General features: G+C 40.7%; 2 protein-coding genes across 3 annotated transcripts; both read right to left on the reverse strand.

Moving 5' to 3' along the window:
* Positions 1–1,733: 1,733 nt before the first annotated feature.
* LOC308104838 (alpha-N-acetylgalactosaminide alpha-2,6-sialyltransferase 1-like) lies at positions 1,734–18,365 on the reverse strand. Of its 2 annotated transcripts, none has more exons than XM_080455396.1 (9): positions 18,058–18,365; positions 11,929–12,229; positions 11,122–11,284; positions 10,750–10,909; positions 7,250–7,388; positions 5,808–5,911; positions 5,364–5,447; positions 4,272–4,371; positions 1,734–3,693 (listed from the first exon to the last, which is right to left on the reverse strand). In XM_080455396.1, exons 1-9 carry the CDS (start codon positions 18,162–18,164, stop codon positions 3,514–3,516), a joined length of 1,338 nt encoding a protein of 445 aa, XP_080311522.1. In that variant the 5' UTR covers positions 18,165–18,365; the 3' UTR covers positions 1,734–3,513. The 2 variants fall into 2 exon arrangements, with proteins under 2 accessions (XP_080311522.1, XP_080311523.1); XM_080455397.1 differs by lacking the exon at positions 18,058–18,365 and adding an exon at positions 13,692–18,043 and having other exon boundaries at positions 11,929–13,413.
* A 12,665-nt stretch (positions 18,366–31,030) lies between these two features.
* Positions 31,031–55,137, reverse strand: LOC308105147 (uncharacterized protein; the record flags this gene model as incomplete). Its single annotated transcript, XM_080455778.1, has 18 exons — positions 31,031–31,396; positions 31,974–32,073; positions 32,577–32,660; positions 33,009–33,112; positions 34,628–34,766; positions 37,378–37,537; positions 37,772–37,934; positions 40,400–40,898; positions 41,818–41,988; positions 47,135–47,310; positions 47,953–48,052; positions 48,740–48,823; positions 49,870–49,973; positions 50,831–50,969; positions 51,629–51,788; positions 52,779–52,941; positions 53,909–54,407; positions 55,040–55,137. 18 exons carry the CDS (start codon positions 55,135–55,137, stop codon positions 31,217–31,219), a joined length of 3,123 nt encoding a protein of 1,040 aa, XP_080311904.1. The 3' UTR covers positions 31,031–31,216.
* Positions 55,138–56,222: the final 1,085 nt, after the last annotated feature.

The following is a 56,222-nucleotide window of genomic DNA, read 5'->3' on the forward strand; positions in this document are numbered from 1 at the left end:
CACTGAAGAAGACCTTGAAATTGAGCAAGTCAATTCCTGACCTTTCTTTGTGCAAGTGTAGGAAGCCCCACCATGAGGCAGGGCATGACTAAATTAGTCGATAATCATGTTCCTTATGTAAATGACAAAAGATTGATGAACTGAAGAGAAACAAGAGTGTACTGAAAAAGACTGGAACAGAGAGAGAGACACTTGGTTCTCGACAAGGCCATTTTAGACTGAAAGAAATGGAATGCTTAGATCAGGGGTTTTCAACTGATTATGAACCAGGGACCACCACCCTGACTGAGAATCAACCTGGGGACCACTGTTGTGTTGGGAGGGGCGGTATGGGCGTGGTGTGGGAGGGAAAGCTTGAAATTAAATAATGACTGTTAAGGGCTTAATTTAATTTGTTGATTCTAGGTGAATTAAATCAAGCCCTTAACAGTTATTATTTAAGTGAGATATGCTAGTGGTCCAGAGCTATAAAAAAAAAGATTGAGAACCACTGATCTATTCCTTTCCCATGGTTACCCCTACTCTGTTCTCTTAACCTTCCATATTAAACTCATGTTAACTGATTCATTGCAACTTATGTATGAGCGAGCAGACACATGGGATTGATTATTGGCACATTTCCTAATAATGGTGACTCAACCAGGCAATCCGGTTTCCCTTGAGATTCTAACTCCCATTTCTGTGGAAGTTCTTAATTGACATCCGAGATCCGACTTCCCAGTAACTGACAACATTGACGCGTCATTCATTATACATCACCAGGTAATTTACTGCACTGTTTCTCAACTAGTGGTCGATAAAACAAAATAAAATACAAATCTTCACTTAACTACATTACTAAATGCATGGTCAGGGACCACATGCTATACCTTCACGGACCACTAGTGGTCCACGGACCACCAGTTGAAAACCCATGGCTTAGGTAATTCATGAATCCTGACCAAAAGGTCCCATTCTATGTGTGTGCGTCATCCTATCCTGTTCAAAATAAGAGGTCAAAATAGGGTGCCATTCAGTAAACATCTGGTATCTGTTGTAGATCCTCTATTTTGTGGGAAACAAATACAATTCAGGGAGTAATTTCTCGTGTTTCTAAATGTGTTATCTATCTGATTACATCCATGAGGTAAAGGTTATGTATCTTCAGTAGGAAAGACACAAATGGATTTTGTTTCCCCAGCACTATGATGTCAATTATGTAATTCAGTATGAAGTGATCTCAGCAGCGGTGGAAATTAACTTTGAGTACATTTACTCAAATACATGTTGTGTGCCACACACACACACAGAGACTAGTTTAAAGAGATGATGATAGTGTTATAACGGATCTCAGGTAATCAGGTAGTTTGTTCCAGAGAGTAGGAGTGTTTTATTCTACTGTAGGTACAATTTTATCCACTTAAACTATATTTTGGCTACTTTGGCTAATCAAAAATAGCAGATATAAATGCTCATAGGGCGTCACTTTGTGCCGTGCTATGAGCTTGTAGATCTGGGGAAAATGTGTGCAATTAAATCTTTGAATATATACAGGAGTAGGCTATATATCCTTTTTTTTTAAGGGAACATTTTTAGCTAAAATCTTTGTTTCTGGAAGTCCCTGGCACAAAATATTGTGATGGGGGGTCCACAGCCAAATACATTTCAAGTTTGAGAACCACTGATTTAGGCAGTGAGCAGGTCAGAGATGTATTCAGGAGCAAAATTATTAAGAGCCTCATCAACACGAAAAGTAGCACTTGTATATGAAGTCAATTCTGTAATAATTTGACAGCTTTAGTTACTAGTTACATTGCATAGATTACATTATTACAAAACATACAATTTAACCGCTTTGTTTATTTGAATATAGCTGATCTACAAGCTCACAATGGGGCACATCACAATGTGTCGTGAGCTTGTACATCAGATATTTTCGAAAAGGTTTGACAAATTTATGAAAATTTGAGTAATTTTACTTTGGGACTGTATACTTTGATGCAAATACATTAAAAAATAAAATGATTTAAACTTTCACTCAAGTTTGAACACAGGCCTTCTGCTTGTAACAGAGTATTTCCATAATGTGGTATTGCTACTTTTACTTAAGTAAAAGAGTATTTCCTCTACCTTGGATCAGCTGTTCTTGTGCCATCTAGCTGCAGCATTCTGAATGATCTGTAATACAGAACTGTGCAACATAGCCTACTTAAATTAACATGCACAACAGTGACTCCTTGTGGATACTTGGGCTGACTGCTGAACATAATGCCAGAACTATAACATTGACTCAACATTTGTCCTATTGTGCCAGCAGGCCAGCTTAACAAAAACAAAAACAATTCCATGAAAAGGTATACAACTGCCATGCATGTAATTCAATGTCAGTGTGTGCCTATAGTCGTGAAATGCCATGCGTGGACCTTTTGCGACACACAGTGGCAATGAGAGTTTGCATATTTTGGGCTGAATTTCTGGGCTACCACAACATATTTGTAATCCTATGTAACTGTACACAAGATTGAAGTAACATAAAGAAACCTTGAACCTTGACGACGTCTTCGCTATACGGCAGTGTCGCACGCATTACTTAAAGGAGCACTTTTAGCATCTTTGTATAATTGGTCCTCACTAATGCTCATAAGATGGCACCATTTCTGTCCACTCACTCTGTGTCTCATTCAGAAACATGCCTACCAGAGAGTGGGGATTTCAAGCCTTTCTCTTCCTATATTTTTTTGAAATCTTTTTTGAAATGACCAAACCAGCTACCAATGATGTCACTGGTTGGCAGGTTTCTGAACTATCCATAGTCCTCCTCTGAGACACAAGAGTGAGTAGCCTACAGAAATGGTGCCATCTTATATTGAGCATTAGTGAGGACCAATTATATGAAATGGGGTGAAGCAGTCCTTTAAGTCATTGGTTCTCAAAGTGGGGTCCGGGGACCCCCAGGGGTCCTTGGGGGGGTACCAGGGGGTCCCCAGCTAAATGTGTTAAAATAGCATCACAATAATTTTAACCCTTTATACTTTGGCTATTCAAAAATAGCAGATCTACAAGCTCATAGCGCACTCGGTGCTGAGCTATGAGCTTGTAGATCTGCTATTTTTGAAAAATCTTGAAAATGTGTGCAAATCTTTGAATATATATATCTTTTATGCAAACATTTTTTTACTCAAATCTTTGCTTCTGGGGGGTCCCCTGGAACAAAATATTTGAGATGGGGTCCGCGGCCAAATACATATCATTTTGGGGGTCCTTGGCATGAAAAAGTTTGAGAACCACTGCTTTAAGTGGTTAGAAACCACCTGTAATGGTTCATGCCATGGTTTACCTGGTATCCTAGTTTCTTTGAACGCACTACACTGTTGTCTCTGCACTCTATTGTGACATCAAAACACGGCGACTTTTGATGCTTTTGTGTGACGCAGTAGTATGATCAAGTCGGGCTGTAAATTTACAAAGAAAAAACACAAGTTAGAATATGGAGATAAGTGGGTTCTGCCTGACAGCAACAATATGCGAGTTCAATCAGTCCGAGTCTGTCCTCTGGTAGAGCTTCATGACGTTGGTGTCATGGAACTTCTTCCACGTCTTCATCTCCATGATGTAGTCATGGTTCGCGTAGAAGACCACGTTGGTCTTCTTATGTTCCATGTAGTAGGTGGAGTATTTACTGTAGTCCTCCGTCATGAAGCCATATGCGTCCACCTGGCGGAACGAGAGGGAGAGGGAGAGAGGGAGAGAGAACATAGAGAAAGAGAGTTGGTTGAATGCATTGACTGCACATCTATAGGTTTAAAATATGTAAAATTGCATTGATTGCACATTTATTAGAGTCTGGTTTCTGATGTATATTTTGTCTAATGTATTGTTGCTGTGTTGTCGTTTGTTATGATGTTTAGTGTGTTTTGTTCAAGAGGCCCACAATGGAAATAAGCCCTCTGGCTTTATTGTGTTTTCATCCTCGGTGATACATAGACTGTATGTCGGAAAGTGCTTTTGTGCTCTTTTTTATGTCACCAAATAAAAATCAATCAATCTCAGGGGCCCCTAAAGTGGCCCCTGAGGGTGCCTCATTTGCGCTACATAGGATCTTTATTCATAAAACCCCACAGACACACCTTCGCTGTGTTTGTGTGACACTGTAGGCTATTATGACGAATTAGGTTATTCATTTACAAAAAAAAAAAACAACATAAAAAGCTGAAATACATATGAGGTTTCTGCCCGACAACAACGATATGCAAAAATGATGTACGTGCAGTAGAAGGTATGTATTATCCTACCACGTCACAGGTGTGCAAAGCCAGAAATAAAGTGAACGCCCCATTGGAGGGTCTGACCAACGCCCAGTATCTCCCGTTGAGAGATGAAGACTTCAAGAACCTTTGGAGGAACACACATATCACAATCGGTGTTAAGACAAGTGTTTTTGTATTTTGTGAGAAGACAGAGGTAGAGTGATAGCAGAAGGGAAAGATATGCAGGTTTATTCAGGTTAAATATAACAAATAAAGAATTATACATACAGATAATGTATGTGATTGCAGATACATGTTTAGAATTTCAGTATTATGCAGGTATGTCCATGTTCTTTTAGAGACATACTGTACATTGGCATCATATACATGTTTGTTTAGAAACATTAGCATCATACTGTATGTACAGTAAGTGTGTACATAGTACAGTATATGTTTGTTTAGAAACATAAGCATCATATGCAGGTGTGTACTGTACATGCTATTTATAAACACATGATGTGTGTGCTGTGTGCATAACATGCTGCCATGAGGCTGGGTTAAAACAGCAGCAGCAGGTGCACACACAGATATGCACACAGTAGTACTGCAAGTGAACAGTAATATGGAATGAAAACTAATTTAAAAATATAAAAAAGGTTTTAATACACAGGTGAAGAAAAAGGACAGTAATTTTCTATTTTAAAACAAAATGCCAGAGGGAAATATGATTTTTTTCTACATAGTGTAAATGTTTTCATGTTAATGTTATATTATCATTCAAATCTGTTTTTATTATCATGGAGACAAAAAGACAGATATAAAGTGTATATATATATATATGTGTGTATATATATATATATATATATATATATATATATATATATATATATATATATATATATATATATATATATATATATATATATATATATATATATATATATATATATATAAATATATATATATATAACATATATGTGTGTGTGTATATATATATATGTGTGTATATATATATATATATATATATATATATATATATATATATATATATATATATATATATATATATATATATATATATATATATATATATATATGGTTGAAGTGGTTAAGGGATTGGGGCAAAGCAGGCCTTACCTGTTCCTCACATATCTGAGAAAGTCCGGGTGAAGAACATAAAAGCGCTCTTCATCAAACTGGCCAGCGTAGTCTGTCCACGGCCTGCCAGGTCAACACACAACACAGTGACATTAACTCACTGACATGTCAACAGCCTGCTAATTAAATAGACTGCACCAAACAGAGCCAAAACATCATGTACATCGCCTCTAACATGACCGGCCAATAAATATACAGTATACTATACAGTATAGTGAAATACACGGTGGTGGAAAAAGTACTCACATTTTTTACTTAAAAGTATCAATACTACAATCTAGAAATACTCTGTTACAAGTAAAAGTCAGGAATTCTAAATGTACTTGAGTAAAAGTACAAAAGTATTGGTCCTATACAAAGGCAACATATGCTGCAGAGTGTTCCTTCTTCTGTTAATAATATTGAAAAAGGAGATATGCCTACCGCCTGCCTTTATAAGGGCCAGCAGATACCCTGGTTCTGTTCAGAAGACCTGTGAGCCACTGGAAGTCCCTCATCCCTTCAGGTATCGAAACATACTTTATTCCCTGCAAAACAAACACAGAGGACAGACATACTCAGCATTGTGTGTGTGTGTGTGTGTGTGTGTGTGTGTGTGTGTGTGTGTGTGTGTGTGTGTGTGTGTGTGTGTGTGTGTGTGTGTGTGTGTGTGTGTGTGTGTGTGTGTGTGTGTGTGTGTGTGTGTGTGTGTGTGTGTGAGAGAGACACACGTGTGAGTGTCATATCAAAATATCATGCATCCTCAGTGAGAATGTACAAACATTCCCATGTCATTCCATCCATGTTTCATCTCTGTGATAACCCAGACATCTTTGACAGCTTCTGTAATACACCAGATGTTGTTGTGGTTGATGAAGAGTCCAGAGAAGTGTCTGTATTAGAGATAGCCTGCACCTTTGACCTTAGCCTAGAGAGGAAGCTTTTATGACCAAGGTCATTAAATACCAACCACTTCTACAGTACATAACATCTCAGAGCTGGGCTATAATAGGTGCAGACTATTTGTTTTTATTTTGTACTATTTGGCAGCCTGGGATATACCCACAGACGGGTTGTTAGAGGATTCCAACAACCTGGGATGCCCAAAAAGGAGGCAAAAAGACTGGCAAAGTATTGTGCTGTCTCTGCTATAATTGGCATTCGCCTGGTAGAGTACTGAGTGACATGCTTATTGTATCATGAGGACATATGCCATTTTGTGAATGTAACCTTAAGTGAGTGAGTGAGTGAGTGAGTGAGTGAGAGACAGAGAGACAGACAGACAGACAGACAGACAGACAGACAGACAGACAGACGGTATTGGCCGATAATTACCTTGTTGACTGCCATTAGGCATATCAGCAAATAAGTTGACATTCATTGTTGACATTGACGGCAGTAGCCGATATTTATCTGTTGTAACTTGGGATGCCTCAATAGGCCCTATATGCACAGCAGCCATATTGGGAAGGAATTGGGCCTCTTCCTTACTTCCTTAACAGGTCTTACCAATTACTAATTAAGGCTCCGTTTCATTTAGTGTAGCACAGTGGTTTTCAATTTCAAGGACCCCCATAACTCTGAGAGTGTACAAATGGAACCAAATGGACCCTATATGGTCCATTTGGTAATAAAAACTCTACTAAACTTACTGAAATAATCCGTTCCCCCTATCCCTGCACACAGTGTGTGAAGTAATACCCAAAACATTACCATTATTACACAGATCTCAAAAATAAATCTCCTTACACTATCAAACCTAGATGCTTTAACAAATCCTAAACCAAACTGAAATTGAAAATATATATTTTTTAAAGAAACCAAAATAAAAACTACCGACATAAATGCAAATTTAACCAATAACCTTGGTTTGAGTTTGTGTATACCTCATCATGGGGAACACTGTCGAATCCGTACGACTTCCATAACCACAGCGACGTGGTGATGGAGTGGGCCGTGTGAACGTACACCGACGTTCTGTTTCCTACGTCCGTCTCGTGCCCTTTGGTCACCGCGCCGTTCATCCTGCCAGAAACAACAAGGCCCCAGTGTTTAGGCTGGGTTCTAGATAAGGTTCTCAGAACCTCATTTGGGCCCTCCTCAGGAGGTGGTACTAACCCTGAGTTCTGGGAACCCAGAACCAGTGTTGATTTCGTCGACTGAAACTATGACGAAAAATCTTCGTCGACTACCTTTTTTCTCTGACGAAAACGAAACAAAAACTAAATAAAAACTAATAGTCAGGGGATATTAAAAAAATCTTGGAATAAATTCCTTACCAAAAAAAATCTTCACCAATGTGTTTGTAAAGGTGTCTAGTAACACATCTCACAAAGACTGAAATGCAGTTTCCCTAGGAGAATTTGCTGCTGAAAGTTGGGGTACTACCCACCATAACCTTATGCGGGGGGAAAAAATCAAATTTTAATTCTGTTTTAAGTAGCATGTGAGGGGTCAAACTAGGGTGTTTTTATGATTCTGAATCCATTGCAAGCATTTGTTTTGCACCAAAACCACTCCTTGGGCTAAAAACGGCCATAGCCTTTTCCAGGTATACTTTTTGTGTAAAAAGCCCATTGAGATTGGGCCGTTTTTAGCCCAAGGAGTGGTGTTGGTGCAAAACAATTGCTTGCAATGGATTCAGAATCATAAAAACACCCTAGTTTGACCCCTCACATGCTACATAAAACAGAATTAAATTTAGATTGTTTTCCCTGCATAAGGTTATGGTGGGTACCCCAACTTTCAGCAGCTGTCAAACATTCCCCTAGGGAAACTGCATTTCAGTCTTTGTGAGATGTGTTACTAGACACCTTTACAAACACATTGGTGAAGATTTGTTTTGGTAAGGAATTTATTCCAAGATTGGAAAATGTTCTGCTAATATCCCCTGACTATAAGCTATGATGACTAAAACTAAGACTAAATATATTGACAATTTCGTCAACAGATAAAAACTAGACTAAAATTTTATTGAGGGACTAGTGGAGAAGAGATGCAGTAGAACTAAAAGACTATTCATTTTATGTTTGGTTGCGCTCAGGTGTTGCGCTCTGAAAATAGCAGATCTACAAGCTCACAATGTGTCGCGCTACGACCCGTTGTGAGCTTGTAGATCGGCTATTTTCAGAGATCGGCTATTTTCAGCATGCAACTAAACGCCATCAAGGCCCGCCAAAATACATTTTAATTAACCAAATCAACTGTAGATTTACTCGACTATAATCTTATGATATTTAGTCGACTAAAACTAGACAAAAACTAAAACATTTCAGATGACAAAAATAAGACTAAAACGAAATGGAATTTTATTCAAAACACTATGACTAAAACTAATCAAAATTTGCTAAGAACTAAGCGCTTTTTTCGAAAATAGCTGATCTACAAAGCTGACGACGAGTTCTGATCTTGTAGATAGGCTATTTTAGCTTTGTTTTGAAGGTTTTTTTTTGTTTAGTTTTTTGACACACCTCCCTCTTCAGGGTTCGTTCTGGTTATAATGGTCTTGGAAATGTTAAAAATAAACATCACATTCCCAGGTTCTGATCCACCACGGAGGATGTGGGTTCGAATCCAATGGTGCATCTGGCTTTGTCGAGTGTCTATATACTGTGTTGCATTAGTGAATCTAACTATAATCTAACTATACCTTTCAGGACGGGAACCCCTTTTTGGGGTTCCTGTTGCTATGTACAGTATATAGCAACATACATTTGTTGTAATTTTTGAATAAATATTTGAAGTTTTTCAGAAAACTTAGGTCAGGATTTAGGAGGCGTTTTTTAGAATTGGCCTCAGGTCTAAATGGGTTAATTCACCTGGTGTGACACCCAGCAGTCGGCAGCCTTTGTAAACTTTGTTGAGGTTGTTTTTAATCGCTACTTGTGGGTGAGCGTGCTCCTGCTCAAAAGACTGGTGGGACGGCGTGTTACCGTGTGCAATGAGCAATGCAACACTGTCTATAAATTGCCCTGTGATCGGGGGAAGGAAGCCGGGCGGGGAGGGTGATATTTGTCACCGCACGTAGTCCTACGGGCTGGGGACGGAGCCTGTCAGCGGGAGGAGAAGGACGAAGGCTCTATGTCCTCCCGGTGGGGGCTCCTCACTGGCAGGTGAGTCAGTAGGATAACAATCTGGGAACCCAGATCCAACTGAAAATGAAAAACAGCGACCTCTGCTGTTTGTTCTATGTCTGTTGGCTCTGGGCAGAAGAAAACGTAACACCAGTGCGCAAGGAAACCGGGGTTTAGGTCTGCCTTCAGCTTTCACTTCCGGTGGGTGCCACTATGTTTTCATTCCCACTAACAATATTTCTACACGGAACACTAACACCACTTCTCCCAGAGAACATGGATCGTTTTGGTTATAAGCCCACTTGTTTCTATGATGAAAGAGTAAGTTAAAATGTGAATATCTTTCCGTGGTTTTGTCTGCTCCGCGGACGCTATTGTTAAATTAGTTTGGGTTTGTTTCGAGGGGGAAAGATCGACGGACATGTGAATCCCGCCCACTACATTTGATTGGGTAAAGCGCGGCCTGCTTCCTGATCTGAAGGCACGCCCACTTGTAGCCAATGCGCACACGTTATGACGAACCTCCCCGACAGATTCCAACGCAGTGCAGAATCTGTTCTTGAGAGATTAGTAGGATAACAGCAGAGAGACGACACACAAAATGCATGTGGGGAGGAGGTTCTGGGTGACACTTCGTAGTGGAAAAGAGCCACAAGAACACAAAGTACTATCAGGAGCTCTCGCACACTTACACCACAAGGGCCACGTCAGACAGAAAACACATAATTCAGACGGACAGGTCCTGTTTGGTTCATGTTATTACCTCCTGTTTTTCAAGTAATGCAACATGGCCATCCTATGCCCTGCTTAGTCAATACAGGACTGTTTGTCAAAGCCTCTCCCAACCAATTGAACTTCTAATATTTGCTGGGTGACACACGTGCGCGCACGCACGCGCACACACACACACACACACACACACACACACACACACACACACACACACACACACACACACACACACACACACACACACACACACAGAACTCCAGTTGTTTGTCTAGTTTAAGTTCTATTATGCTCAAACCACTGTTTAATCCCTGTGCACTTGATTCATTAAAACGGTTTAACAAGTTCAAATACCAACAGTTGTAGCCTAGAGCACTGTAAATTGTGGGGACATTTGTGAACATATTTGGAAAATACTAAATTTACAAAAGGTGTTATCGTGCTACTATTTCAACAGCACTTCCTCTTCCTCCGATTGATGGTGTGAACTTTCTAGCTATCTGCTTGGTCAATAGTTAACGGTCACAATCTGATTGATTAACACTCTCTCTCTGTGTCTGTCTCCCTTGCTCCCTCCCTCTTACCGGAAGACAAATTCATGAGCGTCTATCTCCTTCCCCATGCCAGAGCCGTTGAGGATTCCTCCATTGCCCACCACAGCACAGCGCACACAGCCTCCAGGCTCTCTGGCCACGAGCAGCGGATGCTTTGGCTCTGGGATCAAATCCACGGCCACTTTTACATCTGCACATTAGAAACTTCATTGAAAATGTACAGTATATACACACACTGACACACATGCCAGCATAAGTTACATTTATGTATCACAAACACACACACACACACACACACACACACACACACACACACACACACACACACACACACACACACACACACACACACACACACACACACACACACACACACACACACACACACACACAGAGACCTACCTGCATATTTGTATCCCATAAACCCAAATGGATTATTAAAGTGGGACAGCCTGTTCCACTCACTCGTGTTGAGATGTTTTTTGTGCATATATAAACGTATGTCGGGAATGAAAGACTGCATAAAGCTTGGGTCAGTAGACCGCCGTACAGACTGGGGGCAAGTCTGAAAACACATGTAAAATGAAAACTCATAAAATGAACACATACAGTAAAAAAATGAAAACACATATAAAATGAGGCAGAAGAGATCAAGATGACATTTGTTTGCCATTACATTCACATTCAATGAGGGGACCATACAGAGGTATGAATGGCGTGCGTGCGTGTGCATGCATGCATGTGTTGTCTACTTGTACAAGCTACTGTACTTGTGAGGACCAAATGTCCCCACAACTACAAGTATAGTAACATTTGAGAATGATACATTGTGAGGACAATTTTCCAGGGGGTCCCCAGCAAAATGTGTTAATAATTTCGGAATCGTTTTGATTCTTTCCACGGCCAAATACATAGATATCAATTTGGGGGTCCCTGACTTGAAAAGGTTTGAGAACCACTCCCCCAGACAATAGGCATTCAGAAATGCCAAACACCTTAAAAAAAAAAAGACTTAAATCGTCATTTCAAATTTCGGCTGCTAATGCGGGTTCGAATCCCGATCCCGGCGACCTTTGCTGCGTGTCACTCCCCATCTCTCTCTCCCCATTTCCTGTCAGTCTACTGTATACTATCAATAAAGGCCAAAGAAATGTCAAAAAAATAATAAATAAACATTCAAAATGTCACTGTGGTGTGTATGCTACTTACCGTCGGCATGGGTTGGCCGTCCTGCTTGTATATGTCCTCGAAATCCCACTGAGGCACTTTATTGAAGTCCTTTTGAAAGAGTATGGGCATGGGGGTCTCCCTGATGGGGGAGGTGACTGGGGGCTTCGCAGCGGGCATGGGGGTCTCGCTGACGGAGGTGACGGAGGGCTTCGCGGTGGGCATGGGAGTCTCCTTGGGGGAGGTGACGGGGGGCTTCGCGTCGGGCATGGGAGTCTCACCGACGGAGGTGACGGGGGGCTTTGCGGTGGTGGCTTTCAACACCGCCGCGTCCATTTGCATACTGTCAGAGAGTTATGGGGAGTTCAAACAATACCTGAGTGTGGGCCTGAGCCACAAAATATTTGTGTAAAAATATTATAGGATATTATAGACAGACAGACGCTGAGGTCTGGCTGAGTTAACATAATATATATTCTCTAAAAAACATACAGATAGAAAACAACTTTTTGCTGCCTTTACATCCCGCGTACACCTTTAACTCTGAGATGTACAACTCAAACGGTAGCACTTTACAATAATGACCCGTTATAAAGCATTTATAAACGTTTATAAGCAGTTTGTAGACTATTAACAAATCATTAACAACCTGTTTGTTGACATTCGTAAATGATTACTAAAACCTTTATAACTACAGTTACAAATCATTTATAAGGTATTAGTAAGTAGTGAACTATTCATGAATAAGCCATTTATATACATCTGTAAATGATTATTAAATCATTTGTAACTGATGTTATAATATATACAAGCTATATATATTTGTAGATAAAAAACTAATCATAGACAAACTATTTATATACATTGGTTAATGATTATGAAATCATTTATAATAACATTGTAGAACATTTAAGAACAATTTAAACATTATTTAAAACACATTAAAACATTATTTTTATATTTTGCTCATCATTAAATAATGTAATTTAAATTGTAAGAAATCATTTGGAAATGATTCATATAGTGGTATAAATTGAGTTTTTTAGGGAGTTTTTTTTTTCATGTTTAGCAAATGATGCGTAAGACATTCGTAAAGAGTATGTAAACCATTTGCAGACATTATCATGGGCCTGAGCCTAGTTGCTTCTTTTGGGCTTGTTTTCATAGACCTGGCCGCTTGTTTCTTTTGCAAAATCTGGCAGCACATTGATTACCTGCATTACACCTGCAGTAGCCTACTAGGGAGGAGGTGAACAGTGATGCAGTTGCAGACTGGACAGAAATATGTCTAATTCATGTTTTATGTGTTTTGTTTCTGTCTTGTTGCAGGTGATCGAGGTAACAGAAAAATGGCTAATCTTACACACATGAAGTAGCATTATGACCAGGGGGTATTTTGATGGTGGCCGTTTGTATCCACAATGTTTGTTTTGATGTGTAGGCTAGTAATGTCCTCCATGCTTAGCAGTTTAGCTTAGCAGCTAAAGCTAACTTGCACTGGGAGGTGGTGACTGCAGAGGCTCCAACCTAGCCTGGTAAACCCCCTCCCTCCGGAAATCTCATTTGCATTTGATTTCAGGGAGGTCTGGGATTGCGAAGGGAGTAGAGATGGCCGAACACTGCGTGTCCGAACCAATCAGCGGCTGCTAGGGGCGGGATCATCCAATCACCTGCCTAGTAGCTTGAAAAAAAGAAAAACTGTCTGTCATCGATTCTGCGCCCGGAGTCTCAGATGCAAGTACGCTGTGAAACAAAATGTGTGTCGCAAGCTTTCTTCCATTTGACGGTGTCAGGTTAGCTCCAACCTGCTACTCTGTGATTCTGTTGTGATGAATTTCTTTGTTTAAATGTCAGTGTGTGTGCTGTGGCCAAGAGTTGCTACATTTTATATCTTAATAAATTGTTTTATACTTTTATACTCTATAGCGTTACTTCTGCCACTTTTTGATCTCACATGTTTTACTAATCATTGTTAAACATGAAATAATAATGTATAGTCTTCACTTTACAACAAGGCCCATGATAACGTTTGCAAATGGTCTACATACTCTTTACGAGTGTCTTACGAATCATTTATTAAACATGAAAGATAATTCTAGTAATTGTTTGGTGTCTGCATTCATGAAAGCCAGGAAGTTTGCAGCAGGTAAGGAGAAAGTCACATTAATAGACAGTTGTAAATGATGAACTGTCTTCACTTTACTATAGGGCACATAATAACATGTAATAAGGATTTATAGATATTTTAGGAATGTTTTACAAAGCATATGTTAGACATGAACAAACACATTAACAGACAGTTGTAAATGATGAACTGTCTTCACTTTACTATAGAGCACATAATAACATGTACTATGGATTTATAGATATTTTAGGAATGTTATACAAAGCATATGTTAAACACGAACAAACACATTAACAGGCAGTTGTAAATGATGAACTGTCTTCACTTTACTATAGGGCACATAATAACATGTACTAAGGATTTATAGATTTTTGTCTCCGCCAGGCCGAAGGCATGGCGAGAGAGTATGTTTTACCCCCTGTCCGTCCGTCCGTCCGTCCGTCCGTCCGTCCGTCCGTGTGTCCGTCCGTCCTTCTGTCTGTGACCAGCTAATCTCCGCCACCGTTGGCCCGGTCGCTGTGAAACTGTGCACACACACTCCCTGGATGCCACAGCAGAACCTCTGCCCCACATTTTTCAGATCAGCCTGTCATAGCGCCACCATGAGGCCGACTTTTGCAAAACACATTTTTGGATATTACTCCTACAGATTTTATCCAAAAAACATGCAAATCGGTACACAGTATCTCTATAGTAATGTGATCAACACAGATGTGTCCAATTTTCCAGATTCCATCCTGATTGGCTAAGATTGGCTCCCAAAGTTTGCAGGATTGCTCCGTTTTGAACACAATGCCTCAAATCATGAACGCAGCTTGCGATTTCCGTGAATTTCACATGCACATTCCCACTAGGCCGAGGAAGAAATGCCACTTGAATCAGCCTCATGGTGGCGCTATAACAGGCGTTTTTAACTATAACTGCACCGATCTGCCAGAAACTTTGCACGCACACTCCCTAGAGGCCAAGGAAAAACATATTTAACATATATAACATTTTTCACATTTGCCTTTTATAGCGCAACCAGGGGGCTGACTTACGTTTAAAAAAAAAAGTTTTTGTTTCTTTCTGTGCCGCACTTTGGGCAATCTTTGGTTTTATGTAAATGTAATCTATACATAAAGTTTGATTTGATTTCAACTGCTTCCTCCTCCGCACTCCTCTGTGGGCAGCACTCAGCTGGGTGAAGCGGAAAACAAGTTCCCCGACGGGATGAAAAAGGTCACCAAAAAACAAACAAAAAAACATTGAAGACACTTGCTCTACGGCACTGTTTCTCATCCAGTGGGTCGGTACCCAAAAGCAGGCAAGGGACCGTAATATATTGGGCACAGACTTCTTGGTCAAAATGAAATACTCCAGTAAAGTAAAAATACCTGAAAAGTGTACTTAAGTACAGTACTTGAGTACTGTACTGTACAATTAGACCATTGTCTATCCAAAACTAGATATTCAACTTGATGTTCACAGATGGAACAAGATACAAAGAGAGAGAGGGGCAGGGCCGGATACAGAAATTATTAACTGGGGGGGCAGTAATAAATGCTGGGGGGGCGGCTTCCTCGGCGCCTTTCGGGGGCCCCAAACCCCCCAAATGCGTAGGAAAATATGCATTTTGGCACAGTTAGACCTATATAAAAATGTGTTGCCTTTTGTCTGACCTCTACCCTGAAACCTGCCTGGCTTGGTTGAACCTGCCAGGGGTATGACCCCTGCCAGGTCTATAAAATAAAAAAAATATTATTTTTTTTTCCCCAATTTTGATTGGGTGGGCAGGATGCACGTTTGGGTGGGCACTGCCCACCCCTGCCCCCCCCTAGAACCGGCCCTGGAGAGGGGAAACCTTTGGAAATTGTATTTTGTTTCCTTGTCACGCAACCTCACACGCTTCACACTTGCAACATGGACATTCTGTACAGCATGATTTACACAGAGTTCTCTCTCTTGACAAACTGGCTATTTGACTTGAGTTCATTCAACCTCCACCATCAGTTTGATTCTCTTCCTTCAAGTTCACGATTTCGTCACTGTATGCAACTATACAGTGACATATACCACAAGGGAGTTTGGACCATATTATTATTATTTTCTTTTGCTTTAAAATATGTTCTGCTTCAACTAACTACCTGTTTTATTCTTATTTTTGTCTTTATTCCATTTTTGCAGTGGTGGAAAAAGTATTTTGAAATGTATATAGAGCTGAAGTTGTTAATGTATGTTTTGTAATCATAATCAAAATCTAAGTAACAAGTAACAAAAGTTTTCAAATAATTGTAGTGGAGTAAAAGTACAATATTTGCCTCTGAGATGTAGTGGAGTAGAAGTAAAAGAACTGAACACTGGAAATACCTAAAAAGTGTACTTAAGTACAGTAGGCCTACTTAACTAAATGTTCTTAGTCACTTTACACCACTGCATTTTTGTACTTCTATTGTTATTCAGTTATTTAGCTGTTCCTGTCGTGTTTTTCTCTGCGGGCTGTGATGACACACAGGGATCAACAAAGAGTATCTATAATTTATGCACAATAAATGACAATGCGGAAATTTGAGGAAAGTATTGCAACAGCATGACTTTATCAACCTACAATGAGAGCATTATAGGTTGACTAGATACCCAAACTAGATAGGCAAAACGCCAACAGACTTATTTACTGTTGCCAGTTTCAGTGTGTGTGTGTGTGTGTGTGTGTGTGTGTGTGTGTGTGTGTGTGTGTGTGTGTGTGTGTGTGTGTGTGTGTGTGTGTGTGTGTGTGTGTGTGTGTGTGTGTGTGTGTGTGTGTGAATCATTTGGCCTAGATTTTCCAGCAAGACACAATTTTGCAGCCTCACTCTTGTGTTTCGATAGCAGGTGAGTCTGTAGATTAGAGGTGTTGCCTCCAGATGCTTGCACCTTACCCAGACACAGCTTACAGATAACCTCATTGACATTCTCAGGTTCCCTATCAGCATTGGGTTTAAAACCAAAATATAAAAAGCATATGTTAAACATGAACAAACACATTTCCCAAATTACCGACAAGTAAAATTAATCATGTGGAAATAATGATCTGCAGATAATTTTTAAATGTTTAATTGGTACATTTAGAAAATATGTAATAATTGCTTAGAAATGGTTTGTTGTTCATGCCTTGGGCTAGAACAAAGATTTAACACATGATTTATGAAGTCTTAATACATGTTTAAAGAGATGTCCTATAACCACGAAAAAACTCAATTTATACCACTTTATAAATCATTTACAAATGATTTCCTACAATTTAAATGACATTATTTAATGATGAACAAACTCGAGTCTAAATAATGTTTTAATGTGTTTTAAATAATGATTAAATGATTCTTAAATATTCTACAATGTTATTATAAATTGTTTAATAATCATTAACCAATGTATATAAATAGTTTGTCTATGGTTAGTTCTTTATCTACAAATAGCTTGTATATATTATATAACATCAGTTACAAATGATTTAATAATCATTTACAGATGTATATAAATGGCTTATTAATGAATAGTTTACTACTTACTAATACCTTATAAATGATTTGTAACCATAGTTATAAAGGTTTTAGTAATCATTTACGAAGGTCAACAAACAGGTTGTTAATGATTTGTTAATAGTCTACAAACTGCTTATAAATGTTTATAAATGCTTTATAACGATTCATTATTGTAAAGTGCTACCGATATTATAGACAGACAGACAGCAGTGTTTCGCTGAGGTCTGGCTACATACAGATAGAAAACAACTTTTTGCTGCCTTTACATCTACACATCTACATGTACACCTTTAACTCTGAGATGTACAACTCAAACAATTGAACCTGTATTGGGTCCATTTGGTTCCATTTGTTCTGTCTGTCGGTCTGTTCCGTTTCTAACTCTGCTTCTGGGTCCCATAAGGGTCCATTTGGTTCCTACTTCCTAACTATCCATAGTTTAGCAGGGGTCCCCATAACCTCAAGAGCCCCTGGGGAGGGGGGTTCCCCAGACCCTATTGAGAACAACTGGTGTATACAACACAACACTCTTTCAGCTGTACGTACCTGAGTAGCTTTGACATATATTCCCATGGCAGCACGAAAACCAAAACGCACCACGAGACCAAGAACAAGAACAGAAAAGGTAGAATTTTCTGGTAGCGTCCTGTCATTCCTGAGGTGCAGGTTTCACTCACACAGGGAGCCGTTTGCCCTCTGCTCTTGTGCAGGAAGACTAAATCTCTGGAGGTCCCAGGTTCATTCAACAGCTTGTTCACCACACCTTGTTATTTGGCAGAGAACAGGAGCTGCATGATCAACAACGTAGTGTAATATCACTGGCTGGCAGGGTTCACCTTGTGTAACTGAATCCAACCCTTTAATGTCTCTGTATGCTAAATCAGGCCGTTTGTTCCAGAGAGTAGGAGTGTTTTATTCTACTGTAGGTACAATCAGGAGACAGGTGTGTTATGATCGGAGAGTTCTGATTGATCATTTAGGTCATTGGTTCTCAAAGTGGGGTCCGGGGACCACCAGGGGGTCCCCAGCAAGATTAGTTGATATAGCATCACAATCATTTTAACCACTTTAACCATATTTTAAACTTTGGCTAATCAAAAATAGCAGATATACAAGCTCATAGCGCGTCACTTTGTGCCATGCTACGAGCTTGTAGAACTGCAATTTTTGGGAGAAAATGTGTGCAATTAAATCTTTGAATATATACAGTATATATCTTTTTCAAATTATCATTACTTCTTTCTTTTTTCTTTCTGCATTCACTGGCCCCGTATTATTGCTGCTTGCAGCTATATATTTTAATTATTTTTCTTTTCTTTATTTTGTTTTGCTGGTGAAAGTTATAGGAGTTCTTACTGTATGGTGTATGATACGAAATGTAAAGCTTATCATAATCACAGTAATTATTAATCATGTCTTCCATCATATTCAAGATATTTTGGAGAGAAATGAAACAGACTCCAGTCACTTTCAGTTTAAAGCACTGCAGAGGGGAGGTGTTGTGTGTCAGCTGATGCTCGTTGACGCTCGTTAATGTGACTCTCAAATAGGCCTACATCTAATCTAAGATTGTTTACATGGTATTATACTGTATCTGGTATTATAGATTTTTTTTTGAGCTGTTGGAAATAACTAGGCTGCACTTGGTTCGTAAAGTCCAGATGACAAAAATATGAGGTTTGTGGAATTTATAGTTATGCAGTGTTATATTATATTATATTTCCCAGCAAGCACAGTCAGGACCTGGACGAATCAGTGACATCTCGATTGGGGCTAGATCCAGTCAAACCAAGACTAGTCAGATCTGGCCCAGAATATCACCTGATTTCAACCAAAATAATTCCTGACTACGAAAATGGACGTCCTGGATGAATCAGAGAGAGTCCGATCGAGGCCAGATCAAGTCAAATCATAACTAGTCAGATCTGGCCCAGAATATAACCTTATTTCAACTAACATAAATCCCACAGACAGAATACTTTGCCACTGAAAACTACTCATAATGAAATAGTTGTAATTGGTCAAATCACATATTTTTCAATCCTGGTCTGTTATTATTGAAAATCTGATAATTTGACAGTCTTACTAGCCTTACTATCAACTAATTGTGTTGATTTACAAGTTGTTGTCATAGGCATAAAACAACATTCTGAAATCGCGAGGACAACACTGCATCTGGTGTCTGCATAGGTGCAGTGGCATAGCCTACCTTCACTTTTCCAGTGGGTTATTTTCGTATAAAAAGGGGCCCGTTTATTATTCAAATATTTAATGTATCTGAATGTGTAACTACCCTAACCAGGGGTCATCAACATAAATACAAATTATAGTCTATATATTATTTTTTCATGACAATGTAAAAACATACTAAATATTCACAATCTAATCTTTGAATTCAAATTGGTTTGAATAATGATGACATGCTCATTAATATGTTGCAGGAGATTTGTGGTATTGTACAAGGTACTGTACATGATTGCATCAGGTGAGGACAAGACAGTCTAGCTGTCTTACTGTCTTGTCAGTAATGTTTGATAATAGCTAATAGCAACCTGAAAATAGCAAAATGTGTGTTTAATCCTTTTAATACAATGGATTAATTCATATGTGGTGTGGTCAGACAATTAAACTATGAAAAGATCAAAAATAGATCTGTTCAGAAGGATCCATTTGCACAAAAGCAAAGGAGGGCAGAACTGGACAAGTAAAGCTTGTTGAAAAAGATTTTCACCATTGAGAGAAAGTGTTTCAAAGTGTCCAAAAATAGCAATATTTAACTATAATAACACTCCACAATCATAAGCAGTGGAAACCCTTGATCCACAGCCTGCGGTCCACAATCACCATCAGACCTCCAGCTTATACATTTGCTCGCCTCTGATCAAAGTTAGGAGCCCTTGCATGAACCTAGTTGTGACACTGCATTCTTTAAATCCTGTCATGCCCTTTATCCTTATCTAATCACTCATCATGTACGTAAAGTATGATGGTTTTGACTCTGACCTTTCTTTTTCCATTGTTCCACATATCTTACATCACAACTATGCAAGGTCTAAGACTTCCTCATCATGATAGAAGATTTCTCATCAAGATATCACCGTAATGGAAAGAAACCACAACTATCGAAGCTACCATTGGTATGGTAGAACTGGTAGAACTTGATCTGCAGCTGACCTCAAGTAACACTGTCCTCCGATAATAACCATATGACCCGCACCCAAATGACCCTTTGCTCATGTAATGTGTGATGGAAGCACTAACTGTACTGATAAGAACCAATTATTGAAATCCCAAATACGGAATAGACCACACTCATTGAGTGCCAGAATTATGTTATCCCAGTGCCAGAGATTTTTCAATTTATCTTAGATTTTCAAGTAGTCACAGAATTTTTATCTCCAGTATAATCGATCCACTGATGGGTGCTAATCACTGAGGGTTGCACTGTGTGGTTTCACAAATGTCAACGAGGTCATCGCGACCATGTTGAAAATAGCATGTCTGGGCCAAAAATTCATAGTAAAAAAAAAGTGCTTAGGAGCCGAGATACAGCCTTTTTCAGTAATAAGTTAAACAAGGAGTGAATGGAGCAGCAAATCTTCAGATAATGACATCTTGGGTTCTGAACATTAAAAAAAAATTAATATATATATATATATATATATATATATATATATTTTTTTTTTTTTAAACACGTCAAACACGTCATTGGCACTTTGCGCCATTGCGGTAAAACATGTGAAACACGTCAATGGCACTCAATGAGTTAATACTTGTCTTAGCCTCTTGGCAGTCTTAAGGTTTTCTTCAGAATAGGTAACCTCTTTAACGCTGGCATCCACATTTTGGGCATGTCATTATAGGTTAAGTAAATAAATAAATAATTAGAAACATTTCTGAAATGTTTTCAAAATACCAGATCTACAATCTCTCAACATGTCATGATGTATTGTGTTGTGAGCTTGTAGATTGGCTTTTAAAACAATGGCTTATATTTCTTTGTTATTCAGTGGTTAATGCAGATATACTATCATTGTAAAATGTCTAGCACATTGGCATAGACAACATGGCACATTAGGAGTTCATTATGTATTTCTGGTAAAAAAAAATAATATATTGATCACTTATTTTGTATGTCTGTGGCAAAAATAGAATATCGATGAAAATGTCCATCACAAGCTTGCATGGTGATGACCCCTGACCCTAACATATTGCTGGCCTACTAACAACATACATGCATGCACACTGATCAACGTGTTTGTGTACTGCACACGTGTGTGCTGCTATAATAATAAATACAATAGCGAAACCAAATAATATTAGTTTTAATTAAGAACGTGTACCATTAAAGCCAGGATTATGTTCTTAATCGGGGTTGATAGCAGGAGTAAAATTACAACTCGCGGACCTTGAGTCCGGGAGGAAAATGCGATCCTCTGTTCTATTCCCACAGCTTGGTCAGTGGCCACCAAGGCTACGTTAAGTCACTTTTACTTTGAAGGGGAAAGAAATCTACTGCTGGTAGCGACAGAGTAACCTAAAAAAGTGTGCTCCTCGGAGCGCAGATCCCCGCCAGGCCGGGTTGCCTAGCCTAGGGTTCTCAAAATTTGGATGACAGTCATAGCCAATTGGAATGAAATCTGCTAACTGAGTGATACATTTTCCTCACATGACTGCGATCCATAGATACTATGTACCAATTTGTGTGACTTTTGAACAATATTTGAAAGGAGGACTAGCAAAAAGTGTATTTGGAAGAAAACGTGAAATGGGGAAAATCTAGCCTGGCACAAATGGCCAGGGCCTATTTGGAGTTGCATCATGATCCAAGGCATCCAGATATTTTGATTGTATGACCTACGGTTCAAGAGTTATTGATGCCTTTGTGTGTTTTTAAACTTAAAACGTATTAGTTGTGTCCTGGGGGAGGGGGGGGGGGGTCCCTTAGCATTTCTTTGAATTTGATCATTGTTACCTTTTTCTTGACTTTATATGCCATGTAGCTCAAGATTTGAAAGAACTGGTGCAGAGTTTCTTCCTTGGCCTACTGAGAGTGTGCATACAGTTTCATGCCGATCAGTCCAACGGTGCCGGAGATTAGCTGTTTACAGACAGACATAACAATGTGTCCTTGGCCTTGCATAGATTGACTTTTCAAAGTTAAGGGGGCAAAATGGAATGAGTCTTTCCCAACAAAACATGGACGAACCTGGACCATTGAGCCAATGAATGGGGTTTGATCAAGTCCTATCATGTCTAGTTAGATCTGGTCCAGAATATCACCTTATTTCAACTAACATACGTAAATCCTATAGTGAAAATATATGTTTCCACTGAAATCTCCTAGACAGAGAACTAAATCGTTGTACTGGTCAAATCACGTATTTTAAAATCCTGGCCTGTTTTTATTCAAAGTCGGATTATGTGTGACATGTGTGACACAATAAAATAATTTGCACAGATGTAGGCAAGCTGATTTCATTGGAAGATTTTGTGGACATTCAGGACTAAGATATCACAGCAGATATGGATATGGGGATGATTTTTGATCTAGATTTACATCATTTACAGGACGTGGTCACCATGACAATCAATGTATGACGCCTTTTTACGGCAGTTTGGGTGATCAAAATGTTGTTTACAATGTCTTTCAGTGATGTTCAGAACTAGGCCAAATCATGGCCGATATGGGGATGATCTTGACGTCATCACTAGGACATAGTATGGACGGCTTTTTAGTGACCTAAAACAGCCTGATATACGGCCAGTTTGGGTGATTTTAAAGTTGTTTAGATGACGTCTTGGAAATGACGTAAAAATCAAGACGCCATGATGACTCAATGATGACTCAATGATGACGTCCTCCGGTGACGTTCAGTAGGCTACTAGGCCAGATCACAGCCGATATGGGGATGATCTTGGACGGCTTGTCAGTGACCTATAATGGTGGCTAGAGGAAGTCCATTTCCCAGCATGCACTGGGGCACCAAGGACTGTATTGTTCTTATTTGTGTAATTATTTGAATATGGGAATGAGTATTTGGGTTATGTTATGGGTCATTGTGTTTAGTGTTTTGTTGTGGTGTTATTTGGTGATTTATGTTTTTATATGTACATTTGTTAGTAAAACCATGAGTTTAAATGTCTGTTCGTTTAGTCAGTCTATTACTCCCTTCAGCCAAAAACGAGTCAGTTAATTCTTTCTCACTGGTGGATTTATTGAGCACTCTTACGGCACAAGTTATCCAACGTCGAACTGGAAACATAATGAAATAAAGCAAAATACAAACATTCAGCATAAACATAACAAAAACATAACGTAAATATTAAACAATAAATAAAAGTAACAAAGAAAATACATTAAACACACCTTACTGGCTGCTGCACGTAACCAAAGGGAATAAGTTCCTTGAATGCCCATGAACTTGACCAGAAGCACAGCGACGCACAGACTGAAATACAATTCATTCAAATCAATAAGATGTTCAAACCGTACAACATTGTCTTAGAAGTTAGGTTATAAAACACACAAACCTGTTGATCTCGCGGCATGCTGCCAACAAACACCAAACCACCGGATGTGTAACCACATAATGCGTTGATTTCAGAGGAACCATATATAGCGTTCCGGCATACGTGAACCAATTGACACTTCCGGCACAAAGTGATCTCAAAATAACCAAGTTCAAATGGGCAAATAAACAGCAATAAAGAAACCAAAATAAAATATAATAAACAAAATAATTACAAAAAAATATGTTATAGCTGCAGTTACACTCCCACCAAATCACAATCTTTAAGATTTCATTTCACTTCAAATTTCACTTTCAATAATTCCCCATATGGAACTCAATATTCTTGGAAATAAACCACAATACTGCTTCAAGCAGCAACCCCTTTCGTCGCACACAAAACCTTGAATGTATACAACAACCTTGCCAACATTGTGGCTTCTTACTTAGTACCAACATTGACCTCTGAAAATCATGTTTGAGACCCCTGACAAATATACATTCTTAATTTGTCAGGTGGTTTACCAATTTTTCTCTCTTCGACCTTGACATCTCTTAAGATCAATTCACTCTCTTTTCGTTCTTTGAACTTTGACCTTTTCCTTGCATTTACATTTGAGGAGGAGGACCGTCTCCTCTTTCTTCTTCTGATGGGTTTGTTTTCCTTCTTTGCTTGCACCTAAACATCCTTTCCTTATTATAACTTGTCTCTTTGAATCTTTCTTCACTTGGAGGGTCCTTGTGTAGGCAGGTGGGGTGTCGTTTTGAACATATGTCACAGAACATCCTGTTACTGCAGTCCTTTGATTGATGACCTGGGTTTAAACAGCCAAAACATAGTCTCTCATACTGTATAAATTGGATTCTGTCATCAATGGATTTTTCACTGTATCTATGGCATTTGTCTAAACTATGGCCTGTCTTATTACAGAAGTGACATGTGACTGTGGACCTAAAACTGGTCGTGGTTGTGAAAGTTCTAGCACTTCGAGTTGGGCTCTTGGGTTTGAATCGATGCTCTTGTTCAATTTGCCTCAATGCCGTGTATGATGTGATGGGATTACAAGCAATGCTGGCTTCCTGGTTGAGGAATGTGACAAAATAACAAAAGTTGGGAAAATGTTCATAGCATAACTGATACTGTGTGGCTGCTCGGTTCCATCCTTTACATAGCCAGTCAGGTAGCTTGGTTGTAAGCATTTGGTTTTCCATTGCATCATTAAGCACATTTAGGTGAATATTATGAGCAACGGCAGCTTCACAGCTCCTTAAAAAGTCAACAAACTTTCTCAATTCTGCACTGTCCTTTGGGGGTATTTTTGGCCAGGCATGTAATTTATCTCTGTATGCTTTAGCAATTATGAAAGGGTCACCATATCTTTCATTTAGTAAGTTCCATGCTGCATGATAAGATTCCTCTGTATCCATTAGGAAGTATCCTTCTATAGCCTCTTTAGCTGCTCCTCCAACATAATTTTGCAGAAAGAATATTTTTTCTACAATTGGGATATTTTTCCTTTCAATAAGGGTTTGAAAAGAGGTCTTCCACAGGTTGAATTTGAGTGGCTCACCAGAAAAGATTGTAGGCTCTGGGATGGGAAGGCGATTTGCAGTTATAGCCTCAGCCAAGACCTTGACAAGCTTAGTGGTGTCATCAGGCTCCCTCTTGGTCACAGCTCTGGTGGTGGTTGCTCCTCAGGTCCATCATTTACTTGAAGCCTTGCCTTGGCTGCGTGCTGCCTTTTCATCTCCTCCAATCTCTCAAGTTGTCCTTTTATCTCCTCCACAATCTCTTTCCTTGTCACATCCTCTGCATCAAGTTGTCTTAATTTTTCCTGTTGCTGTTCTTGCTCAGCCATTATTTTCAAAACAGCTTGGGTAGCTGCAAACTCAGTGGCAGCAGCTTCTTTCCTTTTGTCTGAGAGTGTTTTAGAAATGTTAGAATGATTAGAATGATGAGAGCGATTAGATACTGGCAGAGAATCATCAGTGCAGGTTGTCATAGAATCAAATACAGAGCTTACATCAGGCCACATCAACTCTTCTTCTGCACCTTGTATGTAAGCACGAGCATTTTGAACAACCTGTTTTGTGACTAGTATGCACTTTCCAAGCTTGCAACGCAGGTCACTATCTGGACTGTCAATTTTCCTGTATGCATCAAAAATGCCATTCAGTTCATTTATGTCCTGTTGTACAGCATCAATGTACCCTTGGAGTTTGCTTGTGGGAGCTTTGTTTATAATAGCCTTTTTAGTAGTTCTTACTTTACTTTTCCAATGCTCATATACACATTCAAAATTATATAATAAACCCTTTAAGTTTTTGGTTTGCAAGCCTCTTCCTTTCTCAGTTAGTGTGCGCTCTCTTCCACCTCTGCGAGGCTGCAAAACATCTGTTTCAATGACTGTACCAGCATCTTTGAATTCCTTACTTTTTACTGTTAGTTGTACTGGTTCTTTAGCCTGTGTAGGCTCTTTAGATTGGGCAGGCTGTGCAGGCTCTGCAGGCTCTTTAGTTGTCTGTGATTCAGACATCTTTAAAATAGCCCACACATTTAACCATTATTCAAGCACTCAAATGAGGTTTCAGAATTAAGTCAATATATTTCAATGAATCCCATAAAGATCAAATACAAATTTGAGCAGTATTTCAAAGAGGTCACAAAAATATTAAACCATGATAAGGCGTCGTTAGTTCCATGTCCAAAGAAATCCTCTTCAGTGAATTAATAGTACAATAGTTAATTGGTGAAATGCGCCTTTAAGGTTGCATCAACAATGTTCTTTGACACACAATAGACCGCCGAAGTCTGACGTCATTTACACATCCTTTGTTTGTCTACCTGGTTCGCAGTTTTCCACCCCCGTTCTGAATCCCATAGACGTATTTAATATCGCGTCAAATAAGAACTGTGTTCCAAAAATAAACAAATGACCCCGGCGTGTTGACTCTTATGGATATGAAGCATCAACTGACGGTGAGAAAACGCTAATGTTACTTCCGCCGAATTAGTTACATTTTCGCCAGAAACAGACTGTATCAAATATAAGTGACTGACTATCATAAACGATACAGAACCTCCTCCCTGACAATAACGCCGACACGCGGTGTTTATTTTTGGACCACAATTCTTATATGAGACGATTCTAAGATGACCCAATGTTATTCTACATAGAGAAATTACTTCCGCAAACCTGGGGATGAACGAGTCACGTCAGGACTTCGGTGCTCTATAGTCCCGTGTAGCATTCACTTTGTCTTTACGTCATTTCAACTCTCATTTCGAGACTAACCTTGTAGACGTCTTCAGTTCAGAATGATGCTGTGAACCTGTGTCTCTTTAAACAAACAAAACGAACGGTGGCTGGCTTGTGTTCGTTGGGCACGTTAGTTGTCGGTCAAGAAGGGGTTAAAAGCAACGCAGCTCCGCTCCGTGATGAACAGCGGGTGGTGAGCAGATCCAGTCCGTCGGGCCCGGCGGAGGTTCGGCTCCTTCCCCGCAGTTCTGAAGTGGCTGCTGTTTCATAGACTCCACGCAGGTTGAGATGATTGCAGTGGATGCAGGTTAAGTTCGACTATTACTCCCTTCAGCCAAAAACGAGTCAGTTAATTCTTTCTCACTGGTGGATTTATTGAGCACTCTTACGGCACAAGTTATCCAACGTCGAACTGGAAACATAATGAAATAAAGCAAAATACAAACATTCAGCATAAACATAACAAAAACATAACGTAAATATTAAACAATAAATAAAAGTAACAAAGAAAATACATTAAACACACCTTACTGGCTGCTGCACGTAACCAAAGGGAATAAGTTCCTTGAATGCCCATGAACTTGACCAGAAGCACAGCGACGCACAGACTGAAATACAATTCATTCAAATCAATAAGATGTTCAAACCGTACAACATTGTCTTAGAAGTTAGGTTATAAAACACACAAACCTGTTGATCTCGCGGCATGCTGCCAACAAACACCAAACCACCGGATGTGTAACCACATAATGCGTTGATTTCAGAGGAACCATATATAGCGTTCCGGCATACGTGAACCAATTGACACTTCCGGCACAAAGTGATCTCAAAATAACCAAGTTCAAATGGGCAAATAAACAGCAATAAAGAAACCAAAATAAAATATAATAAACAAAATAATTACAAAAAAATATGTTATAGCTGCAGTTACACAGTCCCTCTCCCCTTTTCGCATTTAAGTATAGTATGTGTTAGTATGGGAATGTTGAAGTTGGTTGATCCAATAGAGAGTTGTCATGGCTCTTATAGGGAACCTTACTTAAGGCCTATACAATACATTGCTCTTCGACACTATGCTGCATGCAATCAAATCAATATCAGCCAGTGTCTTGTATAAATGAACATGACGACTTGACACAAAGTCAGGTAACGTTGTGGTGACGTCTTACAGTGACGTTCAGAAATAGGCCAGTCACAACCGATATGGTATTGCTTAAATGACGTAATTTACAGGAAGTAATTTAAGCGACTTTTTAATCACACAAACTGGATGTCTGTTTTAGGTCACTAAAAAGCTGTCCCTACGATGTCCTGATGATAACGTTCAAATCATTCCCATATCGGTCATGATCTGGCCTTGTCCTGAACGTCACCGAACAACGTCATCATGACAATTTTGACGTAATTTCTAGGACGTCATCTAAGTGGCTTTTTCATCACCCACACGGTAATAGCGGCTGTTTGAGGTCACAACAAAGCCGTCCATAAGATGTCCTGGTGATGACGTCCAAATCATCCCTACATATGTAGGCCAGATCACGTCCCATATGGGACGTGATCTGGCCTAGTTGTGAACGTCACTGAAAGACGTCATGATTACGTGTTGAGCGGGACGTCATCTAAACGGCTTTTTCATCACCCACACTGGCCGTAGGCTAATAAGCGGCTGTTTGAGGTCACAACAAAGCCGTCCATAAGATGTCCTGGTGATGACGTCCAAATCATCCCCACATGGGCCGTGATCTGGCCTAGTTCCGGGGTACGTCATCATAACGTCATTAAGACGTCATTGTGCTTGCTGGGTTGTTATATTAGTGTCTATCTGTCCTCTGAAACAATGGGTTTATAGTTAGTGAGAACTTCACTTCTCCCTTAAGCTTGAACAAATGTATTTATTTGTGTGTACAAAGCATTGTAATTGTTTTTTAAAGTGCTTTTTATAATTGTTATTTTAAACTAAAGATGATGGCCAATGTTGATGATACTTGAGAAAAGAACATTAATAATGTATCATATCGATATCATATGCCCAACATCATGTATGTATTGTGAAATTAGTGTTATCTTGACACCCCTAACCCTCCTCATCAAATACAACAACATGACATTTAGAACTTTTAACCATATTTTGGCTACTTTGGCTAATCAAAAATAGCAGATATACAAGCTCATAGCGCGTCACTTTGTGCCGTGCTATGAGCTTGTAGATCTGGGGGAAATGTGTGCAATTAAATCTTTGAATATATACAGTAGGCTATATATCTTTTCTTTTTTAAGCGAACATTTTTAGCTAAAATCTTTGTTTCTGGAAGTCCCTGGCACAAAATATTGTTATGGGGGGTCCGCAGCCAAATACATTTCAAGTTTGAGAACCACTGATTTAGGCAGTGAGCAGGTCAGAGTTGTATTCAGGAGCAAAATTATTAAGAGCCTCATAAACACTAAAAGTAGCACTAGTATGAAGTCAATTCTGTAATTATTTGACAGCTTTAGTTACTAGTTACATTGCATAGATTACATTATTACAAAACATACAATTTAACCACTTTGTTTATTTGAATATAGCTATAGATATTTTCGAAAAGGTTTGACAAATTTATGAAAATTTGAGTAATTTTACTTTGGGACTGTATACTTTGATGCAAATACATTAAAAAATTAAATAATTTAAAATTTCACTCAAGTTTGAACACAGGCCTTCTGCTTGTAACAGAGTATTTCCATAATGTGGTATTGCTACTTTTACTTAAGTAAAAGAGTATTTCCTCTACCTTGGATCAGCTGTTCTTGTGCCATCTGGCTGCAGCATTCTGAATGATCTGTAATACAGAACTGGTCTGGACAGATGCTTCAGTAAGTGCAACATAGCCTACTTAAATTAACATGCACAACAGTGACTCCTTGTGGATACTTGGGCTGACTGCTGAACATAATGCCAGAACTACAACTTTGACTCAACATTTGTCCTATTGTGCCAGGCCAGCTGAACAAAAACAAAAACAATTCCATGAAAAGGTATACAACTGCCATGCATGTAATTCAATGTCAGTGTGTGCCTATAGTCGTGAAATGCCATGCGTGGACCTTTTGCGACACACAGTGGCAATGAGAGTGTGCAACACTATTTTGGGCTGAATTTCTTTGTAATCCTATGTAACTGTACACAAGATTGAAGTAACATAAAGAAACCTTGAACCTTGACGACGTCTTCGCTATACGGCAGTGTCGCACACATTACTTAAAGGAGCACTTTTAGCATCTTCGTATAATTGGTCCTCAAGTAATGCTCATTATTCACCTGTTTCCTAGGCTGTGTGTTTTCCACTTCCTGTCGATTTGATCCAATGAAATCCAATGAAACTGGTCAGATGACCAATGATATCCAATGAAATCGACAGGAAGTGGAAAACACACAGCCTAGGAAACAGGTGAATAAGATGGCACCATTTCTGTCCACTCACTCTGTGTCTCATTCAGAAACATGCCTACCAGAGAGTGGGGATTTCAAGCCTTTCTCTTCCTATATTTCTTTGAAATATTTTTTGAAATTAACATACCAGCTACCAATGATGTCACTGGTTGGCAGGTTTCTGAACTATCCATAGTCCTCCTCTGAGACACAAGAGTGAGTAGCCTACAGAAATGGTGCCATTTTATATTGCGCATTAGTGAGGACCAATTATATGAAATGGGCTGAAGCGGTCATTTAAGTTGCTAGAAACCACCTGTAATGGTTCATTGTTTACCTGGTATCCTAGTTTCTTTGAACGCACAGCACTGTTGTCTCTGCACTCTATTGTATCACCAAAACACGTCGACTTTTGATGCTTTTGTGTGACGCAGTAGTATGATCAAGTAGGGGGAGGGCCGTTAATTTACGAAGAAAAAACACAAATTAGAATATGGAGATACGTGGGTTATATGCGAGTTTAATCAGTCCGAGTCTGTCCTCTGGTAGAGCTTCATGACGTTGGTGTCATGGAACTTCTTCCACGTCTTCATCTCCATGATGTAGTCATGGTTCGCGTAGAAGACCACGTTGGTCTTCTTATGTTCCATGTAGTAGGTGGAGTATTTACTGTAGTCCTCCGTCATGAAGCCATATGCGTCCACCTGGCGGAACGAGAGGGAGAGGGAGAGAGGGAGAGAGAACATAGAGAAAGAGAGTTGGTTGAATGCATTGACTGCACATCTATGGGTTTAAAATATGTAAAATTGCATTGATTGCACATTTATTAGTGTCTGGTTTCTGATGTATATTTTGTCTGTATTGTTGCTGTGTTGTCGTTTGTTATGATGTTTAGTGTGTTTTGTTGAAGAGACCCACAATGGAAATAAGCCCTCTGCGCTTTATTGTGTTTTCATCCTCGGTGATACATAGACTGTATGTCGGAAAGTGCTTTTGTGCTCTTTTTTTATGTCACCAAATAAAAATCAATCAATCTCAGGGGCCCCTAAAGTGGCCCCTGAGGGTGCCTCATTTGCGCTACATAGGATCTTTATTCATAAAACCCCACAGACACACCTTCGCTGTGTTTGTGTGACACTGTAGGCTATTATGACGAATTAGGTTATTCATTTACAAAAAAAAACAACAACATAAAAAGCTGAAATACATATGAGGTTTCTGCCCGACAACAACGATATGCAAAAATGATGTACGTGCAGTAGAAGGTATGTATTATCCTACCACGTCACAGGTGTGCAAAGCCAGAAATAAAGTGAACGCCCCATTGGAGGGTCTGACCAACGCCCAGGATCTCCCGTTGAGAGATGAAGACTTCAAGAACCTTTGGAGGAACACACACATCACAATCGGTGTTAAGAAAAGTGTTTTTGTATTTTGTGAGAAGACAGAGGTAGAGTGATGGCAGAAGGGAAAGATATGCAGGTTTATTCAGGTTAAATATAACAAATAAAGAATTATACATACAGATAATGTATGTGATAGCAGATACATGTTTAGAATGTCAGTATTATGCAGGTGTGAACATTTTTTTCTACATACTGTAAATGTTTTCACATTAATGTTATATTATCATTAAAATCTGTTTTTATTATCATGTAGGAAAAAAAAAGTTTTGCCAATTATTTGGGGAGCCCACTTGCAACCTGACCCCCAGGTTGGGAATCGCTGGTGTAGAGGGAAACAAATAGGGGTCCTAGTAGAGCTCTGGGGGACTCCAGTCAATATAGTGTGTGCGTGTGCGTGTGCGTGCGTGTGTGTGTAAATATATATATGTGTGTATATATGGTTGAAGTGGTTAAGGGATTGGAGCAAAGCAGGCCTTACCTGTTCCTCACATATCTGAGAAAGTCCGGGTGAAGAACATAAAAGCGCTCTTCATCAAACTGGCCAGCGTAGTCTGTCCACGGCCTGCCAGGTCAACACACAACACAGTGACATTAACTCACTGACATGTCAACAGCCTGCTAATTAAATAGACTGCACCAAACAGAGCCAAAACATCATGTACATCGCCTCTAACATGACCGGCCAATAAATATACAGTATAGTGATATACACGGTGGTGGAAAAAGTACTCACATTTTTTACTTAAAAGTATCAATACTACAATCTAGAAATACTCTGTTACAAGTAAAAGTCAGGAATTCTAAATGTACTTGAGTAAAAGTACAAAAGTATTGGTCCTATACAAAGGCAACATATGCTGCAGAGTGTTCCTTCTTCTGTTAATAATATTGAAAAAGGAGATATGCCTACCGCCTGCCTTTATAAGGGCCAGCAGATACCCTGGTTCTGTTCAGAAGACCTGTGAGCCACTGGAAGTCCCTCATCCCTTCAGGTATCGAAACATACTTTATTCCCTGCAAAACAAACACAGAGGACAGACATACTCAGCATTGTGTGTGTGTGTGTGTGTGTGTGTGTGTGTGTGTGTGTGTGTGTGTGTGTGTGTGTGTGTGTGTGTGTGTGTGTGTGAGAGACACACGTGTGAGTGTCATATCAAAATATCATGCATCCTCAGTAAGAATGTACAAACATTCCCATGTCATTCCATCCATGTTTCATCTCTGTGATAACCCAGACATCTTTGACAGCTTCTGTAATACACCAGATGTTGTTGTGGTTGATGAAGAGTCCAGAGAAGTGTCTGTATTAGAGATAGCCTGCACCTTTGACCTTAGCCTAGAGAGGAAGCTTTTATGACCAAGGTCATTAAATACCAACCACTTCTACAGTACATAACATCTCAGAGCTGGGCTATAATAGGTGCAGACTATTTGTTTTTATTTTGTACTATTTGGCAGCCTGGGACATACCCACAGACGGGTTGTTAGAGGATTCCAACAACCTGGGATGCCCAAAAAGGAGGCAAAAAGACTGGCAAAGTATTGTGCTGTCTCTGCTATAATTGGCATTCGCCTGGTAGAGACACTGTTAGTTCTACCCATAGAGTACTGAGTGACATGCTTATTGTATCATGAGGACATATGCCATTTTGTGAATGTAACCTTAATTGTGCCTTTAATATTTGTGTCCTTGTATGCTCTCCTTTATGTGGACATTATTGCATTGTTAAAATGTGTGTGTGTGTGTGTGTGTGTGTGTGTGTGTGTGTGTGTGTGTGTGTGTGTGTGTGTGTGTGTGTGTGTGTGTGTGTGTGTGTGTGTGTGTGAGTGAGTGAGTGAGTGAGTGAGTGAGTGAGAGACACACAGAGAGACAGAGAGACAGGCAGGCAGGCAGGCAAGCAGGCAGGCAGACAGACATATAGGAGTAATTAGGGATGCACTGATAGCTGCATATCGGTGTTGGCCGATAGTTGCCTTGTTGACTGCCATTAGGCATGTCAGCAAATAAGTTGACATTCACCGACAGCAGTAGCCGATATTTATCTGTGGTGGGATGGTGGGATCAATAGGCCCTATATGCACAGCAGCCATATTGGAAAGAAATTGGGCCTCTTCCTTACTTCCTTAACAGGTCTTACCAATGATACTAATTAAGGCTCTGTTTCATTTAGTGTAGCACAGTGGTTCTCAATTTCAAGGACCCCCATAACTCTGAGAGTGTACAAATGGAACCAAATGGACCCTATACTGTATGGTCCATTTGGTAATAAAAACGCCTAAACTACTACTAAACTAACTGAAATAATCCGTTCCCCCTATCCCTGCACACACAGTGTGTGAAGTAATACCCAAAACATTACCATTATTACACAGATCTCAAAAATAAATCTCCTTACACTATCAAACCTAGCTGCTTTAACTAATCCTAAACCAAACTGAAATTGAAAATATATTTTTTAAATAAACCAAAATAAAAACTACAGACAAAAATGCTAATTTATAATAACCTTTGTTTGAGTTTGTGTATACCTCATCATAGGGAACACTGTCAAATCCGTACGACTTCCATAACCACAGCGACGTGGTGATGGAGTGGGCCGTGTGAACGTACACCGACGTTCTGTTTCCTACGTCCTGCTCGTGCCCTTTGGTCACTGCACCGTTCATCCTGCCAGAAACAACAAGGCCCCAGTGTTTAGGCTGGGTTCTAGATAAGGTTCTCAGAACCTCATTTGGGCCCTCCTCAGGAGGTGGTACTAACCCTGAGTTCTGGGAACCCAGAACCAGTGTTTATTTCGTCGACTGAAACTATGACGAAAAATCTTCGTCGACCACCTTTTTTCTCTGACGAAAACGGGGGAAAAAAAGAAATAAAAACGAATCTATGATGACTAAAACTAAGACTAAATATATTGACAATTTCGTCAACAGATAAAAACTAGACTAAAATGTTATTGAGGGCCTAGTGGAGAAGAGATGCAGTAGAACTAAAAGACAAGTCATTTTATGTTTGGTTGCGCTCAGGTGTTGTGCTCTGAAAATAGTAGATCTACAAGCTCACAATGCTTATTTTCAGAGATCGGCTATTTTCAGCATGCAACCAAACGCCATCAAGGCACCGCCAAAATACATTTTAGTTGACCAAATCAACTGTAGATTTACTCGACTATAATCTTATGATATTTCGTCGACTAAAACTAGACAAAAACTAAAACATTTCAGGTGACAAAAATATGACTAAAACTAAATGGAATTTTATTCAAAAGACTATGACTAAAACTAATCAAAATTTGCTGTCAAAATCAACACTTCCCAGAACTAAGAACTAAGCGCTTTTTTCGAAAATAGCTGATCTACAAAGCTGACGACGAGTTCTGATCTTGTAGATCTGCTATTTTAGCTTTGTTTTGAAGAGTTTTTTTTGTTTTGTTTTTTGACATACCTCCCTCTTCAGGGTTCGTTCTGGTTATAATGGAAATGTTAAAAATAAACATCACATTCCCAGGTTCTGATCCACCACGGAGGTTGTGGGTTCGAATCCAACGTTGCATCTGGCTTTGTCGAGTGTATATATACAGTGTTGCATTAGTGAATCTAACTCTGGCGGGACGCTATTTTAAAGACGTCACGCACGCGTCGCTTAACGCCTACACTACAGGTCACACAATGGACAATTGATATGCATCTAGGCTCATTCCTACATTTTGGGCGGGAACCCCTATTTGTAACTATACCTTTCAGGACGGGAACCCCTTTTGGGGTTCCTGTTGCTATGTACAGTATATAGCAACATACATTTGTTGTAATTTTTGAATAAATATTTGAAGTTTTTCAGAAAATTTTGGTCAGGATTTAGGAGGCGTTTTTTAGAATTGGCCTCAGGTCTAAATGGGTTAATTCACCTGGTGTGACACCCAGCAGTCGGCAGCCTTTGTAAACTTTGTTGAGGTTGTTTTTAATCGCTACTTGTGGGTGAGCGTGCTCCTGCTCAAAAGACTGGTGGGACGGCGTGTTACCGTGTGCAATGAGCACACGCTGCCCCAACGCTCCTGATTTCGTGTATAGAGGGGCGGGTGTATAGAGCCGGAGAGAGATTGCGCCTGATCCCATTGGTTCACCGATCTGTCCGTCAACCCCCGCCTCGTCAACACAACATTACGAGCGACGCCCACTGCACTCTGGTTGGTTGGGGAAATGAACACTTCCTCATACCGGGTACACCGACGCGTTGGTCCAGGCTTTTATTTTTTAGCAAAACTAAACAATAAAAGCCTGAAGATCGAGGCTAATATAATATGAACACAATTGCCACGTGATCGGGGGAAGGAAGCCGGGCGGAGAGGGTGATATTTGTCACCGCACGTAGTCCTACGGGCTGGGGACGGAGCCTGTCAGCGGGAGGAGTAGGACGAAGGCTCTATGTCCTCCCGGTGGGGGCTCCTCACTGGCAGGTGAGTCAGTAGGAAAACAGCAGAGAGACGACACACACAATGCATGTGGGGAGGAGGTTCTGGGTGACACTTCGTAGTGGAAAAGAGCCACAAGAACACAAAGTACTATCAGGAGCTCTCGCACACTTACACCACAAGGGCCACGTCAGACAGGTCCTGTTTGGTTCATGTTATTACCTCCTGTTTTTCAAGTAATGCAACATGGCCATGCTATGCCCTGCTTAGTCAATACAGGACTGTTTGTCAAAGCCTCTCCCAAACAATTCAACTTCTAATGTTTACTGGGTGACACACACGCGCGCGCGCGCGCGCACACACACACACACACACACACACACACACACACACACACACACACACACACACACACACACACACACACACACACACACACACACACACACACACACACACACACACACACACACACACACACACACACACACACACACACACACACACACACACACACAGAACTTTTCCAGTTGTTTGACTAGTTTAAGTTCTATTATGCTCAAACCACTGTTTAATCCCTGTGCACTTGATTCATTAAAACGGTTTAACAAGTTCAAATACCAACAGTTGTAGCCTAGAGCACTGTAAATTGTGGGGACATTTGTGAACATATTTGGATAATACTACATTTACAATGTAGTATTATCTACATTGTAAATGTAGTGTTATCGTGCTACTATTTCAACAGCACTTCCTCTTCCTCCGATTGATGGTGTGAACTTTCTAGCTATCTGCTTGGTCAATAGTTAACGGTCACAATCTGATTGATTAACACTCTCTCTCTCTCTCGCTCTCTCTCTGTTTCCCTCTTACCGGAACACAAATTCATGTGCGTCTATCTCCTTCCCCATGCCAGAGCCGTTGAGGATTCCTCCATTGCCCACCACAGCACAGCGCACGCAGCCTCCAGGCTCTCTGGCCACGAGCAGCGGATGCTTTGGCTCTGGGATCAAATCCACGGCCACTTTCACATCTGCACATTAGAAACTTCATTGAAAATGTACAGTATATACACACACTGACACACATGCCAGCATAAGTTACATTTATGTATCTCTCACACACACACACACACACACACACACACACACACACACACACACACACACACACACACACACACACACACACACACACACACACACACACACACACACACACACACACACACACACACACACACACACACACACACACACAGACCTACCTGCATATTCGTATTCCATAAACCCAAATGGATTATTAAAGTGGGACAGCCTGTTCCACTCACTCATGTTGAGATGTTTTTTGTGCATATATAAACGTATGTCGGGAATGAAAGACTGCATAAAGCTTGGGTCAGTAGACCGCCGTAAAGACTGGGGGCAAGTCTGAAAACACATGTAAAATGAAAACTCATATAAAATAATATACACATACAGTAAAAAATGAAAACACATATAAAATGACACAGAAGAGATCAAGGTGACATTTGTTTGCCATTACATTCACATTCAATGAGGGGACCATACAGAGGTATGAATGGTGTGCGTGCGTGCGTGCGTGTGCATGCATGCATGTGTTGTCTACTTGTACAAGCTACTGTACTTGTGAGGACCAAATGTCCCCACAACCACGAGTATAGTAACATTTGAGAATGATACATTGTGAGGACAATTTTCCAGGGGGTCCCCAGCAAAATGTGTTAATAATTTCGGAATCATTTTGATTCTTTCCACGGCCAAATACATAGATATCAATTTGGGGGTCCCTGACTTGAAAAGGTTTGAGAACCACTCCCCCAGACAATAGGCATTCAGAAATGCCAAACACCTCAGACTTAAAGGGCAAGACCACTTTGGTAGAGGTTTGGGTTGTGTAGTTACCTTGCCATGATGTAACTCTAAAGGTGGACAAGAAATAAAAAATAATTGTTCCATTGTTTAGAAATTGATAATTCTAAATATGCTCCTCATTGACTTACATTGTATGGTAAAACAGCTCTCAAAGTCACTCTTTTAGCACATAAACAAACACAAACAATGTTGATTCAGACATTATAGAGCATCACCAAACCCAGTACTGTTTGTTTTTTTTGTAAAAATGTTTACTTCCTGTTGATTTTGCTATTTTTATTAAGAAGAAAACCCGGACTGGATCCGCGGATCCGGATCCGGATCTTCACATAGTAAAATCAACAGGAAGTTGAAATTTTTATTAAAAAAACTAACAGTACTGGGTTTGGTGATGCTCTATATTGTCTGAATCAGCTTTGTTTGTGTTTGTTTACGTGCTAAAAGAGTGACTTTGAGAGCTGTTTTACCGTACAATGTAAGTCAATGAGGAGCATATTTTGAATTTATCAATTTCTAAACAATGGAGCAATTATTTTTGATTTCTTGTCCACCTTTGGAGTTACATCATGGCAAGGTAACTACACAACCCAAACCTCTACCAAAGTGGTCTTGCCCTTTAAATCGTCATTTCAAATTTCGGCTGCTACTGCGGGTTCGAATCCCGATCCCGACGACCTTTGCTGCGTGTCACTCCCCATCTCTCTCTCCCCATTTCCTGTCAGTCTACTAGTGCATACAATCAATAAAAACCAAAGAAATGTCAAAAAATTAATAAATAATGTAAATACAATAATAAACCAGAAAAAGTGCTCCTCGGAGCACAGGTCTCCGCCAGGTCAGGTTATTGTGGCCTCCTGGTGGCGCTATAATTGGCCAATGTGAAAAGGGTGGCATTTCTTCTTAGGCCTTTCAATCGGACACTGCATTCGTGATTTGAGGCATTTTGTTCCAAAAGTGTGTTTTGATAAATTAGACCTGCTGGTGGCGCTATAATAGGCCAATGTGAAAACTTTGGAAGCCACTGTAAGCCAAATAGGATGAAATATGAAATATCGGACAGATCCATCAGAATCACATGACTATGGAGATGCAGTGTACCAATTTGCGTGTTTTTTGGACAGATTCTGAAGGAATAATCTCCAAAAATGTATTTTACATAAATCGGCCTCCTGGTGGCGCTGTAAAAAGCAGATGTGAAAAATGCAGTCCAGATGTTTTTCCTTGGCCTCTAGGGAGTGTGCGTGCAAAGTTTCACGCAGATCGGTGCAGTTATAGTTAAAAATGCAAATCGGACAGTTATAGCGCCACCATGAGGCTTTCAAGTGGCATTTCTTCCTCGGCCTAGTGGGAATGTGCGTGTGAAATTTTATGGAAATGGCAAGCTGCGTTCATGATTGGAGGCAGTTTGTTCAAAACGGACCAATCCTGCAAACTTTGGAAGCCAACCTTAGCCACTGAGGATGCAATATGGGAAATCGGACAGATCGGGTTGATCACATGACTATAGAGATACTGTGTACCAATTTGCATGACGTTTGGTTAAAAGCTGTAGGTGTAATGGGAAAAAATGGGTTTTGCACAAATCTGCCTCCTGGTGGCGCTATAACAGGCCCATGTGAAAAATGTGGGGCAGAGGTTCTGAATTGGCATCCAGGGAGTGGGTGTGCACAGTTTCGCAGCGACCGGGCCAACGGTGCCGGAGATTAGCTGGTAACACACGGACAACACACACACACACACACACACACACACACACACACACACACACACACACACACACACACACACACACACACACACACACACACACACACACACACACACACACACACACACACACACACACACACACACACACACACACACACACACACACACACACACACGGACGGACGGACGGACGGACGGACGGAAGGTAAAACATACTCTCTCGCCATGCCTTTCGGCCTGGCGGAGACAATAATAATTCAAAATGTCACTGTGGTGTGTATGCTGCTTACCGTCGGCATGGGCTGGCCGTCCTGCTTGTATATGTCCTCGAAATCCCACTGAGGCACTTTATTGAAGTCCTTTTGAAAGAGAATGGGCATGGGGGTCTCCCTGATGGGGGAGGTGACGTTGGGCTTCGCGGTGGGCATGGGGGAGGTGACGGGGGGCTTCGCAGCGGGCATGGGGGTCTCACTGACGGGGGGCTTCGAGGCGGGCATGGAGGTCTCCATGGGGGAGGTGACGGGGGGCTTTGCGGCAGGCATGGGGGTCCCCCTGACGGAGGTGACGGGGGGCTTCGCGGCGGTGGTGGCTTTCAACAGCGCCCCGTCAGTCTGTGGTCGTCGGGCAGATAGGTCTGCCTTCGTGGCATCAGTGACGGGACTCTTAGTCGTTCTCAACGCGGTGCCAGACGTCGCATTGTCCTCCTTTTCGTTCCAAATGAAAGTCGCAACAATCCAATTGCCGCCTTTCTGGATACGTCTCGGGGGGACAGCCGACCTCAGTGGGTAACTGCACCAAACAAACAACCAAAAGCAAGACAACATGCCCGTTAGTCACTGTTGTATAGTTCAGTGGTTCTCAAAGGACTCTCTGCATGGGTTACTTAGGGGGGTCTAACGGGTCCTTCTGGTTCCATTTGTATACTGTCAGAGTTCAGGGGAGTTCAAAACAAGTGGGTTGCGCACATCCAGTTCCTTGCTGGTGCAGAACACAAATAAACAGTATAAAAGAATACCTCAGTGTTTTGTTTATTTAAAAACACTGACATTGCAGGGTACACAGCGTTTCGGCCACAGTTGGTCTTCATCAGGTCTGATGAAGGCCAACTGTCGTGTACCATGGAATGTCAATGTTTTAAATAAACACTTAGGAGCAAAGCTGTTGTGCGGACTTCTAATCTATTATTCTTTTATAGAGTTAAGGGAAGACCTTGACATTTAAAAGTTTGAGAACCATTGGTATAGTATATACACTCCCAGTTACTGTCAACTGTCAATGCTGAGTGTGGGCCTGAGCCACAAAATATTTGCGTAAGAATATTATAGGATATTATAGACAGACAGACAGACAGAAGTGTTTCGCTGAGGTTAACATAATATATATTCTCTCAAACACATACAGATAGAAAACAACTTTTTTCTGCCTTTACATCCCGCGTACACCTTTAACTCCGAGATGTACAACTCAAACCAATTGAACCTGTATTGGGTCCATTTGGTTCCATTTGTTCTGTCTGTCTGTCTGTCTGTTCCGTTTCTAACTCTGCTTCTGGGTCCCATAAGGGTCCATTTGGTTCCTACTTCCTAACTATCCATAGTTTAGCTGGGGACCCCATAACCTCAAGAGCCCCTGGGGAGGGGGATTCCCCAGACCCTATTGAGAACAACTGGTCTATACAACACAACACTCTTTCAGCTACTGTACTTACCTGAGTAGCTTTGACATATATTCCCATGGCAGCACGAAAAACAAAACGCACCACGAGACCAAGAACAGAAAAAGTAGAGTTTTCTGGTAGCGTCCTGTCATTCCTGAGGTGCAGGTTTCACTCACACAGGGAGCCGTTTGCCCTCGGCTCTTGTGCAGGAAGACTAAATCTCTGGAGGTCCCAGGTTACTGAGGTAACAGCTTGTTCACCACACCTTGTTATTTGGCAGAGAACACGAGCTGCATGTTCAACAACGTATAGTGTAATATCACTGGCTGGCAGGGATCACCTTGTGTAACTGAATCCAACCCTTTAACGTCTTTGTATGCTACATGGAAATCACATGATGAATATAATGAACGTATGAATGTGTGCAGAACACCGTAACACCATGTCAATTCAAACTCCGTGTAAATGTGTATCCTTGTATTTATGAAAACTAAGCCAGGGGTAGGGCTCGATAAGCATTATGCTTCTCTCTGTCCCCCTTTACGGCATCTTGGACACTTTATTATGCCAAATGGAATAAAAACTTTGGACTTTTGAGATTGTGCCTTGTTCTAAATTGCACTGTTGTACATTACACAGACATGTATTTTTTTGGTCCAAACAATGCTGAAAATAAACTGAACCTGAACTGAACTGAACAAATTTAAAGAGCTGATGATAGGATTATAACGGATCTCAGGTAATCAGGCAGTTTGTTCCAGAGAGTAGGAGTGTTTTATTCTACTGTAGGTACAATCAGGAGACAGGTGTGTTATGATCGGAGAGTTCTGATTGATCATTTAGGTCATTGGTTCTAAAAGTGGGGTCCGGGGACCACCAGGGGGTCCCCAGCAAGATTAGTTTATATAGCATCACAATCATTTGAACCACTTTAACCATATTTTAAACTTTGGCTAATCAAAAATAGCAGATATACAAGCTCACAGCGCGTCACTTTGTGCCATATACGTCACTTTGGTTTATATATCTTCGAGCCAAATTGTTCTATAGACCATTATCTACAAATTAGAACTGAAAATTTAACTTTCACATGTATTTGAAATGACTGAGTGTCCTGGCACCCCACTAATGTGGGAAACCCATTGAATCCCATAATTATTAACTACGGTGACTACACTGTTGCCTACTACATCATGGGTTTTCAACTGGTGGTCCGTGGAGGTATTGCATGTGGTCCCTGACCATGCATTTAGTAATAGAAAGTGAAGATTTGTATAATATTTTATCGATGGTGGATACTGTTAATGTGCATGACAATTCAACTCAAGGATGACAGTTTTACACACGCACACAGCGCAAAGTATTTAAGGGAGGTTTTAGTACATCAAGGTAAATACAGGCTTTTAATTGGACATCCGGCTCCGAGTCAGACATCCGACTTCCAAGTAACTGACAACATTGATACGTGTCACGGCCCCTTGGCCTGGCTTGCAGGGCCTGTGTGGTATATGGTGTACTCCTCTGTGTATCTCTCCCACAGATCTCCTGTAGGCGTGGCCAACCTGGGGTTCCTAATTAGGTGCATTGGGAGCACCTGGCCAGTGCTCCCTGACGCCCTCTAAAAGAGTGGCTGCCAGCCATTCGAGGTGTCCCTTACCAGATGACAGCACCCTTCTGTTTATTTGTCCTATGATTGAGTTTACACACTTTACAACACCCCACATTACATTGAACACACATCCATACATTGCTGACACTACTGATTACTGAACTACACACCTCATTCCTTTTGTAAAGCATTATTTTAGTTCCTTATGTTAAATAAATCACTGTTACTTTTAAGCACTGCCATGTGTCCTCCTCAATTTGTCATGGCCCACGGGCCGGGTTGTGACATACGTCATCATACATCAAATAAAAGCCTGTATTTACATTGATGTACTCCGACTTCCAAGTAACTGACAACATAGATGCGTCGACTCATCATACATCAAATAAAGACTATTTTATCAATTCAAAATTGCATAACCCTCCCTTGGATTCAAAGTAAAATTAGAAAGGCATGACCCTCCCCTATTTTCCTCCAGGGACCCCCTTCTGTAAATTTCGACTGGTCCCTAAGCGAATATTTTTTAACTCAGATCTTTGTTTCTGGAAGTCCCTGGCACAACATATTTCTGAGATGGGGGGTCCGCAGCCAAATACATTTCAAGTTTGAGAACCACTGATTTAGGCAGTGAGCAGGTCAGAGTTGTATTCAGGAGCAAAATTATTAAGAGCCTCATGAACACTAAAAGTAGCTCTAGTATGAAGTCAATTCTGTAATTATTTGACAGCTTTAATTACCAGTTACATTGCATAGATTACATTATTACAAAACTAGCCATGGTTCACATGATGCTCATATGTCATGGTATGACAGTCATGTTTCATGGCTATTACAAAACATACATTTTAACCACTTAATCTATTTGAATATAGCTGATCTACAAGCTCACAATGGGGCACATCCAGGGGCGTCGTTACGCGGGGGCTTCGGTGGCTATAGATGTTTTTTTTGTTTTGTTTTTTTAATTATATCAGGGCCGGCCCTAGGATTTTCGTGGCCCTAAGCAAGATTTTTTTGGGTGGCCCCCCCCAAACACCCCCATTATAAAATCATGTCATTTTTTATTGCATACTAAAATGATAACGCTAGTTGTTGGATAGGAGATACATGACATAATTACAATATGAAAGTAAAAAACCTTTTTTTTTTTTTTTTTTTTTGCCCCCCTAGTGGTTGTGGCCCATAAGCGACCGCTTATATTGCTTATAGCAGCGGCCGGCCCTAGTAACCCTAAAACCGAAATAAAGTAACAAAAAACGGGGGGAAAGTACCCAAATCCGCCAAAATCCGCGACACTGCGCGTGCGTGCATGTGTCCGTTGCCTGGGGGGCTAAGCCCCCAACCTAGTAGAGACCTAGCAATGCGTCTGGGCACATCACAAGGTGTCGTGAGCCTGTAAATCAGATATATTCAAAAAGGTTTGACAGATTTATGAAAATTTGAGCAATTTTACTTTGGTACTGTAAGTATATTTTGCCAATATTTTGCCAATACATTAAAAAAAAACTTGTAACTTGTAACAGAGTATTTCTATAATGTGGTATTGCTACTTTTACTTTAGTAAAAGAGTATTTCCTCTACCTTGGATCAGCTGTTCTTGTGCCATCTGGCTGCAGCATTCTGAATGATCTGTAATGCATGTAATAGATGCTTCAGTAAATGCTACATAGCCTACTTAAATTAACATGTACAACAGTGACTCCTTGTGGATACTTGGTTGGGCTGACTGCTGAACATAATGCCAGAACTATAACATTGACTCAACATTTCTCCTATTGTGCCAGGCCAGCTGAACAACAAACAAAAACAATTTCATGACAAAATACACAACTGGCCATGCATGCAATTCAATGTCAAAGTGTGCCTATAGTCTTGAAATACCATACGTGGCCATGCGTGCCACACAGTGGCAATGAGTGTGCAACACTATTTAGGGCTGAATTTCTGGGCTACAACCTTCTTTTCTGAAAACAGCAGATCTACAGCATAAGTCCACCGTTGTGAGCTTGTAGATCGTCTATTTTCACTGTGCGACACAATGAAGTATAACATAGGACGCTTAAGTGCTCCTGTATACTACAATCAGGTTTATGAACGATCAAGCCAGGAAAACAAATGCCAATACCCTGCTCCTCCATACCATCTGTATCTGATGTAATTTATGTGTATTTTGTGTTACTTATGTTAGTCAGTATTTGTCGATTTGTGTAAAGGTGTCCACATTGGAAATAAGTCGATGACTTTTCTGTGTATATTATCCTCGATTGTCTTTTTAACCTTCTATGTGTTGGATGAAAGCAATGAAATAAATCAAATCTGATGATTCCTTTATTTTCTTCTATCATTTCTTGTTGTACGTTTCTTCTTTTTATTGTTAAAGGGACTACACCATGAATTTTAACTTTTTCTTATTTTTTGTGTGTTTTTGGTCTCCCCTACCTCTCTTCTATTCCAAAAAACACCCCAGTTTGAACACTCAGGCTTTCACAGCATATCTGGGGTTTTATGTAAAGTCTCAAAACAGGCCAAAATTATTAGCCCCCGAAAGTGACGTCACTAGCGGTACCATCCCTCCCGTTTTTCAGTTCCAACATAAAAATAATATTTTTTTCTTACTTTTTCCACACAGAACCAGGAGATAACATGCATACAAACTGGCTCAATAGCGCCACGTGCCAAATCAGGACAATGTGGTATTGCAGGTAAAAGTGCTTTATAAGCCAGAGAGAAGTTAGTTGGAATGAGTATATCTGAGGCTTGATTTAGGCTCAAACCTTTTGAAAAACATTTGAGGGACATAAACAATATGATATTAAATATTAAATATATTTTTTAAATTTATGGTGTAGTTCCTTTAATGCTGCGAACCAGAACAACATTATGTGTAATCCTATGTACCTGAGCACCAGATAGATGTAACATAAAGAAACCTTGAACCTTGACGTTGTACGGCAGTGTCGCACACATTTAAGCCTTAAAGGAGCACTTTTAACCCATCTTCGTATAGATGGTCCTCGCTCATGCTCATTATGAGACGGCACCATTTCTGTCCACTCACTCTGTGTCTCATTGGTGGCTGTGGACAGTTCAGAAACCTGCCTACCACTGAGTGGGGATTTCAAACTTTTCTCGTCCTATATTTTGTGAAATCTTGTTTGAAATGACCAACGGATCATGTGACTCAGAGAATGCGCGGGTCTGTAACTCAGAGATGCATCGATCTGCTACTTTTGATGCTTGTGTGTGACGCTGTAGTGTGATCAAGTAGGATGTTAATTTACGAAAGAAAAACACAAAAAGTTTGAATATGGAGAAAGAGGTTTCTGCCCGACAGCGACGATATGCAAGTTTAACCCATTAAGACCTGAGGTCGCGATTCTACATAATGTCTTCTAAATCCTAACTGGTTTCTGAAAAACGTACGTTGCTATAATATCAGTACAGTAGGTGCTCAAACTTCGGTGCTCAAACTTCTTCATGTCAAGGACCCCCACCCCCCCATCTCAAAATACGTTGTTCCAGGGACCCCCCCCCCACCCACCCAGAAGCAAAGATTTGAGTCAAAAACGCTCCCTTTAAAAATATATATATTCAAATATTTGCACAAATGTTCAAGATTTTTCAAAAATAGCAGATCTACAAGCTCGTAGCGCGGCACTCGGTGCCGCGCTATGAGCTTGTATATCTGCTATTTTTGAATAGCCAAAGTACAAAATATGGATTACACAGATGCGTTCCCGGCTTGAAAGGGTCAATCAGTCCGAGTCGGTCCTCTGGTAGAGCTTCATGACGTTGGCGTCGTGGAACTTCTTCCACATCTTCATCTCCATTTTGTAGTCATGGTTCGCGTAGAGGATCACACGGGTCTTCTTCTGTTCCATGTAGTAGGTGGAGTATTTACTGTAGTCCTCCGTCATGAAGCCATATGCGTCCACCTGGCAGTCAGAGAGGGAGAGAGAGATAGAGATAGAGAGAGAGAGAGAGAGAGAGAGAGAACACACAGAGATAACACGTGTGTCATAGGAACATAGGAATAAAACGGATAACCGGAAAGGTCGCCCGCATACCTACTCGCCCCCATTTTTTTCTCCCTCGGAATGCTCAGCACCAGAAATGGTAATGGTAAATTAGGGAATAAGGCATAGTTTTACTCAGGTTACGTTTAGGAATAAGGTTAGGTATAGGCATAGTTTCACTGAGGTAACGTTTAGGAATAAGGTTGTGTTTAGGCATAGTTTTACTAAGGTTACATTTAGGAATAAGGTTAGGTTTAGGCATAGTTTTACTGAGGTTACGTTTAGGAATAAGGTTAGGTTTAGGCATAGTTTTACTAAGGTTACATTTAGGAATAAGGTTATGTTTAGACATAGTTTTACTATATCGTCACTGGTATGTCCAAAACTGTCCAAAACTTTTCAGGAAATGTTGCTTGTTAATACTTTTCGTTGGTTCAATGTTTATAAAACCCACAGACATGGAAAAAAAAAAAAAAAGCTGAAATACATATGAGGTTTCTGTCCGACAGCAACGCATGTACAAAATAATGTACATGCAGTAGAAGGCATGCATTATCCTACCACGTCACAGGTGTGCAAAGCCAGAAATAAAGTGAACGCCCCATTGGAGGGTCTGACCAAAGCCCAGGATTTCTTGTCGAGTCTTGAAGACTTCAAGAACCTTTGGAGGAGGAACACACATATCACTATAGACACACACTACAGATAATGTATGTGATAGCAGACCATATACATGCCGTTTAGAACATTAGTATCATATGCAGGTGAGTACATGTTCTTTTAGAGACATACATTGGCATCATATGCAGGTGTGTACATGTACTGTACATACACAATGAAAAGTCATTTAAAAAATCACGGTTTTAATACACAGGAGTCTTATATGGCACCTGTGCAGAAAAAGGACAGTGATTTTCTATTTAGTTTGGGAATCGCTGGTGTAACGGGGAAAAAATAGGGGTCCTAGTAGTCGTGTGTGTGTGTGTGTGTGTGTGTTTGTGTGTGCGTGTATAAATATATATATATATATATATATATATATATATATATATATATATATATATATATATATATATATATATATATATATAGAAGATAGATAGGGTTAACCCATTAAGACCTGGAACGCATCTGTGTCACTTTAGATGTCTTTGGCTATTCAAAAATAGTAGATATACAAGCTCATAGCGCGGCACCGAGTGCCGCGCTATGAGCTTGTAGATCTGCTATTATTGAAAAATCTTGAAAAAATGTTTAGATTTTTTTCAAAAAACATTTTTTTTTAAAGAATCGCCTCAGGTCTCAATGGGTTGAAGTGGTTAAGGGATTGGGGCAAAGCAGGCCTTACCTGTTCCGCACATATCTGAGAAAGTCCGGGTGAAGAACATAAAAGCGCTCTTCATCAAACTGGCCAGCGTAGGATGTCCACGGCCTGCCAGGTCAACAACACACAACACATTGACATTAACTCACTCACTGTGACCAGGGATTACTGATGTTTTGCTTTCGCCCCATATTCTGTAAAGGAAAAAACTGCGACATGTTGTGGAGCTACAAAAAAAATTTAACTTCTGAAAATCTTCGCCTGTAATGAAATGCCCAAAATAGGGATAGAGGTTGAAGGTGGTTAAAAGTTGGTACACATTGGGCTGCATAATTGCAGATCCCGATCTCATAAAAAAAAGTCAAGTAATCACTGATATATCGTTTGGGCTCTAGTTTAGTGAAGCGATGGGAGACGCCGTAAATGAGGAGCAGTGTCTGAAAGTGGGGTCCGGGGAAAATCATTTTAACCACTTAGTTAAAGGTAGGGTAAGTGATATTTTTGGGTTAAAACAAAAAGTATTTTGTTAAAAGGTTAAAGCACTATATTCTGATAGTAATCATTGCTATAGCGTGTTTGTTCAGTAGCAGGAGTCTCCCCGTCTATCCAGCTCTTTAATAAACAGAAAATACATTTTCCGGTAGGTGTCAAAATCTCAGCCAATCAGGAGAAAGTACAAATTTTTAAGCTTCATTTTCATAGTGTTCCAGTTCCAATTTTGCCTGCTCATTTCTTGGTGCCGTGTCATTGCTCCGACGGCGCATTGTTCCGACGGTTACTAACCCTAACCGCACGCTGAAGCCACGTAGTCGGAGTAATGGTATGTCGGACTTATGGGCAGTCCCCCATTTCTTAGTGTCATCACTTCCAATTTCACTTGTTTAATCTACATCCTGATTGAGTTCTCTATCCTGATTGGATAAAATTGGAAATGAAACTGAAACTGAAACGAAAATTCATTTTCTGTTTTATAAAGAGCTAGAGAGACAAGGAGACTCCTTTTACTGAACAAACACTATAGCAATGAGTACTATCAGAATATAGAGCTATTTAACACTTATTTTAAACAAGAGGTTGAGTACTATACAAAGGCACCATTATGTTTGCAGTGTGTGTTCCTTCTTCTGTTAATAATATTGAAAAAGTAGATGTACCGCTTGCCTACAAAACGGCCAGTAGATACCCTGGTTCTGTTCAGAAGACCTGTGAGCCACTGATAGTCCCTCATCCCTTCAGGTATCAAAACATACTTTATTCCCTGCAAAACACAAACACAGAGGACAGACATGCTCAGCTGTGTGTGTGTGTGTGTGTCTGTGTGTGTGTGTGTGTGTGTGTGTGTGTGTGTGTGTGTGTGTGTGTGTGTGTGTGTGTGTGTGTGTGTGTGTGTGTGTGTGTGTGTGTGTGTGTGTGTGTGTGTGTGTGTGTGTTCAAAATATAATGCATCCTCAGTGAGAATGTACAAACATTCCCGTGTCATTCCATCCATGTTTCATCTCTGTGACAACCCAGACATCTTTGACAGCTGCTGTAATACACCAGATGTTGTTGTGGTTGATGAAGAGTCCAGAGAAGTGGGAGTAATTAGGGACTCACTGATATATCAGCTGCATATCGGTGTTGCCTTGTTGACTGCCATTATCAGCAAATAAGTTGACATTCACAGACAGCAGTAGCCGATATTTATCTGTTGTTGGAAAGAAATTGGGCCTCTTCCTTAACTTCCTTAACAGGTCTTACCAATTATACTAATTAAGGCTCCGTTTCATTTAGTGTAGCACAGTGGTTCTCAAACTTCTTGATTTCAAGGACCCCCGTAACTCTGAGAGTGTACAAATGGAACCAAATGGACCCTATATGGTCCATTTGGAATAAAAAAAGCGAAACTGAAATATCCGTTCCCCCTATCCTTGCACAGTGTGAAGTAATACCCCAAAACATTATTACACAGATCTCAAACAAAAATAAATCTCCTTACACTATCAAACCTAGCTGCTTTAACTAATCTTAAACCAAACTGAAATTGAAAATACTCTTTTTTTTTAAAGAAACCAAAATAAAAACTACAGACATAAATGCAAGTTTATAATAACCTTGGTTCGAGTTTGTGCATACCTCATCTTGGGGAACACTGTCAAATCCGTACGACTTAAATTTCCACAGCGACGTGGTGATGGAGTGGGCCGTGTGAACGTACACCGACGTTCCGTTTCCTACGTCCGTCTCGTGACCTTTGGTCACCGCGCCGTTCATCCTGCCAGAAACAACAAGGCCCCAGTGTTTAGCAGTGGTCTGAAAAGTATTCAAATGTTTTACTTAAGTAAAAGTATCAATACTGCAATGTAGAAATACTATGTTACAAGTAAAAGTCTGTAATTGTTTGGTTCATGTAATTACCTCCTGTTTTATCAAGTAATGCAACATGGCCATGCTATGCCCTGCTTAGTCAACTCAATACAGTACTGTTTGTCAAAGCCTCTCCCAACCAATTCAACTTCTAATGTTTACTGGGTCACACACGGTCACACACGGTCACACACGGACACACACGGACACACACACACCTTCTCACCCAGAACTTGTCCAGTTGTTTGTCTAGTTTATGTTCTATTATGTGTTCAAACCACTGTTCAATCATTGTGCACTTGATCCATTTAACGGTTTAACGAGTTCAAATATCATTAGTTGTAGCCTAGAGCACTGTAAATTGAGGGGACATTTGTGAACATATTTGTGAAACTCTCATTGGATAATACTACATTTACAAAAGCTGTTATCGTGCTACTATTTCAACAGCACCGATTGATGGTGTGAACTTTCTAGCTATCCGCTTGGTCAATAGTTAACGGTCACAATCTGATTGATTAACACTCTCTCTCTCTGTGTCTGTCTCCCTCGCTCCCTCCCTCTTACCGGAAGACAAATTCATGAGCGTCTATCTCGTTCCCCATGCCAGAGCCGTTGAGGATTCCTCCATTGCCCACCACAGCACAGCGCACACAGCCTCCAGGCTCTCTGGCCACGAGCAGCGGATGCTTTGGCTCTGGGATCAAATCCACGGCCACTTTTACATCTGCACATTAGAAACTTCATTGAAAATGTACAGTATATATGTCACAGGGAAATTGGCAGTCCAGGGAAATTGACAGGGGAGCGCTACTTTTATAGGCGCGGGGCGGTGCTGCGAGGCGGGGCTTTGATGCGAGGACGACGACCACAACAACAATATAACAACCAGGAAGCTACGCTAGGGGAACGCTGAAAATAAAATGGATAATATGAGAGAAATACTCAAGTAAAGTACGAATACCTCAAAATTGTACTTGAGTAAATCTACTTTGTTACTTTACACCACTATTACAAGGCTCAGTGGCGCACTTCGATAATCATTGGACTCCCCACCCACTACCACTGGGAGCCGGGGTTTGACTCCCGCTCGGGACATTACTTTTTCAAACAACCGCGGACTACTTTTTTTTCGCTGATAAAGTATAGTTTTGGACCATGACTGAGGCGCGCCGCCTTAGCAGACCTTGAGGCCGAGGAGTCGCGCCCGAGCGCCTCCAGGCGCGAGTGCCCGCGACGACCGGCCGATGGTCTGCTAGTCGACTTAAGCGCCGTCCGAGTTATGTACCGATAGGCACAGAATCGTAAATGATGTTGTGGGGACTGCGTTTGCCCCAAGTGCCACTCACTGCACTAACATAGCCCGCCAGGCCCGCCCCCTTGTGCTTCAACTGCATGGAATGAGGCTGTGTGTGTGTGTGTGTGTGTGTGTGTGTGTGTGTGTGTGTGTGTGCGCGTGCGCATGCGTGTGTGCGTGCTCGTTTGTGCATGCGTGTGTGGTGTGGGGCTCATGTCTGGCTTGCATTGCCCTCTAGCGTTGATTCTACAGAATTGCCTGAGGGGTGGTGAAAACAAGCGTACCCCTTTCATTTTCCCTGGAATGCCAATTTCCCTGTAACATATACACACACTGACAAACATGCCAGCATAAGTTACATTTATGTATCACAAACACAAACACACACACACACACACACACACACAGAGAGAGACCTACCTGCATATTCGTATCCCATAAACCCAAATGGATTATTAAAGTGGGACAGCCTGTTCCACTCACTCATGTTGAGATGTTTTTTGTGCATATATAAACGTATGTCAGGAATGAAAGACTGCATAAAGCTTGGGTCTGTAGACCGCCGTAAAGACTGGGGGCAAGTCTGAAAACACAATGTAAAATGAAAACACAATGTAAAATGAAAACAAAACGTAAAATGAAAACTCATATGAGGGGACCATACAGAGGTATGAATGGCGTGCGTGCGCACGCACGCACGCATGCATGCACGCATGTGTTGTCTACTTGTACAAGCTACTGTACTTGTGAGGACCAAATGTCCCCACGCCCACGAGTATTGTAACATTTGAGAATGATACATTGTGAGGACAATTTTGTTGTCTCATGTGAAAACTGATTGTTTTATAGTTTAAACGCTTTAGGGAGTTTAAGGCTTAGAATTAGGAAAAGATTCAGGTTGGGGTTAGGATTACGATCAGCGATCAGGCATTTTAAAGGTTACTTTTTTAGGGGTCAGGATTGGAGTAATGCTCGATTAATTCTTCGTGAAACCACTCCCCTAGACCAGGAGTCTTCAACGTTTTCAGGCCAAGGACCCCCTAGCTGAGAGAGAGACGAAGCAGGGACCCCCTCTATATTGTATAAAATTGTGTTTCAGATTAAACTTTTTTGTTTACTTGGTCTGCTCTTTTTTCCCCTCTACACCTATATATCTATTTGCCAAAAATAGCCGATCTACACAACGCCTCACAGCTGTGTTAATAATTCGAAATCATTTTGATTCTTCTTTCCACGGCCAAATAAATAGATATCAATTTGGGGGTCCCTGACTTGAAAGGGTTTGAGAACCACTCCCCCAGACAATAGGCATTCAGAAATGCCAAACACCTCAGACTTAAATCGACATTTCAAATTTCGGCTGCTAATGCGGTTCGAATCCCGATGACCTTTTCTGCGTGTCACTCCCCATCTCTCTCCCCCCATTTCCTGTCAGTCTACTAGTGCATACTATCAATAAAAGCCAAAGAAATGTCAAAAAATAAATAAATAATGTAAATACAATAATAAATAATAATTCAAAATGTCACTGTGGTGTGTATGCTGCTTACCGTCGGCATGGGTTGGCCGTCCTGCTTGTATATGTCCTCGAAATCCCACTGAGGCACTTTCTTGAAGTCCTTTTTAAAGAGAATGGGCATGGGGGTCTCCCTGATGGGGGAGGTGACGTTGGGCTTCGCGGTGGGCATGGGGGAGGTGACGGGGGGCTTCGCAGCGGGCATGGGGGTCTCGCTGACGGGGGGCTTCGAGGCGGGCATGGAGGTCTCCATGGGGGAGGTGACTGGGGGCTTTGCGGCGGGCATGGGGGTCCCCCTGACGGAGGTGACGGGGGGCTTCGCGGCGGTGGTGGCTTTCAACAGCGCCCCGTCAGTCTGTGGTCGTCGGGCAGATAGGTCTGCCTTAATGGCATCAGTGACGGGACTCTTTGTCGTTCTCAACGCGGTGCCAGACGTCGCACTGTCCTCCTTTTCGTTCCAAATGAAAGTCTCAACAATCCAATTGCGGCCTTTCTGGATATGTCTCAGGGGGACAGCCGACCTCAGTGGGTAACTGCACCAAACAAACAACCAAAAGCAAAGACAACATGCCCGTTAGTCACTGTTGTATAGTTCAGTTCAGTTCAGGAATGTCAGTGTTTTAAATAAACAAAACACTGAGGAGCAAAGCTGTTGTGCGGACTTCTATTCTATTCTTTTATAGAGTTAAGGGGAGACCTTGACATTTAAAAGTTTGAGAACCATTTGTATACTCCAAGTCACTGTCAATGCATATACCGGAGTGTGGGCCTGAGCCACAAAATATTTGCTTAAAAATATTTTAGGATATTACAGACAGACAGACAGACAGACGGCAGTGTTTTGCTGAGGTCTGGCTGAGTTATAATACATTCTCTCAGACAAATACAGATAGAAAACAACCTTTTTCTGCCTTTACATGTCCCGCGTACACCTTTAACTCTGAGATGTGCAAATCAAACCAATTGAACCTGTATGGGGTCCATTTGGTTCCATTTGTTTCCATCTCTGCTTCTGGGTTCCATAAGGGTCCATTACTTCCTAAACTAGCAATAGAATTAGCTCGGGACCCCCTAAACTCAAGAGCCCCTGGGGAGGGGGATTCCCCAAACCCTACGTTGACAACAACTGGTCTATACAACACAACACTCTTTCAGCTATACGTACCTGAGTAGCTTTGACATATATTCCCATGGCAGCACGAAAACCAAAACGCACCACGAGACCAAGAACAGAAAAGGTAGAGTTTTCTGGTAGCGTCCCATCATTCCTGAGGTGCAGGTTTCACTCACACAGGGAGCCGTTTGCCCTCGGCTCTGGTGCAGGAAGACTAAATCTCTGGAGGTCCAGGTTCATTCAACAGCTTGTTCACCAAACCTTGTTATTTGGCAGAGAACACGAGCTGCATGATCAACAACGTATAGTGTAATATCACTGGCTGGCAGGGTTCACCTTGTGTAAATCCAACCCTTTTACGTTTCTGTATGCTACATGGAAACTGCTAAATTCAAACTAATCCAGGGGTAGGGCTTGATAAGTATTATGCTTCTCCCTGTCCCCCTGTACGGCATATTGGACACTTTATTATGCCAAATGGACTTGACAACTTGTACCGTGGACTTTTGAGATTGTGCCTTGTTCTAAACAAACAAACAATGCTGAAAATAAACTGAAATGAACTGAACAGAACGAAAAGTAGCCTGGGAGATTTAAAACTGTATGACGTGCATTAAAATATTCAGGTCCAAACAAATGCTTTAAGTTTAAAAATACTGTAGTGTCACCAATTATTACAATTTCCAATAAATAAATATGTAATAAATATGTGCACAAAATAAGTTAAACATTGAGCAAATTACAAAAGCGGTCAACAAAATATAACTCTCCCAGCTCACCCTACCTCCACGGTCAAATCAGCCTTAGAGTGAGCAGGTGAGTGCCATTATTTATAGACACTGAGGCCACCCACAGCGACACTCCCACCACCAAGGTGCCAATGAGGTGCCTACATCAATCACATCAATGATCCAATCCAGTGCACAAATACAATCCTCATTTGGCTCCTACAATAATAATACTGTTTCTATCTGCTTGGTTATACACATTGAATTGCATTAATATTTATATATATTATATATATATATTTATATATAATATAATTAAGAAATACACACAAACATACATTGGTTTGTTTGCAATTGTTTCAAGTCGTGTGTGTGTGTGTGTGTGTGTGTGTGTGTGTGTGTGTGTGTGTGTGTGTGTGTGTGTGTGTGTGTGTGTGTGTGTGTGTGTGTGTGTGTGTGTATTTACCAGTAGGACTAGCGAAAAGTGGTTAACATACGTGCAATAC

This window comes from Gymnoscopelus braueri (assembly GCF_963280865.1).
Source record: "Gymnoscopelus braueri genome assembly, chromosome: 17".
Classification (NCBI taxonomy): Eukaryota; Metazoa; Chordata; class Actinopteri; order Myctophiformes; family Myctophidae; genus Gymnoscopelus; species Gymnoscopelus braueri.

Bases quoted from the DNA above. Each gene is read 5' to 3' on its own strand.
- LOC308104838 (XM_080455396.1), bottom strand. From the start codon at position 18,164: ATGACAGGACGCTACCAGAAAATTCTACCTTTTCTGTTCTTGTTCTTG. The intron at 11,285-11,928 runs GTAAGTAGCATA...ATGTGTTTTCAG, and splicing joins ACGGCCAACCCATGCCGACG to ACTTGCCCCCAGTCTGTACG. The intron at 10,910-11,121 runs GTAGGTCTCTGT...TCTAATGTGCAG, and splicing joins TATGGGATACAAATATGCAG to ATGTAAAAGTGGCCGTGGAT.